At 45.0% G+C, this 72089-nt stretch overlaps 1 protein-coding gene and 1 long non-coding RNA gene across 2 annotated transcripts; one reads left to right on the top strand and one right to left on the bottom strand.

The window, feature by feature from the left end:
• Positions 1–39809: 39809 nt before the first annotated feature.
• On the bottom strand, positions 39810–42067 carry Olig1 (oligodendrocyte transcription factor 1). The gene has a single exon (XM_046439123.2). It carries the CDS (start codon positions 41966–41968, stop codon positions 41168–41170), a length of 801 nt encoding a protein of 266 aa, XP_046295079.1. The 5' UTR covers positions 41969–42067; the 3' UTR covers positions 39810–41167.
• A 17431-nt stretch (positions 42068–59498) lies between these two features.
• On the top strand, positions 59499–68150 carry LOC124089196 (uncharacterized). The gene is made up of 3 exons (XR_006850659.2): positions 59499–59617; positions 64899–65085; positions 65202–68150. It is a non-coding gene; the product is annotated as an uncharacterized LOC124089196 (long non-coding RNA).
• Positions 68151–72089: the final 3939 nt, after the last annotated feature.

The following is a 72089-nucleotide window of genomic DNA, read 5'->3' as shown; positions in this document are numbered from 1 at the left end:
GTCATGAGGGAGGGTGTCTGCTTGGGTCACCCCTCTCTGCTGGGAGGCCAGAGAGGAGCAGATGTCTTCCATTAGAAACAGGGGCACAGACAGGGCCCCAGTCCTCTCGGCTGCACACAGGCTGGGAGGGGTCTGAGTCCTGTTCACGGGACACTGCACTCTGCTTTGATATTCACACAAGGCCAAAGGCGTGTGTCTGTGTGCCCTCTGCCACCCTCTCCACCCAGGCATTTCTTTAACAGTGAGAATTACTGTGGGGTGTTTTGCTTCCTTCTGGAATCTTCTCTTGAGCTATTGTCTCATTAGTGTCCTCAATTTTTCTTATTTATTAAGAAATTTTACTTTTGTATTTGTGGAAAGTTTATTTGTTTGTTTGTTTGTTAAAAGTTTACCTACTATCTGGCCCTTTAGGAAAAAAGGTTTCCAAAATGGAGTGAACGAAGGGGAAAGTGAGCTCTAGTATATTTAGGAAATAGCTTACAAAATGAATACCCTACAAAATGTTCAAGAACATAAGGAAGACTGATCTAAGAGTCTGAGATTCTAATTCCACTCTCACTTTTCTAGCTCTGTGGCCAGTCACTCAATTTCTCTGAGCCTCCATCTCCTTCTCTGTAGACTAATGATAATAAGATATGCTTTGCCTTGTTTATTCTTCAAAATAGCATGTGCTAAAGTAGTTCATAAAAGGTAAACAATGATAGGTGGATTAAAGCATTTGTGCTACTAATAAAGACAAACTGACAAAAAATGATTAGTTGAGTCACTCTAGTTCTTGATTACATCTATTAATAAAATAGCTATGAAAAAAATATCATGTGCTTCTTAGATCACAAATATCATAGTATTTTTGATCACTGAAAATGCATTCAAGGTTTCCCTGGCTAGGTAGGTCCTCTACACCTGTCCAATGAGAGGACAGCCGGTGGTGGGTTCAGGGCCTCTAGGAGCAGTGCTGACTAATCAGAAGTGGGAAGAGTCTCTTCTCTAGGACTTATTGGTTAATAGAAGTGTCAGTCATGGGCTGCTACCCCAGCCTCATATTAGGCTTAAATGACTACAGACCTTCATCACTTGTTAATAATTTCTGACTAGTTTTTCTAACTTGAAAAGATCAGTGGGAATCGCTGGGGTTATAGCTCCCTGGTAGAACACCTGGTATATCCAAGGGGTTTGATTCCCAGCACTGCAAAAACAAATAAATAAAAAGATGTGTGGGGCCCTCTCATTTGCCTTTTGGAATTAAAAGAGTGAGAAGATTAGTCAAGTGAAGCCCCCCGCAGAGGCACCTGGGACTAAGGTTTGATGCCCAGGGAGGGTCTTGTACAAGCTGCAGGAGTACTGGAGACCCAGTGACAAAAGGGAGCACTTCAAAGTCAGCAATGGCTGCTTGTGCCTCCAGCCTTCTGTGCCTGTCCACCCAGACAGTGAGCCCCTCTGACTTACGTGGGTTTCTACCCAGGGCTGCTTTCCTGCTGAATACCACCTTAACAGGAGTTGGACGGGATCCCTCAGGGAATGCAGGCAAGAGGCAGAAGCAGGGCAGAGTGGGCAGGAGCGGTCTGATCACCACACCCAGGGCCTGCTTTGCCACAAACAGCAAGGGGTGCCTGTCTACTGGATGGGAGACACCTTTCCTTGGGCCATGGACACTGGGGGATGGCTCAGGGCACAGCAGCTTTTTTACTGTAGATCTAATAACGCATCTTGGTCACCTGTTGTAGTAGGAGGGAATCTGCCTTTGTTCCAGGTGTGTTGGAAATGCAGATCTAGAGCGTGGGCTGAGAGAGACACCTTCAAATCCTTTGTTAGTGAAGTACCTCACAGCCCTACCTGCCTGGTGGTGGGTCTGCACATCCTCAGAAATGCAGACTGCATCGTGCTCTCCCTCTGTGTAAACCGCCAGGGGTGGATAAACAATTTAGTTATGATAATAGCTATTATTATTATAGCAGCAAAAATAACACTGGCTAGATTCATGGTGCTTGAATTCTCGACACATGCCCAGTACATGGTAGATACTAGGCTTTGTGTTTAGTGTTTAATGCTTTATGTCAACTCTCTGAGGTAGAAAATATGATTATCTCCATTTTACACAGAAAGAAACAGGCCCAGAGACACTAGCTAGCAAAGTCCCACAGTTAGTGGCCTAGGTGGCCAGTCTGACTCCAAGCTCTCGAGCACTGCATTTCATGGCCTGAAGAATTGATAACAAATAATCACAAATCATTAAAACTCTGCAGATGGGATAATCAAGTCATCCAGTTCCTTTCGATTATATTTTTTTAGCCACATATTTTTTTACGGCACAGTGAGTGTCTTAGGGTATGGGCTTATTTCTTTTCTTTGGCTGTAACTCCCTGAGCCTTTGGCATGGACCCCTTCTCACAGTGGGCATCCAGGAAGTTTTGCTGGCCAACTCTCCCTTCCCTTCTCCCTTATAAAGTTTGTGCGCCCTATGCCAAGCAATATCAGCAGCCTGACAATGAATGGCTACTGGAAAACGTCTTTTTGGACTTTCTATTACTTTTTAAAAGTATAAAATGATTATGTGTTTTTGGTTTTTGCAAATGATAGCAAAGAACATGCTGTAAAAACCAAGAGTCCTTCTTTTTCCATCTCCTGGATGACTTAACACGTGTTCTTCCAGATATTTTTATGTATAGCTAGATGGTAGATGTAGATATAGATATAGAACATGCTACACAAAAAGTTCCCCATCATTCTTTTTATTGAATGCACCAGAAGTTATTCAAGCAGTCCCCAATTGTTGGACATGAAGGTTAACTCCAATTTTTAAATTTTGCAGATGATATTATAATCAATCCCCTTATACATATATTCTTGCACACTCGAAGAACTAGCTCATTAGGATATAATTTCAAAAGGGGAATTTCTGGGTGTGGGGGGATTGTAAACATCCTCTATTGATAGGCATATAGGTTAGCCCTGATTTCTCACTTCTGCAAATATTATCATCAGCTCCCATGTAAGTATGTTCTTTGAACACTTGAGGGAGTGGCTCAGTAAGATTTAATTCAGAAGTGCAATTTCTGGGTCATTTTATATCTTGATAGAAACTGACAAATTACTCTCTAAAATGGTTGTTCCCACCCACATTGCCACCAATAGTATATGAGAAGTTTTTACTCCTCCCTCTCATCCCAAAGGGTATTTCTAAATTGAATTACATTCTCTTATATCCTTAGCTGAACTCTTTATAGGTCCCAGGATCCCTCAGTGTCAGTTCACATGGTTGATTGTTACCTGGGGAGCAGTTTCCTACTGAAATTAACTAGGATCCATAGAAATAATGCCACTTATATAATAGCTTCCACATTTACATGTTAAAAACAAAACCTAAATGTCAAAATAACCTAAGAAAACAGGTGGAGATTCATGCATATGTATTGAAGATTTCAGTACAAAGATGTAAAATCTGGAAAGGTTTCCATATGGAAATTTCCATTAGCTTTAATATTCTGAACACTCTAAATTTCTACTGAAAATATCCACCACAGTCACATAGATGGTCATCAAAGCCATTATGTCCTGCCATACATACCTGTTACCAAGTGTGGACAGTAAAGGTTCTGGAACTGAATTTAGAGTTGGCTAGCTTGGGCATTTATATCATAATTACAAAGAATCCTTCCCCAGGTTTTGGATCTGGATTGTGTCAATTAACTGAAAAAAAAATCAGCTTTTATTAATTTATTTCCTTTTTTTTTTCTGGTGTCAGTGGATTTAACTCAGGGACACTTAAACATTGAACCACATCCCCAGCCCTTTTTGGTATTTTATTTAGACACAAGCTTTCACTGAGTTGCTGAGGCTGGCTTTGAACTTGTGATCCTCCTGCCTCAGTCTCCTGAACTGAGCTTTTATTAATTTCAACCACCCAGCTTCATTTCTAGAAAGCAAAACAGTCCCTAACTGCACAGATTATGCTTAAATTGTAATTGTAATTGTAAGCAGTTAAAATCTTGGGATTGTTTAGAACTAAGATAAATGAACCATTTTAAGATATCAAGCCATGCATATGACTTTACACATAAGATGTGGCAACTATGCATGTGGTGTTTCTCTCTCTCTCTCAAATATTGTCTATTAGGAACAACTTAATAGACAATCTCGGCTAGCTTCATGCTGCATGAAGGAAGTTAGGACAAGCCGACCAGTAGTTAGTTTCTAACTCAACTTTGCCAAATAATGTGAGTTTAGGCTAAATTTTAATGATGTTAATAAATGCTGCCCTTATCAAGGGATAATATACATTTAAATGAATGTTAGTGTCCAGCAAGCGGCTTCCTGCCAAGTACCAGGAGTTATGGAATTAATGTTTCTGTTAGGTGCTATCATTATGGTTATAGCTGCCATTTATTATGTGCCAGGGTTTGTGAGGTGTTTATCACCCACTTTCCAAATACATGAAAACAAAATGCTATCCCTTTCTACAACCAGGGATAGCTGCTGAGCAGTGAATTTGCCTGAGATGATAAGACCGATAAGACTGGCAAATGTTCTGTAGGAATTCGGTCCTCCTCTGTCTATCTCCAAACATGCTGCTTTTTTATCACTGGGATGGCTCTGGCTACAAAATGGTCCAATGACTTTTGTGTTCAGAAAGCATTTAGAGATCTCATTTTATGGGACATTCTATGTACAGACAGTTTTATGCACAAGGTTGGGTCAGGGTTTCTTGGTCTAAAAACACAAAACAATACAAACCAGAGTTGGAATAGGTAGAACAGTCAAGCAGAGCCAGCTCTTGGGTCTGTGCATCATATCTCCATCTCTGTCATGAAATTTTCCCACCAAACAGCAACACAAATGCCTTGGTGGTCGAGACTGAACTGGGTCTTTTCCGGAGAATGACACTTCTTCCATTGAAATGGCCTCTTTCTTGGACAGAGTGATGAGGAGTGAGTGTGTGTGGTGTGTGTGTGTGTGTGTGTGTACTTGTTTGCCTTGTGAAGCGGGCATTCAGGTGGCGCAAGGCTGTGAGTGACTTGTTCGGCTATTTGTGAAGAAACTGGCAAACGCGGGCCTTCTCCCTGGCAGGGAGGAGAAAGGGCCGCTTGTTTCTGAAATATCAGCAGAAAGGCTGGTGCAGGTGGGGGCTCCATCAGAGACACGTTGTTGGAAGCGAGGCCTGCAGGTGCTGCCTCTGGAACATGGACGTGTGCTTCCTGGGTCCGGTGCGAGAAAAAGAGGACTGCCAATCCCCAAATAGAACCACACTGTTGTCCCAAGGGTGAATGAAAAAGATGTTTCAGTGCTGTGGACGGATCTGGATGGTTTGCCACGGAGGACAAAAAGTCTCCTATAAAATTCCATTTACATAGTCCTATCTCACTTGGGCTTTTGGTGACCAGATTCAATTGTGCTGGTGTCCCCTGTGCAGTGTGATATCATAGCTTCAGAGGAAGGCTTTATTTAGAGGTCACACTAGTTTGTCCTGGGGATGTAGTCATTTTTTGTGTCACGGACAATGTTTTACTGTGGAGATATGAGCCAGATGGCTCAGCCACTTGCAGTCCTGAGCTAAACAGTGTCTGTATTGTTGGTGAATAAACAGAATCTATTATCTGCTGCTCATGAAACTCTAGTGCCCACCACTGTTTAGAGATGAAGTATTTAATAAATTGTTAGGTCTCGCTTAAAGAATCTGTAAAACAACATCTCAGAAGGATGCGGGCCTCCAAAATAGAAATCTTAATGTGTTCTTAAAAACAACAGCCACCTTCTACCCGACTTTCTTCCCTCCCCACCCCCCCCACCATCTCCAGGCCATTCACTTACAGTAGTGAAGGGGCCGATTTTGTTTCTTTCCCACCGCAATCCATATGCTAATATGATCTGTAATCCTTGCGCTGTGCTGTGGGGGAACAACGTGACACTTGTGATCAGCCTCCTCCAACTTTCTCACCCTCTCCGAACCAGGCCACCTATTTGTCAATCCCGAGTGGCACAGTGGAGCCTTACAGGGTAGCGTGTGTGGCGCGGAAATCAACTTTGGGGATTTGCTTCCTCCCTCCTGCCTGAGATTATTCCTAATGCTCTGAATAGGAGACACAGTGTCTGGGGAGGTCTTCTTCCATGTTGCTGGGCCCTGCTCAGTGGGGGACGCTGCCCACTTACCCCAAAGGATGACAACAACCACACAGCAACCTGGAAGTGCTGCGAAATATTTATGGCCCTTTGAAGAATGAGTTGAGGGTGTCACTTTCTTAGCGTTTGCCACTGTTTGCTTCTCCCTCTTTTGTTTCTGGCATGCATCTTGTCTTTCTAAATGAAGCACACTTTTCCATTTAACTTCGCCCAGCTGTGGCTGGGTCTATTGCAATGTCAGAAGTATTCGTTTCCTGCTTTAATTGCAGCCAAAGCCAACCTTGACTGGCAAGGAGAAAGCCACTGACAGGTTTGGGCTGTGTCCAGACCTCCTCAGACTTTCTGTCAGCCAACTGTTTGACAGTCTATGCAAATGCATGCAAATGCAGGGACACTGGCCTAACACCTGCAGAAAGTGACCATCCCCACTCAGGCTTGGCCTCCCCTGTAACTGGGGGGTTTTGAAATGCTGCTTGGTCGCTTTCTGTCAGTTTATTATGCATTTGTCAGCAGAACGTTGGGCTGATAAAAACACTCCTCTTTGTCCTGAAGAGCCGCAGAGCTCCATGTGGAGCCGCAAGTGCCAGGGATAGTGGGATGGCTCCTGGCCAGCTCTTGTGAATCCTCCCCTCTGTCCCCAGGACCCGAGTGGCAGTCTCCGAAATCTTGTGGGCTTGCCCACATGGAGGAAGGCCTTCTGTTTCCCTGGGTGTAAAGACACAATGTTGGTGGTAGGGCAACCGAGTGAAAGGCCGGCTCTCTCTGGCAGCTGGAACTTGGCGACTTTGAGGAATAATGTGTCCTGGATTTTAAAAAGCCAAAGCGAAATCTGCCCAGGCTGTCAGAATTGGGAAGGGGGGGAGAGGGCCTGCCACCTCGAGTGGGAATCGGAAGGCCAGCCTCACACACCACCTCCAGACTGTGGGAAGACAGCCAGGTGGTGGACTCTTGCCGCCACTTGCTGCCCGGCCATTCCGGCTCCCATCTGCTCGGGCCCTCACCGGCCTCGCATCCTCTCTCTGAGATGCTGGGAGCAGCCAGTCAGCTGTGACTTCAAAGTTCTGTGTGAGTCTACGTAGCTTTGAGTTTGGCCTTTTTGAAGGTAAGGCAGGTGACTGAACCATCATGGCCCCACAGCTGAGCACTGGAGAACGAGGCCTGGATTCGAGGGCCTTCCCACAGCCACTACGGAGGGAAGAGTGAGGCAGGACCCTGGGGACCAACATCCTAGGGGGTCCTTAAACATCGCCGCCAGAACTGGGGAAAGCCTTTTCTGCACTTTTGTGCAGCTGCATTTGGTTTTCCAGAAGAAGGACTCATTTGGGGAATGGCTGTCCAAAACAGAACCTCTGGACCCCCACTCTCTCCATGGATGGGTTGTAAAGGACCTTGAAATGCAGGTGGCTTCTTGGGTGTTTTTGGACACTTGAACAAGCTCTGGCAATGTCTGGGGAGTAGGCAGGTGTTTCTTATAAGCAATAATTTAGGGCTGAGAGGGTTGTTCAGTGGTAGAGCAGTTGCCTAGCATGTGCAAGGCCCTGGGTTCCATCCCAGATACCACACCCTCAAAAGAAAGAAAAGTCAATGTAACTGACATAAGTGTAGACTATGGATCCAAGTCATTTTATTTCAAGATAGGTGTGTGTGTGTGTGTGTGTGTGTGTGTTTGCCTAAAAATCATTTCGCCCTTCACAAATGTAGTCCACACTTTCTTAAATATTAAGAAAAGTGAAAAATCACAGTGTAGACTCTAGAAGGTTTGGCCATCCAGTCTTCTCCCACTCTAGAAGGAAAAGGTCTAACTCTGGGCTTCCCCAAAGCTGCTGCTCTGGGGGCCTACTGGGAAAGTTGAGTGTGAATAAGCACCCTTGGATAGCTCTGTGACCGGACACATAAACAGCAGAACCTGGGCTTCATGACTGTTGAAAAGTAGGCATTGTGTTTCAGCTTATAGAATCAGTGGGTTTTCCAAATATTGATTGTCTGATGAAGGAGAAACGGGGAATTGAGCTCAGAGAGGCACATAAGGTGCCTGCTATATAACCAGTGATGGGCGTCTGCTATCATGAAGAAACCGAGGCACAAAGTCGTCCATAAGAACTCACTCAGGCTTGTACAGTAGATCAAGCTCATTGTCAGCAATAAGTCCGGTTCCCAGTCTGGTCCACATGCTTCCTATTAATTAAATCACATGGAAAGTGCACTAAGAGAAACTCTTGATGAGACCAAATATCCACAGAGAAGGGGGTGAGGGCTATCTGCATATAAATAATAAAGGTGATTTGAATTAGAAATATAGGAGGTTTCCAAAAGGGGTGGAGACGGGGACAGGGTCCTCAGTTCCTCTGAATATCCATGAGACGGATATTGTTCATGGTTGTCATAACATCAGCAAGGAACGAAAGCCGGAATGTCACCGGCCAAAGTTGTGGGTGAATGTCCCCACCGCATTGCCTAGCATAAAGGTGGCTGGACCCCATTTCTCTGCCCAGTGCCAACGTGGGCCCCGGGGACACCAGTTTTGTTTTACAGATTGGAAAGAGTTTCATCATGCTATCTGTAATTCAAAATGTACGGGCATCTCTTATTTAAATGAGCTTACTCTTAGCCTTGAGAGAGAGAGAGAGAAGCTGGAGGGAAATAAAATGCTCCATAAATGAGACTGCTTCATGTCTCTGCTGCTTCTTGTTCTCGTTTTCCCTCTTGCTCTCCTCTCTCTCTCTCTCCTCTTTCTTTTAAAAAGTAAACTTTAGAGCCCAAGGTAGCTGTATTTAAGCAGCTTTAAAGTCCTTTCAGGGCTGTGCGCGAGGTTGTGGTCACTCAGGCAGCAGTAACTTTGAAAAAATGACCCGTCTACACCCAAACAATAACAGAATCCCCCTTTTTATGTTGGAAACGCCCACGGCTTTCTGTGTATCTGCAGACTCCCCACGTAGATGCAACTGTTTGACCAGCCTTCTACTGAACAACTTAATTAAGCAAAAGAAAACGTGTCAGTTTCTGCCAACCTCACAAAAACAGAGCTGTGGGGGTAAAAAGGGTCGGCCGAATTAACCCACATTCCTGAACCGGTTCACTAAAGCGAGGCCTGGCTTTGCGGCAATGCCAAGGGGAACCGTGCGCTGGATTGCCATTCAGATTTATCAAGACATATTGTTCGGTAGATCATACTGAACACAATTAAAGCTGCAATACCTCGGGGGGCTGCATTCGGGTGTGAGCTTAGCTTAACTTAAGAGAAAAAAAACCTTGTCACGACACCGTGCCCACCATTGACACTCTGCACAGTGACGGAGACAAAACAGTGTTCTCTGACCATATGAAAACAGCAAGTTGTTTTTAGTTTTTTCCCTTCTTTTGCATCCCTGCCCTCCCTCTAACCCCTCTTTCTCTTCTCAATGAAAGCACAAGCAATATGCAAAGCCACTGTATGCTCTGCATGCAATTTGCACTTGCCAGACCAAACCTGAATTTAATCCTTTTTTTTTGGTCCCCAGGGCGGGGAAGGGTTTCTGCCTAAGCCCTTCTCTGGAAGCTGGGAAAGCATAGGCCCAGGAATCCTGCTTCCTAGCCAATTAAATTTAGTCCTATCCCCCCCCCCCCCAGGCTTCGGTTTTGATTTTGCCTCCTTTATGTGCAGCCAGGATGGGGCTTAGCGCCCAGCACTCTTCCCCTGCCCCCCACCCTCTTTCCACCATGGGAGCCTCCCTGGTCACCCGACAAGCAGGGGCTTTTGGTGGCAGCCGAGGGAATTTGGAGAGGTGGCCCGTTCGTTGGGGGGAAATTGGATTGGCACCGGTTTGGCACCGAGGCTGTGAGATCGTGATGCTTTCATTTCCACTCATTTTCCCTCCCTTTCTCTCAGTCCGTCACTCTCGTGTACGTGTGTAACAACAAGGCATGGTAGAATTATCCTGTGTAGGAAGCGTCCTGTGGTTAGAATGACTTTGACCTACAAATCTGGGCTGGGGAAACACACTCAAGCCAACATCTTGTTTTGCAGGGAGGCAGCTCTACCTGCGTTTACAGGTTGGCGGCCTCCAAATCACACATCAGAAAGAAATGGGCTCTTCCATCTCCCAGAAGCTGAGTACAAAGCATCTGTGGGTTCAACCAGGGGTTCTATCTCTCTGAGCCCCTTTGCTGTACAAGGAATCATTTCATTGAGAGGCATTTAAACTTGATAGCTGCTGCAGGTGTTTTTTGGTGAATAAAGTTTGCAATGAAAAACTTAAACATGACTCAATTGTCTGTTCATATGGGCAGTTTTCGTTTGCCCTGTCCCTTGGGGAAAAAAGACAATGTGTAACTTTGGCAAAATATAGTGTGCAAAATATAGCCAGTACTGAGAGGTGGGACAGAAAGACAAGTGAGGGGACTCAGTGGAAGTGTGACTTGGAAGAGAATTGATAGAGACAGAGAGCAGAGAACATCAGCTGTAGGTGTCCATGCTTTGCAGATGTGTCATAAGGCTACAAACTGCTCTGACTTTTTCTTCTAGCTTCTTTCTTAAGCTTGTGGGACCCATAGAAAGCCAGTCACCTGAGTGGCTTGAAAAATACAGAAGTGTACTACCAACTGACTGAAATCCATGCAAAACAAGCATAAAGCAGAGAAGAAGAAATGTGATCATTGTGAAGAAATGTGATCTTTGGTTTCAGAGGCAATTTTCTAGATAGCTTATCTCAAAGAATCATTTTGCCCTAAGTGTGCAAATGTTGCAGGCAAAAGCCATCAGGACTCAAAACCTGTGACAAGAATGGCTTATCTTTTGAGGGGCTCCTTATTATCTATAGAAAACTGTCCAAATACTTCAGTGGAGAACGATCTGGGACTAGCCTATATTTTTAACCTTTTTTCCCCCCCAAATAATTCAGACTTTTCCTTCTGGTCTGAAGGGTGAAGCTTGTCTCTGCTGACTATAGCCACTTAGTTGAGTGCATCCCCTAGAGGTCCCTGTGCTGTCCAGAAATGGTTCTTCCGGGACCTGATGGAAAATCTGAGCCAAGAGTTGTAAGGAGGCAGAATGCTCCAAGGACGTGTCCCCTCCCTTGGGGCAGGTGCACAAGCCAACTGGGCCCCTCACCCTGTACAGGTTCTCTCACACCTTTGCTACAGGGTTCCTGCTCTCTTAGATGTCTCGGCAGTCCCTTTCAGTCCCCATAACAGGCCCAAGGCCATTCCCTGTGCCTCTTACCACATGGAGGCTGGCTCTAGGGGGTAAAGCCTCCTCCCTTCTCCTCTTTCTCCTTCTTCTACTTGTTCTGGGATGGAACCCAGGACCTCATGCATGCTAGGCAAGGGTTCTGCCATTGAGCTACAACCCTAGTTCCTCCTCTGTTTCTTAACAGTGATATGACTTTAGGCAAATGACATAATCCCCCGCTCCTCAGTTTATTCATCTGAAAAACTAGGCCAATAATTGGATCTAAAGCCTTGAAGTGTAGCAAGTTAAACAATGTAGCAATGTAGCTGGCATAGAACTTGTCTGCTGCATTGTAAAACAATTGTTACTACACTAGTAGTGGTCTTCCAACTCTGGCCTGGAGCATTCCTTTAAATATTGCAACACTTTCAGGAGGTACATAGATTTGGTTGGAAATCCCACCTTTTGTTGACATGGGCCAAATACACTGGCTTTTCCAATTTAGCCAGAGCGCCAGTTCCAGGAAATTTTCCCTTGAGCAAATTGTGGCAAGACCAAGGCTAACCAGACACTTCTGTCTTGGTGCTGCATGAGATGGGAGTTGGGAGCAAAGAGCAGAAGTTCTAAGAACCCAGAGGGACTTAGAGATTCCCCATCTAAGACCCTCCAACTCCTTCACTCCACAGCACAGAATGAAAATCAGAAATGTCCAATGACTGACCCAGGTTCACAAAGCAGAAACTGGGACTAAAACCCTTGTCTTTATGCCCTTGGGTGTATGTTGCTGCTGGGCACCACCATCCCATTGAGATGGCAAGGTATATAACTCAGCACTGGACACATCCTGACACTCAAAAATCACCATCCATGAACCTCAGGTTTAACACGATCCAGATGGTGTTGAACACAGCTCCCCAATGCAAAGAGAAACCCCACCACAGTTCTCTCCCAAACGTGTTCTTTTATGTGCATTTGACACACAGGGACATCTAAGGATTGTGACACAGCTGGGCAATATCACAGGGGCTGAGTTACCAGCACACACAAACAGAGACCCCAACAAGTCTTGGCGCCCCCAGCCTCAGCCCCTGCCCACCTGCGCCCCCGCCTCCCCAGAGCCAGCGATTAGTGGCTGGGAGGTTTCCTAACAAGCCTGAGCTTGAAGGGAGCCTCTTATTGGGTGAAATTTATGACCAGGCACTTCCTCAGAGAGACTTCCCACGTTGAATTGTTGAACACTTGTGACCTTACGGCCCTGAACAAGGGAAGGGTGGGGAGGGGAGGGGCGGAAAGGTGGAGAGTAGGGAGAGGGTGGCGACACTCAGCCAGGGAGCAAGGAGCCGGACTCAGCGGTGGTGCAGCAACCCTGCAGTTGTGCCTGCTCCCATATAACTCTGTGATCCCCGCGGGTGCAAAGGGACCTTGCCTGGGGGAGGGATGGACACCTGCCCCCGGGCTGGCTTATCTCACAAGCAACTCCCTCTGTGGAAAGAATGAACCTGGGAGACTGGGTTTACAGAACCCTCCTGTGTTTGGTAGCCTCCACTCCATCTGCCCATTGTATTTGGATATTCCTTAGTCTCCTCCTGGTGGGATTGTCACTGCTACAGGGTCCTTTTTCTCACTTGAGGGAAGGATCGACACACCAGTAGAATTTCTTGGTTCACAGCTTCTCAAACTTGGCTGCATATTGGAATCATCTGGAGAGTTAAAAAAAAAATTGCTAGGTCAGGGCCCTACTCCCCCAAAGAGGCAGATTTAAGGTCTGGGGGAGCCCTGGGCATTGTAATGTGCAGCAGAGTTGGAGACTCTCTGGCCCCTGTCAGCCTGCCATGACTTACTGAACATGAACATTTGCAAAATAAGTTTTAACTTCAGTCTTACACTTGTAGATTGGTAACTTAATTTTTGATTAGCGACTCATCTAGCTGGGCAGCTAGTCACTAAAATAAAATTGAGCTAACCAACATGTTCTTTAAGTGGCAGGGGGTGGGGGGTAAGTTGCAGTTCTCATAACCAACCAGCGCCCTCCTGGCACCTGACTTCACCACTGTGGTCCCCTAGTTCTTGGATTAGAGAGGCACCTCCTTAGTTAGGTCCTGCAGACTGGGGATCAACTCCCTCACCAACCTCATCTTGGATCCTGAGGGGTTGCTGCCACACCATGGGGGCACCACAGACACACTTCATCTAGTAGACGTCTCCTCATTCTCCAGTGTTACGCGAGACATCTCTTCATGGCAGACCCCAGACCTTCCAGACCCTGTTAAATCTGTTACGTGTGCTCCCCATCCTGGGCCTTTTTCTTTGTAGCCATCCTCGTATAGAAATCCAGTAAAAATGAATTAATTATAGAGCTAGTTCTTAATATCTGCCCCCGTGCCAAGATGTAAGCTCCTGGAGACAGGAAACATGTCTCTCTTATCCACGACTCTCGAGCTAGGTGTGTAGTAGGTCCACAGTAAACACTGGTCAAATGATGAAGATGGGCCCCCTTGTCACTTTTAAAATCTGCAGGAAAGTGAATGGAACTCGAGAGCATTATGTTAAGCAAAACAAATCAGACTCAGAAAGTCAAGGATCCTGTGTTTTCTCTCATATGTGGAAATTAAAGAGAAAAAAAAATAAGGGAGGGAGGGATCTCATGAAATTAGAAGGGGGACCAGTAGAGCAGAGGAGAGGGGGCTCTGGGGGGAGTGGAGGGGAAAATGCTGGGAGTGAAATTGACCAAATTATATTACTGTATGTGCAGAATGACTTCCACTACTGTGTGTCATGATAATGCACCAATAAAAAATTAATATAAAAACCATCTTCGGGATCTAGCCTTACATGCACTTTGGTTTAGTTGACTCCATCTTAGGGCGAGTGGGTAGGAGTGAGGATCTCTAGATATTTGCTGCACAGTGTTCTGTTGTTAATGGTGGTGAGCCCTTTAAATGTTACTTGGTGTCTCAGTTTACCCAACTGTGAAGCCAGTGAGGGTTGTCTAAGCCTCTGGAACCCCAGGGGCATGCTACCGTAACACCACGAACAATGTCCTTTCCTTCAAATAATAAAAGTTTCAATGGCTCCTTTTGTTATGGCATTTCTTAGCAAGTTTTCAGTGATATTGTTACCGCTGTTGACCGGTGATGAGTTCTTGCTTCCCCAATGTTGAAGAATAACACCAAAGAAGCACGCCGAGGCAAGGTCAGAGTAGAAATTAGAAGTTTATTAAAGGACAGCAGAAAAGACTTCTCCCGAAGGAAGAAGGGGACCCAAGAGGTGGAATCCGTGGAAGGGATGTTGTCTCCCCTTTTTATAGTTCTTTCAGTGATGGAATGTAGGTGGGAAGGCCCGAGGGGTGGGACACAGGTGGGCCAAAGAAGTAATCTGGTCAGGAAGGACTTCTGAGTCAGCACCTTTTTGCTGGGGGCTGTTCATTAACATTTCTTTGAGGTGGACTTTGGCCTAGGGCCTTTTCGGGACTTCATTAACATTCCATGAGTTGTCCTGCGTTTCCCGGAATCATTGCCAGCATGGCCTCCATTTTAGATTTTACTCGGCATTTGACCCGATTTATCTAACTACACTGACTACCTAACTTTAAATCTGGCTTCAATATCCTTAAAATATTTACAAAGAGGATGATCATTAAAGTTCAAATACTATAATCAAAGTAAAAGAAAACTAAGATTTTTTTCAATATTGATAATATGTGTGCCAAGTACTTTTTGTATATGATGCCATTTCATCCCACCACTACACCCATCATGTAAGTCTGTTACAATTTCACAGATGAGGAAATAGAAGTTCACAGAGATTCAGTGATTTTCCCCAGTTAACAAAACATGGAAATGAAACCGGAAAGCAAGGATCCCAAGTTCTTACTTCATACTACTTCCCTTTTAAAAAGATGGAATCTTGGGATGATGGAGTTCTAGATTTTTTCTCATTTGGAGATGAGACCTTTACTTTGACTGTCTTCTTGCTGCAGAGCTAAGATCCTGAAAAGAATTATAAGGGAGATCCTAGTGCTTACACAAGACTTTGACAAAACCCAGATATTACTCTCCTTGAAATTCTTTGATTAGTATACTGAAGAACTCTGTGCCCAAGTTCAGATGGAACACAGAGAGTGATGGAAGTCTTCGAGCAGAGTCATTGGGGCTCAAGCACCCAATAAAGAGCAACCTAGCCAAGAACTGGACTACTGGCATTATTTTGGAAAAGTTAACTAATTTATATTTACATGAATGCACGGGCTACAAAACTAAGAGTGTAAATTTTATTCATTCCGTTTAGAATTATGCTGACATAGACATTATTCTGTATCTACATGCAACCAGGGTCTTTTCCTTCCTCTTTGGTGAAACTTTTTCCATACAGATTAAAAACAAAACTGCAAACCTATGAAAATAATACCTAAGTTTTTAGATATATTTAAATCCCAATTTCTTGTTATTTCCCAGGAACTCTGTTTCTCCCAGTCGTTTTCCTGGCCCTGTGAGAGAGCCTCTGGGTGCTCAGCCACATCCCTGGGGCTGCACCCTGTGTCCTGCTCCTCTCAGAAGCACAATACTAAGTGCCATAAATAGGACTACAGATATTTTAGACAATCAAAGAATTGTAAAGAAGCAATTTAAAGTCACCAAAGAGTCTACTACCCACAGTGATGATACCATGAGGAAGATGATGCAAATGAGATAATCAGCATTTATCACAGTTGGTTGTATGTGGCACCGTTTTAAGCTGTTTACACAAAATAACACATTTCATCTCCAAAGTTGATCCCTTTTACACGTGAGGAAACTGAGGCATTGGGAGTTTAAATGAATTTCCCAAGGCCTCAAAATTATTGTTTGATCTGCAGGCTCATATTTAAACTGAACATCGTGCTTCAAATAGCAACGATTCTGTTGAGTCTCAGTTTTCAACAGTTCTTAAATTATGTCCCTGCCAAGCACTGGCATCCTCTGGGCTACACTCAGGTGCCCTAATGAGAAAGCCATGACAAAGGTCCTTGCCTCCAACTCACTGAGACAATTAAGAGCAAAAAAATAGCCTATTTTTTCTTGTTCAATTTTACTTCCAACCTCTTTTTTTTTTTAATTGTTGAGGTTGTGGTCCCATTTGTAAGCTCACATTGTGACATTTAGTGGTACCTAATTTGACACCACTGAGGATGTCGAGTGGTTCTAGGTTTCGTGAGCCTTTTTCCTGGACTTTCATAAAGAACCCTCAAGCTCCCATCCACCTGTGGAAGCTTGGGGAGGGACCTCACTGCAGAGCGCGAGCAGTCCAGGGACATGTCCTCCTGTCTGGCTTAGGGAAGGGTCACACAGAGGGCCGCTCGAGGAACTGGGCAGGCGCCTCCCTCCTCTCATCCCCTGGGCTGTCCCTTCAGCTCCTACTTGAGATTCTTTGTCCCTCCCCAGGCCACAGGCTGAGGTTAAGATCCCACTCCTCCCTGGGCTGTTCTCGGTGGGAGCGGCCTTCCCGCCCCCTCCCTGGCCTAGATGACAGTACTTAGTGACCTTTCACACGAGCACTCCAGGCCTTTGTGCAGGGCGATTGTTTCCTGCTCTTTCTGTGAGAGGACATGGATGACAGCATGGATGTCAGCCGGCCCTGGGTGCCGCAGGAGTGAAGAGCGGAGGGACCCAGGGCTCAAGTGGCAGCAGTCAGTGCTCAGAGCAGCAGCAACAGTGGCCCTAGAGGAAGCCAGGACAAAGGTCCCCTCATTCCCAACCTCTGGGTGACTCAGTGCTTCCCAGGGGTGCACTGGAGAGGAGCTCATCGAGCCGGAGCTGTGCACTGAGAATTGCCTGCCTGTGGCCACAGGACTCCCCTTCTCCAGGGTGACTCAGACTGAACTGTGTAGATGAGGTTCAAAGCTGATAGTGTGACTCCAAGAAGTCATCTCTGTAGACAGTCTTAGCTGCTTACTTTTTCTTTATTCCCAGTCTGTTAGAAAAGAAATATAAAATACTTTCAGCCCCCTGGGGAAAAAAAATTCCTGTGCATAAGCCAGATTGCAATAAATATTGACTATAGTACTGCCACCAACTGCTTAGTCCTGATACTATTATTATTATTATTACCAGAATTTCTCAGAGCACTGTATTTCCTTACGTTCTGATACAATATTAAAATGGAAAGAGAGAAAATGAAATAATATGGTTCATATTATTCTAGTTACATAAAAAATAAAAGTACACATTCTAATTATATATGCACGAGTAAACATCGGTAGAAGGATCCTCACTATTATCAATGCTTATCTGTGGACCTGGGATTATACAAGTTTACCTTCTATATTTCAATATTTGTTTGAATTTGATATGAATCTGCATTTCTTTTGTAATCAGATACACTGAACATTATATTAAAATATGCTCATCTATATTCTGTGTACATTCAAAAGACCCTAATAATGCTATTCTTATTTTTTCCTGAAAATGAGGCAATTACTGTTTTTCTAGAAACCCAGAGCAGGGTTGTCTGAGAGCACCTGAACTGACACACACCTCCACTGTCAACCCTGGACTTTGACAAGGGTTGATATCCTACCACCTGAGGTGATCAAAAGAAGAGATGGTGTTTTCTACGCCGTATCCTGAATGTCTGAAATAATCTAGCAAGTTTGCTTGGTTTTCCAGTTTTTATCTTTCTGGAGCTGTGTGTTACACAAAGGGACAAAGCAGTCCCCGCTGTGAGCGTAGAGCCACCCTCAGTTTCACCGTCACCAAATCTCTCTGCCCAAGTCAAGACCGTGTGGAGATGTGCTTTGGGTCTGCCTCCATTTCTGGTAAATAAGACATCTCAGCCTTCTGCTGCAGGGGGTCCCCCTTAGAAGCCCGACATGCATCTTGTTCCTCCCGTCTCGTATATCATTCTCACGTTTCTCAGTGCGCAGAGGAGTGTTTTCCAATCCAGGGAAACCAAAGAATTTAAGAGTCAAGCAATTCAATTTGTCCTGCGTTTACATTTATAAATCAATCTCTCCAAACACAGCCAACCACATGCAATGTTAAGTTAGTGTCATCAAAGGACAGAGGACTTGATCCTAAACTCTATGTCTTCCTCACAGCCTTTTCCTTAAACTGGGCTGATTTGCACCAGATTGCAAGTTTACTGAGGAGCAACTATTCTTTTCAAGGGAGAAATCAAACTCAGAATATCTCTGTTAACACAAAGTGGCCGTGAAAAGGAAGATAAATTCTCCCAAAGCCAAAGTAGGATTTGGAAAAAGGCAAGTGGCGAAACCAAGTAGGCCAGGGGTCTCCCAGGCCGGTCAGGGCAGCCCTCATCTCCTACAGAGGCCCAAAGACCATGGATTTAGGAAAACTTCTGCTCCATTTCATCCTTGGAAGACCAACTTTTAAAATCAATTCCTAATGCTCACCAAATCCTCTCAAAAGCATACTTCTTTTTAAAAAATACAATAGATTTCTTTTGCTGATTGTAAAATTCTTGCTAATTACAAGAAAAACGATCAGTAACTACCAGGAAAAATGCAAGAATTCACCAAATTCTGCTATAAGATATAAAAACTAGCATTTGGCCAACATTAAAAAAAAAAAAAAACTTCTCTCTCTACACAAATGTACTTACACACACACACACACACACAAACATACACACTGATATTACACATGAATTCTACAAAATACTATGGGCACCTTTCTCTAATTACCTATCTAACCAACTGAAGCTCCAGATCACTCATTATTTCAAATACTTAAGATTCATATCATTATAATGGCTGCATAGTATTTTATTGTAAATGCACAGCAAATTTTTCAAAATTCATCCTATAAAGATGAGAATTTAGTTGATTCCTATTTGGTTGAACAGTAGAAGCAACTTTGGGCTGAATGCCCTGATACATAAATATTTAAGCCCTATGGTATGCCTATGGAGAAAAAATTTTTTGAAGGACTTATTAATTAATTAAGGACCTTATTAATCATTTATTTGATATAAAAAGTCAGGATAAATCCAGCTACTATGTACAACTATAATGCTCTAATAAAAAACACATAATGCATGTGACCATATATACACATATAATACATAATGCATGTGATGATATATATATATATACACGCATATTATGACATTGTGACAATTATATCACATATTGCTACATTGTTATTATAAAATTATGTACATATAAAGTTTAAAAGTATAAAATTTGGTGGGGACTTTTATGAACTGAAAAGCTTCAGATCATTCAGCCATTGGACCCCAAACAGAGGCAACCATGTCTTTTATACACGATACTTAATTTTCTCACTCAAGTCATAGGCACTTGAAATTCCCCAGGGACCCACTAACAGTAAGTGCTGTGACCCCTCTAAACCCTGAAACGGGCTTATATCCCCCAAACCTCTTATGAGGACATCCCTTAAGGTGGAGAGCAAAGAAGGAAGCAGGGCTTCAACAACAGAGAAGGAAGGGAGGAACTGGTCTGAATTGAAAAAATGACTCTGTGGACTCCATGGTGGGTCCACGTGCCTAGGCGAAGAGGGAGAGAACCACATTTCCAGTGAGCTAAGACCTCAAAAACAGATGGGAAAAATAAGACTGTGGGTCACTTTAGGAAAGATTCTTCCTTTCTATTTATTTATTTATTTATTTATTTATTTATTTATGCTGCTTCTCCTCCCCCCACCCTGTGCCAATCTGATTATAACTACTCTGTTCTTGTTGACCTTGTGAGGCTTTTTTTTCATAATTTGAAAGAATTAAAAATTATAGCATCCATGAATAAATATAACTCCTAGCTCCTTCTTATTAACTGAATGCAGTTGGGGATAAATACAGTGAGTGTTCAAGAAAGGGAAAAAAAAAAGTGAAGAATAGAAAATTGTTTAAGTGGCCAAAGAAACTTTATCCTATTGTGTTGCAGGCCAAGCTATGCCAGCTATATGTAAATGCAGGCAGTGGCTGGTGTTCCTGTGTCCACTTTGAAGTTACCATCTGAATTTAATTCTGCCTTTGTGATTAAATCAGGCCATTACGTTTAATCTCACTTAATAGTAAGAAACGTCCTTTGTTGTTTTCTATAGGCAACATATTCTGCCCCTAACATATACAGCTTGGTATTCACACTTTACTATTAATCCCCGATGGCTGATAATTGCTTCATCTCCAAGCCCTCTGTCCAATTCACAGGGCCTGATTGCAACTATTCTTTCCCTATACATTAATGCACTGTTTGGGTCTTGCTTCTTTGGCTCAGTGAACCCTATCAAGCTGTCCACATTTTCTGGGCATGTGGGTGTATTGTGAGATGTTAAATTAAATTCTGTGCTGACCCCCCCCCCCCCCGCCACCACCCAACACCAGAATCTATTAGTCCCTGCAACTTAGCTGATTGACAAGTGGGACTACTTTTCCACTCAAAATCCTGAAATAAAAAACAACAACAACAACAGACTGAATATTTTATTTCTAAGCAAAATCTGAGATCTCACTACTGTCTTGCTATTTGCATGCTCACAGCCACAGCAGGACCAATTGCATTATTGCCACAGTGTCCTTTCATTCATTTTCCATTTGTCTGTCTTGTCATTTCTCTGGGAAAAATTATTAGACTCCCAGAGAGGTGCCATTCATGGCTTTAGGTTTGGAATTATTATCTTCTTGATTTTTTTTCCAAAATATCTTTGGATGATGAATCTTACGGCCTTCTCCCCTTGTTATCTGTGACATGAATTACCCAGACATGGAAATTGCAGAGTGAAAAATGCCAGCTGAGCCAACAGCCTTCTGTGTTTCCTTTCTGCACCTAAGGTAACAGATACGGCCAATTTTAACGTTAAGCTTTTCAAAGAAAAAGGGCTCTCCTCTCTGTTCCCCATTCATCAGACAGGCAATAGTTACCAGGCTTCTCATTGTGCTGAATTAGGAATACTGTCATTATCAATTTGACTCTGTGGTTCCAAAAGTATAATTAGCTGCTTCTAATTCATATTAACCACATATAGTACCTAGAATTTCAACAGCGACCAGAATACAAACATAACATTTTCACTCTCCTAAGTGGCTTTGCCTGGCTTTATACAGTTTCAGCCTTCTGGGTATTCATGGAAAATCCACAAGACTATTTTAAATTTCTTTTTCTGATTTTGAAAAGAATCTTATTTCATTTTTATTTTACTTGTGATATAACTAGAGTATATTTAATAAATATGAATTATTATTATTAAGGTAATAATTATATAAAAGTTATCTTAATTTGCCATAGAAAATCATGGAAGTTCAGAAAAACTGAAGAAAGAATAAAAAGCATTCCAAATTCCTGTGCTATAACTACTGTTATCATTTTGGTAGATTTTCTTGATATATCTTTTCTCTGTAGCATACACATGAATAGACTCAAAATATACGTAGAAGAAATACACACATGAGTTTTAGGGGAATTTCCTTTTATTATGTTAGATGGTAAATAATTGAGGCACTGAGAAATGTGTGCTCTTATTTTTAAAATTTACCTTCTATTTTAGAATAATTTCAGATTTATAGAGAAAGTTGCAAAAGCAGTACACATGCACCCAGAGGTAACCATTATTGATGGACAGACATATTTTTGTAATCCTTCTTCTTTATAATACACTCTTTTAAGTAAAATACTTATTCTCCTCTTAACATTTAATGTTTTAAAACAATTTCCTAAGGGACAGCATAGCCTTTATCCTGTGAATTAACTTATTATGATTTTTTAACCCCATCTTATATTTGGGACATTAAAAATGTTTCATGCTTTCTCCCGTTATAAACCTACTATGATTTTTTTCTGTTAGATTATTTTTTCCTATTATCAAGAACTTAACTAAGTAACACGATTTATTATTTCCTCAGGAAAAAATTCTTCAAATGTGGAATTAGTGGGTTAGATCAAGGTTCTCCAATTTGCCCTTTCCCCAGTGTGTTTTTCATGAGTGATAGAAAAAACAAATAAACAAACCAGTGTTTCACTGCATTTGGTGGGAGAACCACTGTAAAAGTACAATTCTCAGAAGAAAATATAAAATTCACAGCACAGCTATGGAGAACTGATTAGAAGTTTCTGCTGGTCCAAATGTAGCTACCCAGGGGTTCCCACGTGGAGGAAGATGTGGGGCAGGGGCAGTGCTCACCAGAAACCCTGACACCCCAAGAGCCTCCCAGGATCTCGAAGAAAGGTGATCAAAATAAAAACAAGCAGAAAAAAAAATCAAGCAATCACAAATTTTTGGGTGACTCAAAATCATGTTGTGAGTTATCACATGTCTCAAAGACATAAGCACAAGTTCTGCATTTTCTAAAACAGACATGTGTTCTGACTATAATTTTTTAAAGAAAAGCTGAAGACAATGATTCTGGGCTCCTTTTGCAGCACTCAGATGTGAAAAAAACATGAAGCAATTGTAAGTAACCACGAACTCCTCACTTCTTCACACAGAGCCAGGGCTTGGCCTGGCAGATATTACTGCTGTGTTGCTGGTCAATGATTCCAGGGGAATTTGTTATAATCAAATTCCTCTGTACATGCTAATGGCTCTATTACCTTATTGAGTGAGAGTTGGTGATTTTAGGTTTAGTTTACACTAAGTAAGATACAGAATTAGATTCATGGTTTTTAAAAGAAAGATTCCCAAAACATTTACCAGGTAAAAGAAAAAAAAATTTAAGTTTTGTTGAAAAATACAGTAAGCCTTCCGTATCTGTGGGTTCCACCTTTGTTGGATTCAACCAACCATGGATTGAAAATATTTGGGGAAAAATTATGTTTGCACTGAACATGTACAGACTCTTTTCTTGTTATCATTCCCTAAAAATACAGCATAACATCGACTCACACGGCATTTACACTGTATTAGGTACCATAAGTAATCTACAGATGATTTAAAGTCCAGGGGAGGATGTGAGTAAGTTATATGAAAACACCACATCATTTTCTATAAGGGACATGAGTATCCTCAGATGTTGGTGTCTGCGAGTCCCGGAATCCATGCCCTGTGGATGTCTAGTGACATAGTAGAAGAAAGAAGTTTATCATGTCCCAGACAAAGGTCATAAGTTCTGTCACTGTGTTAACTGAAAATGGGTTTATCAATTCTGCAAAAGTCGCAAATTACAGGGACCACTTTCCATTCCAGGGAGTGATTGTCAATGGATTGAGTGCTGCAAACTTTACAAAGTGATTTTTCTAGCTCAAGCTTAGAATTATCTGCCATCTTTAATTTCTAAGGGGAAGCCAAACAGTGAACTTGTAAATGAAAGTAAATGAAAACACCTTCTAGAAAAACAGAAAGATGAATGACAAGTTCATAAGACACGAAGACTAGACCCTCCCTGGTACCCCTGGTGCCCTGTGGAGCTGGAACTTCATAGATTTGAAATGTGGGCATCATCAGTTTTCTTTGCCTTTTGCAGCCCTGGTTGTTCCTAAGCAACATCCCAACATTGTTTCTCTATTTCAGAGCCAGGGCTGCACTTAGCAGTGTGCTTTCTTTTTATTTTTTAAAACTTTTTTTTAGTTGTCAATGACCTTTATTTTATTTATTTATACACGGTGCTGAGAATCGAACCCAGTGCCTCTCACGTGCTAGGCAAGTGCTCTACACTGAGCCACAACCCCAGCCCGGCATTGTGTTTTCAACATTTAAATTATTTTTACCAAAATTTCTTAGAAGTTTTGGGGAGGGACTGGGGATGTGGCTCAAGCGGTAGCGCTCTCGCCTGGCATGCGTGCGGCCCAGGTTCGATCCTCAGCACCACATACAAACAAAGATGTTGTGTCCGCCGAAAACTAAAAAATAAATATTAAAATTTCTCTCTTTCTCTCTCTCTCAAAAAAAAAAAGATAATTAGAATTTAAAAAAAAAAGATGTTGTGTCCACTGAAAACTAAAAACTAAAAAATATTTTTTAAAAAAAGAAATTTTGGGGAAATTTCTGGAATGATCTTTTTTACTTGAAAATGCGATGGAAGGCGTCAGATTATGACTGCATTTTGGTATCTGACTCTCTGAACCTCCTTCCTCCCTTTGTCCCTATGTCTTCTGTCCATCCTTTCTCTCTATTCCCACTCTCCTTCCCCATGAATCTAGGCTTATCCCATTTTCAGGGGCAGTGGAGGATAGAAGGCAAAATTAGATCTGAACCCTGTTCTGAAGGAAATGCAGAGGAGAGGGGTGTCACTTGGGTCAGTGGTCTGAAGAGACATGGCACTCCAGAGAAGGGCATTTGAATAAAACCTTGAAGGGTGTGTAGGATGGTGTCAGATGAGGAAGAAGGGACACTGAGGCTGCCAAATGGTGGGATGAAGTGGCAGCGTGGTTGGCTGTTGTGGTAGCTGAACAGAAGAGCAGAATAAAGGAGAGATGCTGTCAGGCCTTGAATGGCAAGTCAGGGGGTGGAATGACTGTGTTTGGTGCTCAAGCCTCAGCCATGTGGCTCATCAGCCTGGTGTTAGGCAAAAGCTCTTCACAGAACGTGGCAAGTATATCAGGTACCATGTTTGCTTTTTGAGAGGTTCTCAAGCTTTCAGTGGAAGATGGAGGAACTAACAACCTGCTGTGTGCTCTGGTCTCATCACTCACCCAAACGGCCTTTAAAATAATGGATGAAACCCTTCACTTCTACTGAGCTGGAAGATTATTTTGAAAAGAAAACCTTGCACTATCCTGAGCCTGTTTATGCACTGAGATGACATTGCGTGGTCTAGTCTGTGTTTATTATGTTAATAACACCTTCCTAAAGGAACTGTCTCTAGGCTCACAGGGAGCCTGGGGGAGGCTTCCTAGGGGTTTGGAACCCCAAGAGATAACTGAAGATGGGATCCGAAAGGTTCTGGAAGGCAAGGCTGCCACACAAGCTCCTTCCACACCAGGCTGGGGGAGGGAGTCCATCTTTAGAATAAAGGTGTGTGTGTGTGTGTGTGTGTGTGTGTGTGTGTGTGTGTGTGAATAGCACACTGGTCAACTGCAGGCCCTGTGCTAACTTGGGAAAGCCAAGAAAGAGGCCTAGATTCACTGAGTTTTGAAACTGAGGCATCTTTTATGCTAGTGATGCATCCACAAACTATGGCAGTTTATTTTCAGGCTGTTTCTCTGTCATCCCCTGAGTGCAGTGGAGACAGGAGAGCCATTTGGGGCCCTCATGTTAGAAGGGAGGTGGTAGAAAAATAGAAATTAGAAAATTGGTTCTAATTTCGTTGCTGCCTTTTGCTTTTTCTCTTTTACTCCTTCCTAACCTACAACCCCATGGAAAGTGACTAGAAATGACATAACTTGAGAGAAAACTTTAACATCATCCCAAAGCATCAAGACTTATCTTGGCTCCCTTTTCCTCCCCCCCTGGGTTTTCCAGCTATTCTTGACTAAGCCTGGCTTGGATATTCTCTGGGGGGTTCCCTGAATATAGGTTCCCAAATCAAGAAGGTGTGCAAATTTTCTTCATGCAAGGGCTTGGGGGAACCCTAGTTTTGTTTTGGAAAAAAAAAACTCCTCATAATTTTACATCTGCTCTCTCAATCAATATCCTTGGACTCACCTCACCTTCGGCAGGCCACAAGAAATTGGTGTATTTTAGATTTATTTGAAATAGAAACCTCAGTAAATAAGGTCCAAGATGGACTTGATGAATTAGATTCAATCTTGCAGGGTGTAAATTAAAGCAGAATTTAAATGCTGGACAGGCAGCCTGTTTATAGTGTAGCGAACAGAGTTGCCCTAGAAAGTCAATGATAACATTAGAGTGAGGATTGGGCTTTTGGTATTTATCTTCATTACTTTGGCTTATGTAAGTAGTCCTATCTACTCATTTACCCATCAGTACAGGCATGATTTTTTATTGATGCATTCTAATTATACATAATAGCAGGATTCACTGTTACAAGTCATACATACACACAACATAATTTGTGCATAATCAATGCACACAATCAATTTCATTCCCAATAATTCTCCTTTGTCTCCCCCTTTCTCTACTTTACTGGTCTCCCTTTTATTTCCATGAGAGCCTCTCTTTTTTTTTCTTTTTCTTTTTCCTCTCTAAGCTTCCAGATATGAGGGAGAACATAATGACCCTTGGCTGACGGGCATGGTAGTAAGCTATTTGAAGACAGGTATGGTTTAAAGTGACTGAGGTTCTCAGCTCGGCTCCTTTGGAGTCTGGATCACAAGGCCAAAGACCTCAAAGGCCAGTTGAAGTGAGCTGGGGTAACATGGAAGGCAGGAGTGGGGACTGTGGCGTATGGGGCATACGTATGGAGACCTAACTCACTCTGCCATGCATATGCTGGCTAGCTTGGCACATCTCCCAGTCTTTCTAGAAAACACTCAAAATCTGAGTTTCCTTGTAAAGTTTCCTGATTGTCGACAAGAAATGCATTTAAAATAAATCACCCTCACACAGCTGCATCTGCTTTCACTCTGCGGGCCACTTCTGGTTTAGAAACCCGTGAAGTCTTTCAGGCATCGCTGTCATTGAAATTGAACTCTCATCAGTTCAGGTCATTCACCTTCACATCGTCATTCTCAATCAATTGTTCTCACCTGATTTTTTTTTTCTTAAACCATATATATGTGCCCAGCCATCAGCCCATGCTGATCCTCTTTGGGAGAGAAAACTTGACATGTGCCCATTTTGTAAAATTATTTTTTATTGTGAAAATATCCATAACGTAAAACTTACCATCTCAGTCATTATTTAAATGCATTATGAACATGTCCATTGTACAACCATCAACACCATCCTTCTAGAACTCTTCTCACCTAGCAACACTGAAAGTCTGTAACCATTAAACAACTCTCCCCAGCTCCTGGAAACCCCTCTTCTATGTTCTGTCCACATGATTTTGACTACTCTAGGCCCCTCACATAAGTAGAATCATGCAGTATGTGTCCTTTTGTGACTGATCTATTTCACTTAGCAGAATGTCCTCAAGGTTCACCCACATCGTAGCATGTGACTGAATTTCCTTACTTTTTAAGGCCGAATCTACACACCACACTGAACTTATCTACTCAACTATGGAGAGACAACGAGTTGCATCTTTTGGCTCTTGTGAACAGTGTTTCCATGGACATGACTGGACATTTCTGTTCAATCCCTGCTTTCAATTATGTGTGTGCCGTTTCTAAGGCTCCACTTAGCAGTCTTTCAGGACCACTGTCTCACCTAGCAGTAGCAGGTACCACATCTACTGTGTATTTCAGCCACATCGCTTGCTATAGCACATCACCGGATTGTTATAGTAAATGTCTAGTGTAGTTCTTAACTCTAGTGGGCATAGCAGAAGAAAGATTAACGGAGGGAGTTGGTTAATTCATCAGATCAACAGAGGAGGCTTTGGAAGTAGGCTCTGGGGAACCAGTACAACCAAGACCTTACCACAGTGCAGTCTACTTTAGATGCCACCAATATCACCACCACCGCAGGATAGCTGCCACTGCCCTGGATGGATTTCACTACAAGGACACTGTGGCTCAGGCAATCCCTACCACCCCTGGTGGGCACCTGCCTCCATACCATGGATGCTTTTGCCTTTGTAAATACTTGCTATCCAGTTCCGGGCCTGTCTGTCTCATGCCTGAGCTGCAATGTCCTGAGCTGAGGCTCCAACTGGCCTCCCTTAGACCATGAGCTCAAGCCCCACCACCTCATCAGTGCTGTGCTGGAGCTACCCATGCAAGGTCACCAGAGTCCTAGACTGTGTATTTTCCCAACTCCAAGGTCAGAGACATCACATTGGCAGCTTAGAACTGGTCATGGTGGGAGAATTTACACAACGGAAAATGAGCAAAAATGACAAATTGGGGCTTTGTTTTTCTCTCACAGAGCCATTTTGCCAGAACACCACTGTTCATGTCCCAGACAGCCAAAGTGACAGGGTCAACTATTGCAAGGAAATGATAGGTCTTCTCTGCAAATCAGATTACTGAACTGATTTGAAGGAAGGAAGGAAAAAATAAAGAGGTAAAGAGAAAGGAGAGAGGGAGAGAGAAAAAGAGAAGAAAGGAGAGGGGAGAAAGAGAGGGAGAGAGAGAGAGAGAGAGTGAGAGTTCTCACAGAAACCTAGGTGTATTTCTGCACATGTACAGATAGCTTAGGGTACTGCCATTCAATAGAAACATAATTCAAGCAGCATATGTAACTTAACATTTTCTGGTAGCAATATTAAAAAATTAAAGGAACTAGGTAAAAAATTTAATTACATATTTAACTTAACCAATATGTTCCAAATATCATCATTTTAGTATATGATCAACACACAAAAAATCAGAAATCCTTAAGTTGTAGAAGAGTGAGTTGTGTCTCTGCCAATCTGTGGTGGTTGGAATGGGTAGCGGGTGGGTCACTTGGTACAGATTCTGCTTTATGAATGAATATAAATGCTTCTGAAGGTGTCAACCATAAGTTTGCAAGCATGAACTGAAGTGAGGGAGCAGAGAAGAAAGGGCACCTCTGCCCCCAAGGCAGTGAATGTGTCTGAAAGAGACTCACAGACTACTAGGACTGGAACCTCCCCTTTCTACAGAATCATATCTATAATTTAAACCTGGCAAGCGAACATGGAGGTCCTACTTAAGTGCCCTTATAGCAAAGCTTCTTGCATTATAGTTGTCCTATGGTACCCACGGAGCTTTGGTTCTACAACCCCAGTACATAACAGAATCCAAGGATGCTTAAGTCCTTTAAATAGAATGGCATAGTATTTGCATAAAATCTATACGTTTCCTGTCATATACTTTAATATATACTTTTACATATAATATCAAGCACAATATAAATGCTATATAAATCATTGTTTTATTGTATTTTCAGGGAATAATGACAAGAAAAGTCTATTCATGCTCAGTATAGATGCAATCTGCCCCTCCCCCAAATGTTTTTAATCCCTGGTTGGTAGGCAGCTGCAGATGGGGAGAGTCAATGATTGGCAGGAGTGTTCACTTGCAAAGGCAGTTTGACAACAGCGGTCAACTTTTGCAATGTGCGAACTCTAGGAATGATCTTAGGAAAGACCTATGCACCTGCTAAGCTGAATGAGAAAAGACATTATTTCAAATATTGAAAACGACAGGGCTGGGGTGGTGGTTTGGGCTGGGGTTGTGGCTCAGTGGTAGAGCACTTGTTTAGCATGTGCAAGGCCCTGGGTTTGATCCTCAGCACCACATAAAAATAAATAAATAAAATAAAGCTATTGTGTCCAACCACTACTAAAAAATAAATATTTTTTAAAAAGGAAAACAACAAAAATGCCCAACCGTGGGGATCTAGTGTTGTGAGCTAGAATGTGCCCATTCTGTGGGACACCCAGAAGCCACCCCAGGGACCTACATATAATTGTCATGAAAAGAAGGTCACAGTCTATGCAGAAGTGCAGAAAGCAAAAACAAACTTGTAATTAATCTATATGATATGAATAGTAGACCATTTATTTAGGAAAGCAAAAAAAATTTTGGTATAAGCACTGAAAGAACATTTAGAAAAATTCAGTCAGGTTATCTGTGGGTGTGGGACTCTAATAGGAAGCTTTGGGGAGGGAGTTCTACTTTATATACGTTGGTCACGTGAAATTTTGTAAAGGTCTTGGATGGTTTCTATAATTATAAAAATATATAAAATAACAAATAGAACCACTCACATTTCAAAAGAAAAATAGCCAGTGCTGTTGAGGCTACAAGGAGACACCTTTTCAGGCCCTACCTGTAGGAGTGGGCTTCAACACCACCATTTTGAGGGACTTACTAGGTAACACACAATCAAAGTCTTATCAATCTGTGTCAATGGAGTGATTCACCTCTAGAAATGTATTTGAGTGTAAATCCATCAAGGGCACATAGATGTGTGTGCAAGAATGTTTGGTGATGTGTGATGTAGGTTAAAATGTCGAGGGGACAATAAAATGTTCTTTTACAAAGAGTTGCTCAAGAAATCACAGGATGGCAACAGTGGAATCCCAGATTAAAATGGTGACAATGGAGTGCTGTTGGCCCAGAAAGCCGTCATGGTGCACTTTTAAATAAATAAGGCAGGTTGCAAGACAGGCTGAGCAGTTTAATTCCAATCTGTTGTATACACAGTTGTCCCTCAGTGTTGGTTTCAGGGATCTCCCACAGATCCCCAAATCCTTGGATGCTCCAGTCCCTTATATAAAATGGCATAGTATTTGCATGAAACCTATTTACATTCTCAGATACTCTCATCTCTGGATTACTTATAATGTCTAGTAAAATGTAAATGATATGGAAATAGCTGCTATAATGCATTGTTTAGAGAATAATGACAGGAAAAAAGGCCTGCGCATATTCGATAGAGACGCATTTTTAAAAATACTTTAAAATGTGTGATTGTTGACTCCAGAGGCGTGGAGTTCAAGGACACAGAGGGCCAACTGTATTTGACTATATCTGTACATATGTAGACAAGGAAATCTACAGTATACACCAGGGTGTTGTTAGCAGCAGTTTTCTTGAGTGGTGAGATTATAGACAAATGTTGTTTGCTTGTGTCTGTTTTTTGAAATGGTTTAATTTATTTTTAGTGAGTTCACACAATCCTTTTATTATTTCAAAAAATAATGAAGCTCTCTTAAAAATAGCCAATATCAGGTATAGTCGTGTGTACCTGTGGTCCCCGCTACTTGGGAGACAGAGGCAAGAGGATGGTTTGAGCCCAGGAGTCTGGGACCAGCCTGGGCGACATAGCGAGACCTCATCTCAAACCCAAACTGAACCAAATCAAAACAAAAATTGCTGTAGAAACCAAACTCAGAGCTTCCTTCTCTTTTTCCCTCAGTAACAGTTCTAAATTAGAAATATTAAACCAATCATCCTGGCACCCTACCTTGGAAAGCCATTCATGACTCTGGAGGACATAGCAGAAGTGGGACCCACTGGCTGTCCACTTTGTGTCCAGGTTAATACTTTTTAGTTGTTGGGAATTACAAATCATTTGATTTACAATGGCCAAGGATGATGAACACATTCTCATAATGGGATTCTTTAAAAATTCTAGTTTTATTTTAAACTTAAAAGAAATGAACTTAAACTTTTTTTTGGGGGGGGGGTTGGGGTGGCGGGAAATGGATTCTTACGAAAGAGGCTATCGGGTTAGATGGTTCCTGTGCATTCAAAGCAGGCACAACTTTACAAAGCCCAGAGCAAGCATTTTTCAAATGAATAGATGGGTTTTAAAATCTAAGTGTAACGTTTAACACAGTCCAGAAGCATTGAGCAACCACATTTAAAAAAGGGCCTTCTGTCCTCTGTCCTGGTGAAGCATCTCCCCAGGGTCAAGGTTTGGGGGGTTAGGGGTAGCAGAGGATGAGGATGAGCTGTTAGCTGGAAAGCAAAGCCCCTTTATTTACCCAATTTGGGTGAGGGGGGGTGCATGTTCCAAGGCTCATTATGCTTAATTTTCAAGATTCACAGAGAGACTGACTTCCGGACTCACGTGATGTGGGAGAACACGGGCAAGGAAAATGGAGGGCAGAACCGATGTGGATGCCCAGGTTCTGGCAGAAGGAGGTGCCCCTCAATTCCCCTGCAGGTTTCAGACACTGAGGCTGTAAATTCTGCTCCATGTCGCTGCCCAAGGATGGCAGCTCAGTGCAGTCTAGCCACCCACTTTCCCTTTTGCTGCACTTGGTTCTCTCTCTACTTCTTGGGGACCGCACAGCCCTTAGCATGGGCCCAGGTCTAAACAACACCCCCAACAAAAGACTCAGCACTGCTGCTATTGTTAATTCATTTTTTAGGGAAAAACGTTGACCCCATGGACCCCACATTCCTGAGGAAGCTGCTGCTTGGGTGTCCAAAGTCAATAGCTGAATGGAAGGGGAATCTCTTCCTCAACAGAGAGGCACTGCCACTCTGCCTGTGCCCTGGGTTGGGGTGATACCTGCATAATAATATTGGTTCCAGGAATAGAACCAGTGTAAAGTAGAGACCATTTTGCTCCCTATTTTACAGATGAGGAAATCAAGGCTCGATGCACTTAGAATCAATCTGTACGAGGGACCATAGCTCAGAGGGGGTCAGGAATTTAAAAAATGGGCCTCCAGATGCTGGGCAGGCCAGGACTAGGGCACGGCACCATTCCTGCTATACCTGGCCACACCATCCAGCAGTAGGAAGGCAGGGACTATGTCTGCCGGTGTCTGAATTTGCCTGACTGACTGTAACTTCTGAAAGCTGCCTTCATCTTGTCCCACCTGGCCAAGGGTGGGCAGGGCTGGGGAATGCTGTAGATTCACAGGCGATGTGGCCATGGCCCTGCTGAACTGGGAGGGGGACGGGACCCACCTCCAGTGCTGTGTCAACCTGCATTGAAGTGGAGGAAATGTCAGCAATGACAGTCTTATCTGCATTGAAACACTGGATATTCTACAGATTATTGCATCATTTTGATTTTTAAAAAATACATTAAAATATTGTTTATTATGAAAATTTTGGTTCAATTTTGTGTCCTCCAAAGTACTGCTTTCCTAACCCCAGTCCTGGCCGGCTTGCCTCTCAATGCCTGATTTCTTCCTAAGACCCAACTAGCACAAAGAGTCTCATCGAAAACTATTTGAATATGGGATTCAAGTTGAACTAATCAGAATACTTTTGTGACCCTACTTTGTTGACCAGCTTGAGATGGTTACTTAATTAATGAGTTTGAACCAGAATATAACTACTATTTAAAACTTGAGGGCTGGGGTGGTGGCTCAGAGGTAGAGCGCTCGCCTAGCACATGCGAGACACTGGGTTCGATCCTCAGCACCACATAAAAATAAATAAAAATAAAGATACTGTGTCTAACTACAACTAAAAAACAAAACAAACAAAAACTTGAACATAATCAGGCCTAACACCTCTCTCTTTCCCCTTTCCTTCCTTTCTTTCCTTTCTCCTTCCTTCCTCCTTTTCTGTAGAGCAAACTCATGATGAAACTCCTTCCTTCCTCCCTCCCTCCCTCCCTCCCTCCCTCCCTCCCTCCCTCCCTTCCTTCCTTCCTTCCTTCTCTCTTTCCCTTCCTCTTTCCTTCCTCCTTTTCTGTGGAGGAAACTCAGGCTGAAACTCACTCTGGGCACCACCCCTTGTGTTTAGATGACCATAAGCATGACTTGGAGACACAGTTGCGATGCTGGTACCTACGAGGTAGGCACTCGGTGGCTATTGGCCCAAGGCATGGCCTTGGGAGAGGACGCTCACCCCCGCCCCACTGGCTAGAGGGAGCTGGCCCCAGCCCTGGCCCAGCTTTCTTGGGCTGACTGAGCCCCATTCATCCCCATGTGCAGATGACTCAGCCAGTGATTTCAGTCACCAGCCTGGTGTTTATGCCACTTGCCACAAACCGTGGATACTGTTTGGAGCTGACGTTCTGCTGGTGGAGAATGACATCCAGTCAGCTTGTGGCCTCTGTGGCCAGTGGTTTCTGAAGAACCCATTGTGTGCTGGTCAACTGTGAGGAGGGGGTGGGGATCCTGCTCCCCCAGAGAAGTGTTTTGGTTTCACGTGGGTTTAGCACAGGTCCAGGGACTCTGGGAACCCAAGATGTGCCCTTGTGTGGGTCTCCTTCAGAGAAGGCCCCAGAACAGCAGGGCTGGGTTCCAGTCAGTGTTGGCAGGAGTCTGGGAGCATAAGACAGCTTGGCTCCTTCTACATGGAGTGTTACTTGGTACCATCAGATGCCACATGTGCCCTATTCACATTGCAAAAGAGGATGAGAATGACTAGGCACACACTGCTGCTTTCTGAAGCTCCCATCACATTACACCATCACGTGGGTGATTTCCAGAATAAACTCTATGAGCGGTAATAAGAAAAACACCCTAGCTGCAACAGGCCTGGTGTCTAGCGGTTAATAGGTGCTGTCTCATTGTCCGCCACCCCAGTGAAGTGCATCCTATCGCAGCCCCGATCTGAGAGATAAGGAGACTGAGGCTCCAGAGTTCAAGAGGCTAGTCCAAGGTCACACAGCCAACAAGTAGAGTAAATGAGGCCAAGGTTCAAACAACACAGGGCAACTGTACAGTCAGGACTGCAAACTGGAAGAGGAGCCCAGGATCAGGGGGGAAGCTGGGGAAAGGACACTGGTGTCTGAGGACACTTGGACACAACAGAATCCGCACAAGAGAGAGTTCTTCCTCCTGTTTCCATGTGCCCCTTCCATGGGGCACAGCTTTTCCCCACATGCTTCCCGGGAGAAGTTTGTGTTTTGATGCTGACATCTCTCCCTCTGAGATTTGTGTGAAGACAAAATATAAAAGGCATCTTCCAGTGCCCTCGAGGCCCAGAAACATGGATGCTGCCATCATGGGTGAATTCAAAGGTTGTCTATGAAATGGGGGCCGAGAGGGCCTGTTCAATTTTTTCTATCCCCTCTGTGATTCACAGTGTGACAATTGTTGGTTGTGACTCCTGACCAGAGCTGTGCTTAATAAAGGGCTTTGATGATCCAGGGCTGTAGAGGGAGCACCAAAGTAAAACCATCAAAGCAAGCAAAGAATGAAGCAAAATCCTGCCTTTGAGTGGTAATCTAGGTAGAAATAACATTACCAAATACAACGTTTTCATTACTGATTCTTCATCTGCTCAACTCAATTTTTTAAGATTTGAACGGAACAGCATTCAGGAATCACTTCCTGCGAGTGTTTTGCTTTTGCTTTTTGCCTAAACAGTTAGTGGTCACTGGAGGATCAGAGGCAGATGTGTCTGGAAAGGTACAGCCCTAGAAACCCACGACCACACATCCAATGTCAAGCTCCACCACACTGGGATATTTTGGAAGTAAAAACATAAAACTGGACAAATGAAAACAAACAGAACTACAAATGAAAAAACTCCCATGAAGTCTCTGGAAAGAGGAGGGATAAAGTGAGGGTCTAGCTGTTCTGCAGGGTCGTGTTTGATTAGAAGTGACAGGAACAGCAGCATCCACAGCCAGGGGCTGGTGTAGGCATGGAGGGGGGCCCATGTGGGGGTGCTACAACCTTGCCCCAAGAGCTGGGGACCAGAAAGGAAAAGGACACCTCTTTACATTATGAGTGTGATAGGGGGACACCCTGGGGGACTGTCCCACCACTCCCTGACTTCTACACTTCTCTCATTTGACTTCACTGTCCTTTGTTTCTTCTTCTTCACAAGCCTGTTTTCTCATCTGTAAAGAGGGGATAACCCAAGTGCCCACAAAACAAAGTCAACCATGAGAAATGCTTATTATATTCTTGACACTCAAGAAGCTCCACTGTTGGCTCATACCAATACCATTATTTTTGCTACTGGCCGTGCTACTCAACTGTTCTTACTGTGAATGGGTCCTCTTTCCCCCTGCCTGTCTGTTCCCAGCTAAGCCACCATTTCTTTCTTTCTTTTCTAAACCTGTAGATGAATCTTGTCATCCAATCCTGTTATTTTGGAGTGTCCTGGTTGTATGACTTTGGCATTCTCTAAGGAGTTACCCATGTTACCTAGAGGCTTCTGGAACACAACAGCGTTTCTTGGATCCCAGTGCTAGGATCTGTGGTAAGTCTCTCCCAGGTCCCATCACCTACCTCTGACCCATATGCCAGGTGTGGGGTGCAGGTACAGGGTCAGGTGTGTCTGTCTTCTATGGAAGGGCTTTTCCTGCAGCCAGTACTCACTGCTGTGTAGGAGCCGGTTGGAGAATCACTCTCGTCCATGAAAAATGCTGGGTTAAAAGATACTCACTGTGTCCAGAGAACGGGGCCCATTGGAGTCAGCGCATTTACTGTCTCCACGAAAACACTGCAAAGCAGCTACAAAGAGAAAGTCCCTGACATTGTGCCTTAGCTTCTTCCCTGCTCCCTGCTGCTCTGTCTTGGAGCTGTCTGCTTCCTTGCAGTCTGAAAGTTGCTTCTCAAAATGCTAATGACAAACATCTCCATCTGAGGATTTCTCACGGGGTTTACCTCTGCCTCTGTCTATCTTTGTCACCAATCTGGGCCTCCCTTGGGGCTGTAGGTCAAGGGTGCCAGAGAAAGTTGAGCTGATTTTGCTGCAGTCTACCTGTGGATGCCACTCACAAAACCATGAGGGCTGCACAGAAAGGCTGGGAAAGGCCGGGAAAGGCCAGAGATCAAGGACTTTCCAGGAGTCAAGAATATGCTCAGCCTGGGTGGTGACCTCCTGCCAGGATTCCTGTTTCCTGCAACAGGAAAAATCAAGGAAGCTGATTTAGCCTCTTCAAAACAGGTACTGCTCCTTGGCACTCATGCCTTTGACTTCCTGATGGCCTGGAATATGAGTCCTGGGCCTTAGCTGCCTTATTCGACAGGGAAGAGGGATTGGATGACTTATACGTTCCCTTGTCCTGCTGGCATTCTGTGGGACTCAGACATCTGACTTGGCACCTGTGGCCTTTGTCCTGGGCAGCAGCTCACCTTCATGTGCTGTCCTGAGGTCACTGGGGAAGGCTGAGCCTGGAGGGGAAACAACCCCTTTGCTTTCAATCCAGCCATCTTTCCCTCCAAGTATCATCAGCCTGTAGTGTTTCAGGACTTGGAATAGTTTCAGCTGCTTTTCCTGATCGCACAGCCCAGCCTATCAACAACACCAACAGGAGGCAAAGGGGAAAGTTTTCAGATGGAGCTCTTAGTCCTATTGGGGGAGAAAGCATGTGGCTTGGTTTCTGCTCAGGCATTTTGACTTTTATGTTGGGCTCAGTTAAAAATGACAGGCTAGGGCCTGTGTTAACAATTACTTTGCAACATCTTTATAAATAACTAGACTAGCTTGTGTATAGGTCTTAAAGAATATCTTGCTACTCTATTTTGACACCTAAATATTGAGTAAAATAAACTGGACTTTGCTTGAAAGAATTTCAAGTGATTTCCTTACAACTAAATTCTGCTCAGTAAGAGTGCATTCATGGCTTAGGAAAACATGACATTTTTCAACCTATTGCTTCATGAGCCTACTTCGATGAATGTGGTACTCTTAATGACTAGTAGAGTGTGCAGAGGAGAGAAAAGCAGACAAGCTAGAAAATGCCTTTTGAAGGAAATACACTCGCCTCATCAATGAGAAAATCTGGGTGTGATTTTCTCAGTTGAATTAAAAATCACATACAGTATCTCTTTCCTATAAGACACTGAGGGTGTGCTTCAAATTATACATAAGCCAAAGCCATCATTTGACAGCTCTTCCCATTGCCTTGCTCTTGGCACCCTGGTGAAATATCCTTGTGTGGCAGAAAAAAGAGCTCTTTTTCTGGCTGGCTTCCTTTCTCAACAACAGAAGGTTCTAGAAGGTTTAGCTAGTAGGCTAAGGCTCTGAGTATTGGCTGCCAACTTATACCCAGTTTCACCTACATACCTGGGCAATCAGCAAAGATGAAAAATTCTGAGATGGGTAACCTGGAAACATAACATGGGTAACCTGGAACAACCTGTTGTTCATAATTTGAACTTCAGTAAAGTGAAGTATTATCCATGCTTAGAGTAGAGCCTCTTCCTTGAGAGAACAGTTTATTCTCTCAGTTATATATTTTTCAGGGTTCTATTTTCAGGCCTAGTGTAATCGGTTTTCCTTAGAGGAGAACATCTGTAAATAGGCCATCACTCTGGGCTGGGTAAATCCCACAGTGCATTTAATCTGTTCTTTGTTTATTGACTGCTCATCTGGCCTCCAACACACAGACCAATGTGATGTCTCAAGCTGTGTATTTTCCCTTTAGATTCTGTTCACTTTAATTGCTGGGAGTACACATTGGTGGTTGGCTGGATCCAGGGAACTTTTTTGGCAGTGAATCACATGTTTCTTCTCCTTTTGCTTCCGAAGTCTTAAGGAGCCTGCTTGAGACCCTTCCTGCCTTCTAGCCCCCTTCAAAGACCAGTTTAAACTTGTTCCTTCTGCATAAAGCTCACTCCAGCTAAAATCCAGTGAGGAGAACAATTCAGCAAACTCCCTTGCTGGGGTGATGTCGCACTGCAGATTTCAAAAGGCAACTCCATGCTTTTCAACATACTTATCTAAGCTTAAACCTTGTACTTGCAGAATATACTGCTATACCCTTGAGAGGTCCAGTTTTGCATTATTGACACTGTACTGATGCAGTTTTTAGGGCATAAATTTCTTATAAGGAGCAAGTCTGCTAATCTGGCTTAGAATAATGACCAATGAGATGCTACATGCAGGCAGATCAATTAAATATTTTGATGGCAGCCCACACAGCCCTGTAAATCCTTGATATATTCATTCATACTCTTCAGCAGTTCTGAAAAGCATATCAGGGTGTGGTTTTCTCAGTTAAATTAAAAATCACATACAGTATTATCTTTCCTATAAGACACTGAGTACTTGCTTCAAATTACACATAAAAAAAGGGGGGGGGGGATGACATCTATCACTACTCACCCCTTTTCTACCCTGCAGTTTTCTGCTGATACACACACACACACACACACACACATATATAGAGATTTTTTTTTTTTTTTGAATGACAGTGTACCCAGTTGGAACTGGGAGGAACTGTCTATTTTTAATCTTGTAAAAATATGTATTTCTTAAATGGAGAACTTGGTTTGGTTTTGATTTATTGATTTTATTTATTTATTTGGTTTTGATTTATTTGTTTTTACTTTTCCTTCAGTGCCTTGTCAGGATGCAAGATAAGCAAGGACAGGCACTGAATCAACAGATGCCTAAATTCAAATGTAAAAGCCAGAGGCAGAGTCTGGGAAGAATGAAACATTTTTCCTGACACAGGTTGGTGTGCAGAGCTACTTTCTCATGGGTTTTGCTTCCCCTGGGACACAGGCACAGCCAGCATGGTAAGGAGCAATTCCATTTTTCTAGCACTTTCTCCCGTGTATGTTCCCAAGTGAATGCTAGTCTCCTTTAAATGTACACATACCTTGATAAACTCCACATAGAAAAAAATGAATCACCCCATCTGAGTTTTCCTGGGGTTCAAGAGGATATAGGATTTCTCTGCTGCATCCCCTACATTTAAACATGGGTTGGATTTCACTGGGAACTATGAAATGTTTTAATATGTCACATGAGCGAGTCAATACCCCAAATTTTTCTTAACATCAGAAATGGAAGAGTTTTCCTTTCCTCTTAGGTGAGTTAAATGATGCCTCAAGTCATAATTTCTGAGAAGACAACCCCCAACATTATTTAAATTGCTAGGGAAGGGGGGGGGGCTCATAACTGAGTGATAATGTTTAAGGTTCTGTCCACTAAGAAAAGGTGAATTTTTGAGAGAGACGCTGAAATTTAAAAAAATTATGAAAAATGTATTGCTTGTTTTTCACTGGAGAAAACTAGTTAAAAATGGCCTATTCCCAAAATTTGACCAAAAACTAATTCCTGGAATTGCCCATCTCCCTTCCCGGATCCCATCCACTGGCCTGCAGCGCTTAAATTTTCCAGTTGATGCCTGAACTTGAACTAGTTACCTCTTTATTTGGGGTTATTTTACAACTCAGGAAGTCAGGTTTTAGAATGTGGAATCCCAATCATTTAATCACTAACTTTCATCCCGAGGTTCTAAATACACATAAGGACATTTTTATTAACAAACAAATCAGACAAAAAATGTAAAAATTAGGCTTTCAATGTTTTATTTTGTTGATTCTGTATAGCTCAAGGGAACAAAGTTAGAGGTAAAATAAAATGCCAGTTAAATTCGGCTACTACCAACAACTAAAAATTTGCAGTATAAAAAATGCAAGCTGCTGATAAATCATATAATAATCTTGGGTAATTGGTTAACGCCTTAACGGATCAAGAAGGGTGGGTCATCTATGTAATTCTTCAACGGCAAAGCGGCGAGAAGCACGACCGGTGGGACGTGCTGGTTGAGGATTCCATACGCCGGAGGGACAGAGAGACAGGGTAGAAAATGCCACCGGCAGGCCGCGATAACAACAGCTGGGTCCGCGGAGCAGTAGGGGTTTGGAGTCCTGGTCCTCCTCCTTCACGTCTTTTAAAGAGAACGTGAATTAGCTAGCTTCAGATGAAGGAGACTGCGAAAAGCCTTGCTACCTATTTTAGTAAATCCGGAACACAAATGACATGAAGGGTGGTGGGTTTTTGCTTTTAAGCAAGATCAAATGTTGATTATGCTACCTTTGGGGAAGGGGAGACGAAAGGTGAATCTCGAGTTCTACGCTAAGAAGACCCCAGGATTTAAGAGCAAATACTCCCTGCAACGAAACACCTAGTTATGCGAGTCTCAAAAATAGCATTCCAAGTCTGGCTACCAAAGCCGATGGACTTCCCACCCCCGCATACCCATCAACCCTGGAGCTGTCACCGCCCCCACCCGCGGCACCGCGATGCCAACGCTGAGCCACTGAGGGTCTGTCCAACTGCGACACCCGGATGGTCTGCGCGGACTAACTGGTCTTTTTCGGCCTCCCAGGTCCGGTAGTTTCCGTTGACAAGCTTGGGTTTGGCTGTTGGAAACTGTGCGCCCGTGGGCTCCAGCAAACAACTCCTCTGCGGGTCTGCGCTGTTCGAAATCCCCCCCAAGGCCTGGAGGAGGACTGCTCCCTGGAGGTCGCACTCTGGACTGGTCTTTCGCCCCACCCAGAGGGATCCCAACAGAACACAGAGCCTCCTAAAATTCACACCAGTCCTGCGAGGCGCACAGCTCTAGGGACAGGGAGAGAGAACTCGCTGGGTGATGGGCACTTTCTGCCTTAAACGGATGGAATCCACCTAGAACCTAAACCGCCTAGATGTTCCTTGTAACATCTGCTGGGGGTGCTTTAATTTCCTGGGGGAGTAGGGCTGGGGAAGAAGGCGCTGGACAGTCCCTACCTCTGGGCCAATGAATTCGAAATGCCCTTCTTACTCGGGCCCCCTCTCTCCCTGGACTCAGAGGCACAGGGGTGCGGGAAGCTGGACGGCAGGAGGCCGGGCAGAAGTCCCATCTCGCCCAGGGCCCCGGCAGGGCCTCACTTGGAGAACTGAGCCTGTACCGCTGCCAAGCCCAGGCCGGCGGGGACAAGGTGCTGGAACTTGCAAACCGCGCAGGTGCAGAGGCCGGGGCCGCCCGCGCCACCGCCGGGAAGCGCGAACTGTCCGCACGGCGGCTCGTCTAGGGCCAGCGACAGGTACTTGGCGGGGCGCAGCGCGTCGGGGGGCCCCACGGCGCCGGGTGCCAGCAGCACTGAGCCCGGCGCGGCAGCCAGCAGGGGCAAGCCAGCCAGCAGCAGGCGCGGCACAGCGGGCCCGGCGCCCTCGCCCAGCGCTCGGCGAAGCTCCTGCAGCGAGCTGCCCAGCAGCAGGATGTAGTTGCGGGCGAGCAGCAGCGTAGCGATCTTGGACAGCTTGCGGCCGGGCGCGCCCTGGCAGTGCGCCGCAGAATAGGGCAGGATGACCTCGCGCAGTGCGTCCATGGCCAGGTTCAGGTCCTGCATTCGCTTCCGCTCGCGGCTGTTGATCTTGCGCCGCAGCTGCTGCTGCTGCTCCTCTTTGGCGTCAGCCCGGGCACCGCCGCCAGCGTGCGCGCCGGACCCCGGCCCGTTGCCTAGCTGCTCGGCTGGCCCCTCTGGCTTCTCGCGCGCAGCCTTGGGGAGGAGGGGTGCCGTCGTGGAGGAGGAGGAAGTGGAGGAGGAAGAGGAAGAGGAAGGCGGCTGCCGATAGCCCACCAACTCGTACAGAGAGGCCCCGAGCTGCAAGTCCCCAGGCCGCTGGGGCCGAAGCATGGTCGCGGGGGCCGCGTTCACGCGCGCCTGGGAGACCGCATAGTACATCTGGGGGGCGATGAGGGCGGCCTAGGGCGCCCTTCAGGAACGCCCCGCCGTGGGCCCGTCAGTAGGCCGCCCCTCCCCGCGGACCTGCGCGCGGGTGGCCGACGGCAGGGCAGCTACCGGCGCCCGACCCCTTTAAACCCGGCTTGGGAACCTGCGGGGAACGCGGTTGGAGGGGCTCAACCAATCGAGGAGCGAGGCCGGGAACAGACGTGTGTTCATTGGCTGCCCGAGCCCAGGCCGGCGCGGAAGTGCCGCTGGCACAGCTCAAGGAGGTTATTGTGAGCGCCGGGCCTAGAGCCGCGGGACAGGACCCTGGAGGGGATGGGGGACGCCTTTCGGGTGAAGCTTAGCTCTGCAAAAAGGAGGGTGGCATTTGGTCAGGTTGAAAGGCACTTGTCTCCCTCCAGCTCCCAAATGCGATCACTCTTTTTCTTGTTAAACGTAATACGCGTCTTCAAAACTGAAACTGTATAGCTCTTAAGAAATTTCCCACCCCCCACCCTCGACTCCTGGCAACCACCATTCTGTGCTCTGTCTCCATGAATTTGTTCTGCTCTAGGAAGGTCATGTAGGCAGAATCTTACAGTATTCGTCTTTTAGTGACTGTCTTATTTCGCTTAGCATGTCTTAAAGCTTTATTCAGGTAACATGTATCCGAATTTCCTTTCTTCTTAAGGCTGAATAATTTATTCTGTTTTCTGTGGCTACTACCTTTCCTTTATCTGTTCATCCAAGGATGGACACTTTGGTGGCTTCCACCTTTTGGCTATTGTGAACATGGTACTGTGAATATGGACGTAATGTGTTTTTCCATTGCATCCTAATACTACTGAATGACAGTAGTATTAGGATGATTGCTCCCCATAAATCCCACCCCCAGCTCTTCCATTAAGTCTTTAGGGACTAAGGAACCTTTGTGGTTGGTTTTTCTCCTCCCAAAAAGGATGTGTGTTAATTTTATCAGTGACTTGGTTCTTGCTTAAGCAAAACTCACTCAGAAGTTGGTTTCTTATCAGAAACAAAACATGCACACACTCTTATCTGTTGAGGATGGAACTGAATCTTTCTCTTCCCCAAATAAAGTAGTATTAGTTGGTGGCTGTGGAAGTTTTCTTCTGCCAGCATCAATGTATGCTACTGCAGCTCATCATCAGAGCATGATGAAATATCATGGGGAAGAGGTTTTTGGTATCTAACCCTCTACCATCCAGTATGGTAGCCACTAGCCACAAGTGACTGTTTAAATGTAAATTAAAATATACTTAAGTTAAAAATTTAGATTTCCAGTTGCCCTAGCATTGCTTCTAATGCATAGTAGTGGCAGCTACCTAATGGTTATCCACTGCATAGCGCAGAAGTAGAGCATTTCCATCATGGCAAAAATTTCTACCAGATGGTGCTGATCTAAACAGAAAGAAGATGAGCCTCCTGCACTTTTGTTCTCTTTGGTGTAAGAAGGATACTGTGGAATCTCTGCTCCAGGAGACTATTGGTAGTGCCTCCTAGTTTTCAGGGCTTCATTGTCTCATTTTCTCCCACCAATATTTATCCCATAGGCTCACTCTGGTCTCTGTTTCCAGCCTTTAGCTGTACCTGTAACATTGGCCCATGCTTTGGGTTCAGATCCAAGACAATTTTCTTCTTAGCCTTGGTGATTTCCCACCTTCCTCCTCTCATCATGTGTGGCACACCTTTGATAACATTTCTCTATAACTTAGATTGTCTTACCATGGTTATCATCTCAGCACTCAACTGGGATTGTTTTGAGGGCAGGGACCACCTGTTTATTTCTGCATCCTCCCAAAGCCCAGCACAGTGGTTTGCATCTGTGGTTAGCTTTTGGGGGGCACCTCATATCCAAACTACAACAGCTTTGCTTAAGGAGAGTGAAGAAGATTGGCAGGAAGGGCTGAATCCCCAAATAAAACCCGTACTGGGCAGGAAAGAGAGAGACCAAGGAAATAGCCTTGAAAGTTTCAAGCAGGTATCTAAGGATGCGTCTGAGCACTAGCTCACAGGACCACCCCTTGAAATGTGCAAACTCCCATCTGTTCTTTCTTCCAAGAGTTTCCTGTAGGTTTTATAGAGAGGGAAGGAAGCTGATTCCCAAACTCCAGAGAGGTCTGGCTTGACCTGGTGAGGGGGCCTCTATGTTAGTCAGATTTGCATTGCTGTGACCAAAATTCCTGACAAGAACAACTTAGAGGAGGGAAAGTTGACTTTGGCCCAGTTTTAGAAGTTCAGTCCATGTCCCACTGGGTCCATTGCTCTAGGCCCAAGGTGAGGCAGAACATCATGGCGGAAGGCTATGATGGAGGAGCACTGTTCTATTCATGGCAGACAGGAAGTAAAGAGAGGAAAGGGGAAAGAGTACCATCCAGTCCATTCAAATCAAGATGGACTGATTAGGTTACAGCTCTCACAGTCTAATCAGTCACACCTAACATCCCTGCATTAACCCAGGAGCTTTTGGGGGACACCCCATATCCAAACTATAACAGCTTTGCTTAAGGAGAGTGAAGGAGATTGGCAGGAAGGGCTGAATCCCCAAATGAAACCATACTGCACAGGAAAGAGAGAGACCAAGGAAATAGCCTACAGAGTTCTAAGCAATGAAGTTGAATACCTTGCAATCATTCCACCTTTTGTTAAAGCAGTTTGTTTTCATAGACACCTTTTCATTTGGTTCTCATGAGACTCCTATTCTTGGGCTTTTTTCCTTACTCCTCCACCACCCCCAGGGCCGAGGACTGAACTCAGTTTGGCTTTTTTGATCCCTGCTGTATGTGGTAAAGCTGAGGCTCCCAGGGGTTGGTAGGTGGCTGTGTGCCTTCATACAGGAGAATCAGCAGTTGGCTTCCTATATTCCTTCTAGCTGGACCAGGAGAAGGCCTTGTTGGGGAAAGCAGGGGACTGGGCGAAAGACCTAGGCCCAGCCAGTATTGACAAGCTGATGGGTTCCAGCCATGATCCTGAAGATCCAGTCCCCAGAGCTGACCCTTGCATTCAGGATTGCTCTCTCCAGTAGCTGAAGTACCAGATTGAGGCAGGACCAGCAACCTTTCCCTCTGGCTTCCTCCTCTGACCACACCCTAGCAGGAGCCCTGGGGTTTTATCCTTCCCCAGGAAGAGGAAGTGAATGAGGAAGACAGAACCTAGAGGCTGAGTCAGAATCCCCTAAACCACACCTTCAGCTTTTCCCACCCACAGGCAGGGGCACCCAGGAATCAAAGAGATGGAAATGCACACCCTTCCTCTCTCCCAGATGCCCCTTTATTGTGGGTATCCTTGGGGGTTCCTTCTAGACCTTGGCCTCATCTAGTCTTTTTCTTGGAGAAGGAGGCCCCCCTTCTACCAAGGATGCTGTCTGTTGGACATATTGGTCAGTGTGCATGTAAATGTTCCGGTGGAAGGCCCCAGAAGAAAGTTCCGGGTGGCCGTACGGACCCAGCATGGGCACAGGATTTGGCACTCATTGGAGCTGGTGACTTGGATGGCCCCTTGAGCTGGGCCGGAGCTCCAGTGGCATGCAAAGCATGACAGCTGGCAAGGGCTAGTGAGTCATTGTGGCCGCTGGCAGGGACCCCATGGGCAGTCTCAAGGGGAGGCAGCTGCTGCGGCCTCCCACATTCAGGACATACTTGGGGAGCACTTGCATCAGCCATAACAACCGCTCTTGTGTCTGCCCAAAGGGGCTGTGCGTGGGCATTGGTGCCGGTTTCCACCCACGGAGGTGTGTGTGTCAGACTTCCTTTGCTTCACATAGAAACCTAGGGGCTCCCCACCACCCACGCCCGCCCTGCCTTTTGTCAGGAGGCTGGAATCAGAGATGTGCAAATGTGCTCTGGCCAAAGCAGGGCCCATCTTCTGTAAACATAAGGATAGACTGTGCCACTACAAAGCTGGCCACCTCTCAAAGACACTGTTGTCACTTAAGACGTTTTCCTCTCCAGGAAAGCCAGTTAAGTATAGAAGGTTGTCTCTGATAAAATGTGCTGTTTAAACTGGCGGGAGCTGAGACCTGCGACAGAATAATGAAGTTTGCTTTCTCAAGTGCTACTTTCTTCTAAGAAGGTCAAAATTATTTGGAAAGTTTAAATTACTCAGTAGACATTGAAATTCACACCATCACTATGAGAAGTGGAGGTCACATCCAGTGTCAGCCCTATATCAATATCTGCCGTGCCATGCAAATATAACTCTGTCTGTTATACAAAAGGCAGGGAGGATCTGTAGAGAGGGGACCTTAGCTTCTTTCTGGATTTCTCTCTTCTGAGGATTGGAGAGTAATAGTAGAGAGAAAAAGTGGGGAAGAAAAGATGGATATAGTGGGTAATTCTTCTTGGATAGAGAGGAACTCCTTGGATATCCCTTCTCATCTGGGGACCCTCCCACCAAAATGTAAGTTACCCTTAGAAACATTTCAGGTTGAAGGAAGATTCCAGGTTGGGAAATGTGAAAGAACATGAGTGGTGTTGATTTCAAAAGAGAATACAAGTTAATCAAATTGTTAAAACTGATACAATGTTTATAGTTACTTTCCATGTCCTTTGGAAGCTTTATAATTGTCACAGTTGTCTTTATTTGCAACTTGGAAGGGTAGGGAAGGATGCTGTGTTCTCTGATTATAACACTAATGTGTTTTGCAAATATTATGGGAAGGGTTGTTTTATGTTTAATGAATATCATTTGGACCTGATTTCAATACACTGTACTATACTACCTAAGATGATTTCTGAGTCCAAATTAGTCTTGTGAGTGTGTGAGAGAGAGAGAGAGAGTGTGTGTGTGTGTGTGTATGTGAGAGAGAGAGAGAGAGAGAGAGAGAGAGAGAGAGAGAAGGGGGCAGGAGGGAAAGAGGGGGAGAGAGAGAGAACTGAAAGGAAAGAAAACTAGGAAAGAAATCAGATGGCATCTATGTATTGGAGAGGTTCCTTCTAATAACAAAAACTTGATTTAGCTATTGGTGGTATAACACAAACAGATGGGCGCAGGCCGCACCTCTTTCAAACTCAGGGTGAACTAATAGGAGTAGAGATTTTCACTGCTTCTGTGAACACCAATCACTGAAATTCTACATGTTACAAGGACTGTATAGAAATGCATTTTAATACCTTTCACAGTCTAGCTGATAAAGACTTCTTTCAAAGAACTTCAAGTCATCACTGAGAAATATATTATAAAAAGCAAAGTGTATCTTTTTGTCTTAAAGATGATCGGAGATGATTTTTGCCAGGTTGAAACTTATGGCTGGTTGGTAGAATTTTAGACAAAGAAACAGGATGTAACTAAGAGGTGCTCTGAACCAGTGTGATAGAATTAACTGTGAATTAAGATTTGTATATTAGCACATGCAACTGGGTGTCTGAAGGGTTGGTTTGGGGCAGAACAAAAATATTCTCTGAGCCTCCCTGATGTTAGCAGCTGAAGCCAAATGTTCCAAAGGCTTACACTGATACAATAAAAAGAGACAATTTGCTTGGAAGGCTGTGGCTAATTTATAACACAATGTCCAATGTCATGGTTAGTTTTGTTGCAAAAATTTGGCAGTTTAACCCGGAGTCTCAGGCAGCCTGAAAAGATGCGAGCGATTCTGGCCGCAGCATCTCCCGCTTGCTGGATGTTCCAAATGGTTCAAACAAGCCCTTTCATAGAGACGCGGGGCCAAGTGTGCTCAAAGGAATGAGGGGAAACAAAGGTGGCTCTGAAGTCATTTCCCCGCACTGGGTCCAGCCATCCGGTTTCACTCTTTCCCCATTGAACAGGCAGAATGCAACAGGAAGAGCCGGCATGAAAGAGAACAAACAGGCCGATGTGTTTGGGGAGAGAATGGAGAGAGGCCGGGGCACTGAGCTGCTAAACTTTCATTCTAGGTTTTCAGAAAGGAGTGAATGATGAATTATAGAAACCTGAAAGGTAATAAAATATGGGTCACTGAAGCGCTGAGGCCAAGTTGCTAAAACACCTGCAGAGGCAGAAGGTTCTGGAAGTCAGCACAGCCCCGCAGTTGCCTGGGCAAGACACCCTGTTCGAGGCACAGAAGGGGACTGTTCACAAGCTCACCTGTTGTTTTCCGTTGGCTCCGGGTCCTTCCCCGTCTGTCAGAGCCAGCGGCTGGATCTGACTCCAGATTAGACCACCAGGGGAAAGAGGAAGGCGGTGTGAGGGCTTCCCAGGGTGCAGTTAAGGCTACCAAGCTCCAAGGCCACCGCCTTCCTCTCCCTGACCTGGAAATATTAACTCAACGGTGAGGATGATCCTACTTAAACATGCAAATCTTCTCTGCTGTAGTGTTTGTTCTAAGGTTTTTCTGCTCACAGCTGAGCCCATTTTTGTCCTACAAAGCAGAGTTCTGATCTCTGGATTGGCTATAAGAGCCAGCTATACTTATATTCATTTACACCCCAGTTTTCTTGTCTAAAGTGGAGGTAACAGCATTTATGTCCTTGGGATGCTATTGAAAGATCAGAAGGAAATGTAAGTAGGATGTCCTGTTCAAAGTCTGGCACACAATAATTGTTCAGTTAAATGATAACGGTACTAATGTTATCACTTGCTCTGTGTCGGGCACCATGGAGACACATTTTGTTAACGGTTTTTGTTTAGACTGAAGAAGCTTCCTTTAAGTGTGTGCTTTCTCTGTATCAAAGATGTGGGGTTTTCTAGTCCCTTCTGTTCCTCTGCTTGCTGAATACTGTGAATGCCCTACACATGCGTCTCTGTTTTAGCAATGCTGTCCTGGACACACAAAACCAAACTCCAGCAGTGATTTGTTAAGGCAAGTGTGCAGATGTGAGCCCAGTGTAACCCTGCTCACGGTCAGAGAGGGCCACTGTGCAGACTGCCTTGAGTTTGATGCTGCCTCCCTCACTTATTAGCCAAGTAAATTGGGACAAGAGTCTTAACCTGTTAGAACCTCCATTTCCTCCACTTGGTGAGAATAGACTCAAGCTTCTTTATGGATCACGATGGGGACATGGAGAACAAAGCCAGGTATAGTGTGGTCTGTCATTATCATTTCATTAACCTTTGTTGTGGGTTAATTGCGTCCCCCAAAATGCATGTTGAAATCCTAACTTAGGTACCTCAGAATCTGACCCAAGTAGGCTCATTACCGATGTAATTAGTTAAGATGACTTCATCAGAGTGGGTCTGTTATCCATATGACTGGTATCCTTTAGAAAAGGGGACATTTAGACACACACACACACACACACTGCCCAGTATATGTATGAAGACAAAGATCCAAGTGATTCTTCCTTAAACCAAGGAAGCCCAGATTTTATTGGCAAAGCACTGAAGCCATGGGAGAGGAGCAGATTTCTCCCAACCCTCTGGAGGAACCAGTTCTCCCAACACCTTGGTCTTGGACTTCCCACCTTCAGAGACAATGAATTTCTGGTGTTGAAGCCATCCAGTCTGTGGTACTGTGTTGCGGTGGCCTGAGAAAACCAATGGCAAGCTCTGAGCCTGTGTCCTCCTACATGAGCCGGGGTGACTAGCTGGAGGGAGGGCTGAGACTCAGCCCTGCCAAGTTTATGCAGCCCCACCACTGTGGAGTTTATGAACTGGGACAAGCTACTTTGCCTCCCTGAGTCTGAGTTAATTCATCTGTAAAATGAAGCACATAATTATACTTAAACCTACCTCACAGGTACTTTTAAAAGCCAGGATTAGGTGGGTGTCTGGCTCAACATATGCTGTAGCTCGTTATGTGGTTACTGAGACAGTGGAGTCTGGAGAGAGATCTATGCTCGAGGTCATATTAGCCAGGGGCCCGGTAAAAAGCAGATCCTGGTTTGAATAGGCCTGTGGTTCTGCATTTACAGTGAGCCCCAGAAGTACCTGACGCAGGCAGAGCACCCTGCAGATGTGAGTAGTGAGGCCCAAGGTGATTGCATCAGTTCCCATCAAGAATAACAGCCTGAACTAAGAATAGTGTGTGTAAAAGAAGCCCTGGAGCTGGCCATGGTGGCTCATGCTTGGAATTTCAGGGACTTGGGAGGCTGAGTTAGGAAGAATGAAAGTTTGAGGTCAGCCTCAGCAACTGAGGGACATCCTGTTTCAAAATAAAAAATAATAATAATAAAAGAATGGGAATGTGGCTCAGTGGTAAAGTGTCCCCAGGTTTAATCCTCTGCACCACTAAAAAAAAAAAAAAAGCCCTTATCCATGTCACTTAGGCCTGCGGACATTTGCAGGAGTGCTCAGTCATGCTTAAAGAATGAGAAAAGTTGATTTCAGAGAAAAGCTTGAAGAAATGGCTTCGTCTATTGTGGGAGGGCTACACATTGAGAAGGGACACAGATACAGATGGTTGGGCCTGTCCTGAGAGGGTGAGGCATGGAGGGTGTGTGACTGCCTGGAATGTGGTGGGGGCAGAAGACAGGTGTCAGGGACATGGACCAAACCTGTCCTTGTGTGGAGCCCTGTCTTGTGCTGTCCTCTCTTCCTGGCAGCCTTGCCCAGGTTCTCTCATCGTTGAGGCTCAATGAAGACCCAAACACTGAAAGAGGCCTCCTCGGACACCAGACTAATGGCGCCCATCCCTACTGGTCATTCTGCGGTCACCCCTCCTTGCTTTATTTTTCTCCATGGCATCAACAGCAGCAGCTTAGCGTACTTGTTTATGTGTATCTGCTTCTCCTACTCTAGAGGCCAGGCTCTTTGGGAGCCATGTTCTCAGCTGCATCCCCAGTGCCTGGACAGGGTTGAGCCCCACGTGGTTGCTCCGTAAAGGTTAGAATGATTGAGCAAAAGGAAGCATCTAGGCTGGCTGACCCAAGTCCATGGAATGCTCTCCGTGGGCGGAGCCCTGTGTGGGCTCCCTGCCTTCTAGTCACTTCTCACCCATTCAAGGACATGATGTGAACATCTGCTAGCAATATCATATTTCCAAGAGGCGAACAGTGGCATGAGTCGGGGTTGCCTCCTTTGTGTGGGAGATGGAAGGTAATCAGAGTCGCTGGAGACCAGAGTGTAGGGAGCACCCGGGAGTGTGTTAGAGGCAGAGTGTGACGCTGCAGTCACTGTTCTGAGCACCAGTTTAGAAGACAACAAGGCTTCGCTGTGGGGGCTGAGATCAGGGAGAGGATTTGTCAAGGAAAACTTGACAAACAGAAAGAATGGGAGGATTTGTGTCCCGAGAAGACAGACAGAGGTGTGGGGTCCAGAGGGAGAGAATGGACAGACCAGATGGCTGGACTAGAGGATGGGAACAGGATGAAAGGACAAGCAAGAGGGAAATAAGGATGATTCCCACAACGGCAGTCGCGCTGTAGACTCTGTAATCTTCTGTTTTTAAAAGCAGTTCGTAGAAAAGTTGAGAAAGATTGCAACACGGGTACATTGCCTTCGTCAGGTCTGTCAATCAGCCACAGCATGTTTTCAGCACTGTTGTAATCGGAGTTGCCCAACGGAGTGCTGTGCAGGTGTCAGAGCAAGCTCTGTGCAAGATGTGGCTTTGAGGCCCAGGGTTTGTGGGTTGATGTTGTGCCATGCTGCCCCATGCTCACGTCTAACCAGCTGTGATGGCGATATTCCCTATAGATGAAGAGCCCCTCACTTGTTTATTTATTATTATTCTTATTTCTTTTTTTGAAAACCACTTCCATATCTGTTATCTAATTTGAGCCTTCCAGAATATCTATGAGGTAGGGAAGGTTACTGCCCATTTTGCAGGTGAGGAAGCTGGGGTCCATAAAGCATTGGGGTATCCCTTGATGCAGGCCAAGACAGACAGGAAGGGAGGAGTCATCCTCTGTGTCTTTCATGCTCTGCCTTTTGCATGATGCTCGGATTTGTTAATATGGGCTCCGGAGGGGAGGCCTACAGTTCTTTTATGAGGAAAAAGTCTTCCCAGGGTGATTATGGAATGATGGCCTCTTTGTCATCTGAGTTTTCTTGCCAGGATGGGACTCAGTGTGGCCTAATGGTGCTGGAATGCCAGAATATTCTAGGCTCTCTCATGCGTGGGTATGGTTCCCAGCAGCTCCCCGCAGCTCCACAGGAGGGAAAGGGGTGCAGCTGTGGCAACTGGCACTGCTTCCCACAGTGTGCGGAGACGAAGGTCAGGGCTGATTTCATGCTCTTTCCTCCCCTATTATGACCTTTATTTCCCTGGCGCATGGCAGCTGCTTGTCTCTGAAGTCTGAGACAGGAAGTATTATATTGTTGTTAATAACACGCAAGAAGGGCATTAACACTGTGATTTACTCATTCAGTTCTTCATGATTTATACAGTGGATCCATTACATTATATAGAGTGTTGAGGACCAGTTTTCATTTGCTTCAATAGAACAGGCGTGTGCCTGCCTTCTTAGATTCTCGCCAGTAAAGCAGCATTCATGTTCCCTCTGTCAAAAAGGAACATTTGAAATAGCTTTCACTCACTCTTCAGGTCTAAAATTCTGGTTTGCTGACAGTATCAGAAATCTCCATCACCCAGGATCAAAATTGTGTGTCTGATGAGGACAAGAGATTCCCCTGAACTTGGTTCCAGTGGCTGGGCTACTCTTTACTGGCATCTCCTTGTTCTCCTCCATCCCAGGCCCTGCTTGCTCTGAGCTGGGAAAAACAATGATGCTGAGAGTGTGGCTACTGCTGGAGAGGCCCCTGGGGTACCTTCTAGGGTACAGCTCCCCAAGGGACCTCAGGATATATTCAAGGGCCTCTGAAAGTTTGCAGTGTCTCAAGATCTGACAATCAGAACATCTACAAGCCACCTCTCTTCTCCCACATCTACCACCCCATTCAATCTTTGTTCTCTTTCCATCCTTTTCTCTTTCTAATCTGACTCCTCCCCCTAATATTATGCATAGTAACTCAGTTCAATCCAGGCCCCGGTCCCTGAAACCTGGTTACCCAGATGCATCCCTCTGCTATGGTTGAATGTGTACCTCAAAAGTTCATATATTATGAACTTAATCCACAAAGCCATATGTTGATGGTATTTGGAGGTGGAGTCTTGGGGAGATAACTGGGATTAGATGAGGTCACAAAGGGGGGGGGGGCCCTATGAAGGCATTAGAGGCTTTATGAGAAGAGGAAGAGAGACCTGAGCTGGCACACCTGCTCTGTCTTGCTATGTGTGTGATGCCCTCTCCCATGTTAGGATGCAGCAAGGGACACTTACCAGATGCTGACCACATACTCTTGGACTTCTTGGCCTCCAGAACCATGAGCCAAATAATCTTCTATTCTTTATAAATTGCCCAGTTCTTGGGTAATTTTTTTATATCAACAGAAAATGGACCTAAACACTGATCTGCACCTATCAGAACTCACCCACTGCAGAAGCTTTATTTGTATTTGAGCATGCACTTAGAGTTTACCACTAGCTATCGTACAGCCAAATGCAGTGCTTCCCCTAAGCAGACTTCCGGTGAATGGAATGAAATTCTCTTTATGACACTAATAATAGATGCCAACTACAGTCCAAAATAAGGGAGACATCATGAGCTGTTCAATACCCTCAAATGTGTCTCCTCCGTGAGCCCTTCAAATGTCCATGCCCAGGGTCTTTCAATGTTTGCTCTTCCCTGCCTCATGCCTCTCTGCCTTCCCATTGTCACTCTGGATATTTTCACCTGTCTCTAAGGTGTTGTTTGGCAACACGGCCTTGGAAGGGAAAAGGAATCAAGGGCATGAGAGTTCTTGGGTTGGGTCTCATACTACGTGGCCCTAAAATCCAGCCTCTTATTAAACAGTTAAAGAGGATCAATCAGCAGATTGGTTGACTGAGCTGCTGGGATTCTGAACCATTTTACACATTGCTCCTCCATTCATTCCCTTCCTGTTCCTTGTTTCAACTCTTCCTCTCCGGCTCCATGATATTAGGGACAAATGACCAATATTCAAGCTTCCTCCAATAGATACAGGAGAAGACTACCCCAGCCACACTTCTCAACAAACGCTAACTCAGGCAGGTCAATCCTTCTAACCCCAAGATCTGTGGCTTTCCAAAATGCTTAAATTTCAATCAAAGTGCTCCAAACACTCTACTAAGGTGGATCCATTAAAGCCTCTGTCCCACACATTGCTCCTAATTTCAGACAGCAATTACAACTTATAACTTTTGTCCAACTTATCTACAAATTGTAGACCCATGACCCCTTCTTGGGTTTCATTCATTTTCTAGAGAAGCTCATAAAACTCAGGGAAACACTTACTTATGTTTCTTGGTTGAGCATGTTAATAAAGAATATAGATGAACAGTCAGATGGAGAGATATACAGCGGAAGGTTAGGAAGGAACTGAGCACAGGAGCTTCTGTCCCCATGGAAATGAGATGTGCTGCTATTCACTCAGCACATGATTGTGCTCACCAACCTGAAAGCTCTCCAGACCCCCCCAGTTCAGTGATTTTTACCAAAGCCTCAGCACATGGGTATGACTGATTATTAACTCCATCTCCAACTCATCTCCCCTTCCTGGAGAATGGGGGATGATGCTGGAAGTTCCAAGTATCTAATCATGGTTTGGTCTTCCTGACCAGCTCCCACCAAGAATAGCTTTGTTTGAACAAAAGATGCTACCATCACCCAGAAAATTCCAAGAGATCAGCTTTCTGTGCCAAGAACTAGGGTCAAAGGCTAAATATTAGAAGAAAATATTCCCCTGTCACCTCTATTGCTCAGGAAATGACAAGGGTTTAGGGCTCTTTGCTAGGAACTTGGGAGGCAGATTGAAATATACATTTTTTAAAATTATAAATCACAGTATTACAGTGGGCATAACTCCAATCACTGCCTCTGTCTAAAAATTTAAGTGTTTTTGTCCCCAGGGCTGGGACTGTTCCTGGGACATCCAAAGTCCTGGATAAGTATTTGATGAGCAAATCAGTGTATCTCAACCATCTCGTTCCTTAATCATCTTCAGACTGTTTGACTACAAAAAGAAAGAAAGACTTTTGCCACCATCTTTTTATAGGCACATGTGCAACTTGGGGAAACAAATGTCCACAGAGCCCATGTAAGTAATCCCTGTTCCCTCCCTGAACTTATCTGCTGCCCTGTGCGGGAGGCACCTGTTGACCACTGTCTTTCTTTCCTGGGCTACTGCACAGCCTCAGATGGTCTGTGCTCATGTGGAACCTGCCTCTGTTTATCACCAGATGCCAAATCCTGTGGGAGGTGTACCGCAGCCTGCCAGCCAGGTGGACAGATCCTTCATTTCTCCTCCACTGAATGTGCACAAGTTCCCACTTAGAGTCCCTGGAGGCTGCAGAGCCTCTTGGTTCTTGCTGTGGACTTCCCCTGGGGCTGCTATCAGGGTTGAGCAATTGCCTGCAGGCTGCAAACTGCTTTTGTGCACTTTTGCATCAGAGAGAAGTTTCCCTCGTTGGCTGGAGGCTGCTGCCCACATGCACCCTCCACTTGTGCTCTTGGTAGTTGGGAAGAAATGTCCCTGGGAACGGCAGCCCCAGCCTCCCTCAAGCTTCCCTCAGGGAACACAGCTCAGAGATGGAGGCTGAGCTACTCAGCCCATGACAGGTAGGAGGTGGAAGGAGAGAGCTCCTGAGCCAGTGGGTCTCCACAGATGGTCCCCAGTACATCACTCCTGCAGCTCTTTTTGAAAGAGCATCACTTATCAGCTGACTCAGGTGGACCTCTCTTTTTGGCACCTTTGTTTCAAGTTGTCCAGTTATTGGGAGCACAGTGCTGATGTCGACCAGCCTCATGTGCTTTTCTAGAGATTCAGGCTGGGAATTCCTGAACCCCCTTTAATCTCTTCTCAGAGAGGAGAGGGAAGCCCACCCAGAATAAGGGAGAGCACCCCAGCCTCATTGGGGTTCAGCTAGAGAGTCCTGTAAACACCAGTCTCAGGACTTCTGCTGCTGCCTGGAACCATCAAAGCAGATGATGCCCCCTGCATCCTAGGCCTATCACCAACTGGCTGGGTGGCCTCAGGCCATTTCACTTTGGGGTCCTTTGTACAAAAGGCTTCTTTTAGGGTTTTTTCAAGTTGACACTTTTTCAGATGGAATTGGTATATTTATTCTTAGAGACTCAAATCCCACCAGAGTAGCTCCTCGGTAACAACAGGAGATGAAAACAGAGGGTGCCTCTCTTTATGAAACTGGTTTATTTTGCAATTCCCTTAGAGGTGAGTTCATATTTGGCCTGGGAATCTACATGACCAGCTCTCTGCGTGACTGTTCTAACAGCTAATGGGAAATCAGAGGATTTTGCATTATCACAATGTCTACAAAACCTTCTATTGTGCCAGTCTAGGTGGAAAGGGGGGTGAGAGTAAAAGATGCTTTCATGCTAGGTCCCCTGGACAGTGTATTATGGTTGAATTATGTCCCCTGCCCAAGATGTACTGGAGTCTTCTTCCACAGGATCTTTACAGAGAAAGTCAAGCTAAATGAGGAAATCACTGTGGGTCCTAATTCAATATGACTGGCATCTTTCTGGGAAATTTAGATGCAGAGATAGACACTTCTGGAGGGAGATGTTATAAAGACACAAGGACAAAATGACCTCTGCCAGCCAAGGAGAGAGGCTTGGAGCAGACCCTTCCTCTTGGCCCCAGAAGCATCCAGCCCTGCAACACCTTGGTTCATGCTTCTGGCCTCCAAACTGGGAGGCAAGACAAGCCTATTGTTTAAGCCACTTCCTTCACTGCCCTTGGTTATGGCAGCCTCAGCTGACAATACATGTTCCCCTAGAGGGGAAAGGAGCCAGCAAGAATTTCTGACCAAAATGGATTTTCAGCTGAGAGAAGTTAGACTTGTTTCTAAGAGGATAGCAGAAGCCCAGTCAGGAGGGAAGCCCAGAAAAGAAGTCATTTTGGAGACCAGATGCATCTGGCTTGCCATAGATAGGTCTGCCTTTTCCAAAGAGAAGGTGATACACAGGCCAAGACTTTTCTCTCCTTTGGTGTTGTCCCCTCCCCTGTGCTGCCACTGCTAATTTGAAATCTAAAATTCAAAATTAAGCAGGCTTTTAATTTAGTCAAGTCTTGGGGGATTTGGGTTTAACTCAGTGGTAAGGAGCATGCTGAACATGCAGAAGGCCCTAGGTTTGATCCGTGTCACCAAAATTAATTATTAGATAAAATCCTAAATACAGACTTCCCTCTCCCACTTTGGGCCCGGGGGTGTGGCTTAGTGGTAGAGTGCATAGCTTAGCACACGTAATGAGGCTCTGGATTCTATCCCCAGCACCAAACAATCAATGCATAAATTAGCCAGGTCTTATTTAACTTCAAGTTGCCTTCCTTCTGTGTTGGGTGACTTTCCTGTCTGTAATTACAGAAACATCTATCTGCATTTACACTCTTGTGATTTACAACTCTCCCAATAGTCAGTTCTTTGTGTAGGAAAATGCAGTACATCCGGCCCTGCAGATGCACATCCCATCTGATTGGAGGAGTAGAAGAGCCAACTTGGGCCTGGCATTGCAGGTGACACTCCTGACCAGCACAGGAGCAGATGAGAACTTCATGGGCTGTTAATAAACTGGAACCAGTCGGTGAATGCGGGCTGATTGTGCGGGGCCGGCTGGGGCCGCAGGTCCTTGGGAGAAGGCACACTTGCGTTGACTCTATCTGCATATAGCCTGGCGTGAAAGCTCTGGCCGGGCTTGGTGTTTGTTACAGTGAATAGACATATGTCCCCCATGCTAGCATGGGGAATATCTAATTAAGCTACACAATGATTGCTTATGCCCGAGGCTGTTACAAACAAGGCTCTGTCACTCTCTTTGGAGAACCACAAAATGGGGATTTGCTTTTAGTGCATGATAATGAATATATTTGAAATATATTAGAATTTATTTAGATGGTACTCCCTCACCCCTTTGAAAAAATAAAAAACTCAAAGAAATGCTATTTTCCTCAAAATATTTTGTCCTTTTAAATCCTACTCTGGGAGTGGGGCTGGGCTTGGGATGAGAGATGGCTGTCAGTCTGTTGGTAAATATTGGTTGGTTGGTCATGGTGTTCAGTGTACATTTTTTTTCCTATCCTTTTTCATAAATCAGAATCTTAGGGATAGGAGCTACATTTGGTGCGACATTGGCAGAGATGTTAGCACATCTTCGAGGGAGCCCAAATGTTGAAGAGTGTTTTTCCTGTGATCAGTTCTCCCGCCCTTATTTTAGTTTAGGCAGAACTCTCAGGGAAATTTTATTTTCTCTAAAGCCAAATCATCTTGGTACATTGGACTGAGGTACTGTATCCTATTTAAGCCTCATGTTGCTACTTTAAAATGGACTGTGATTTAAAAAAAAAATTGTACTTGTAGATGGACAGCCTTTATTTTGTTTATTTTTATTCAGTGCTAAGGATTGAACCCAGTGCCTCACACATGTCAGGCAAGCACTCTGCTACTGAGCTACAGCCCCAGCCCCTGGACTGTGATTTTTAATAAGAAAAAAAAAAAGATGACCTTGGGTTAGGAGCTAAGAAGTGGTTTTTCCTGCTTTCCACTCTTAAGATGATGAAAACCCTTTGACACTAAGCCATGGAATCAGGGACAATGTACAGAAATTCATGGCTGGAAATCAGATCACCTCCAAGAGACACTGATTGCCAAGAGCAAGGCCAGCTATGCAACTTAGGGGGCTCAGTGCAAAATGAAAATGTGGGGCTCCTTGTTTAAAAATCATTCAGGGCTTCAAGATGGTGATGGCAGAGCCCTGAACCAAGCTCAGGGCTGTTCTAAGCACCGGGCCCTGTGCGATTGGCAGTGGGAACTGGCCCTGCCAAGACATGTGTGTGTCCTCACTGAGAGGGGGAAGAGAAGGAGACAGGAACGATTTTAAGTCCTAATTTCTATATAGTCCATGAGCCCTGAGTAGGGATTCAGTTGAAATGAAATGAGTTAAAAAATGAACTCCCGGTAATCTCAGGAGCTCAGAGGCTGAGGCAAGAGGATCCCAAGTTCAAAGCCAGCTTCAGCAACTAAGCAAGGCCCTGAGCAACTTAGTGAGACCGTGTGACAGAGATGAGAGGTGGACTTGATAAGAGTTGATTAGGTCCAAGAGCTCTGCCCTTATGAATGGACTAATAATGTCATTATCCCACAGATGGGTTGCTCTTGAGTTCGGTCCCCATTTTCTCTCCTGTTCTCAACTTCTCTCATCCTTCCACCTTTCACTATGGGGTGATGCAGCATAAGGTCCCTCGCCAGACACCACAATCATGCTCCTGGACTTCCCAACTTCTAGAATCATGAGCCAAATAAATTTCTGTTTCTTCTAAGTTGCTTGGTCTTGGGCATCTTGTAAGTGCACCAGAAGATGGAGTAAGATGGTCCCTGTCACACACACACACAGTGAGGCAGCCTCATGTCCTGGCTCGTCTTCCATGGACTCCTGCTCTGTGCTCACTCCCCGTCTGCTCCTTTGTGTCAGGTCCCTGGCTGGGAAATGGCCCCTTCCTGGAACTGTCCATGAGCCAATGTCCATGGGAAAATGGACTTGTTCTTCTTAGGGGAGAACTTTTGGGAAGATGCCTGTCAGAGTTCTTTTTTTTTTTTAATTACAAACACATAACCTGAAATCTATGATCTTTAGGTGCTTCATAAATATTTGGCGAATGAATGAGCCATCCTCCTGCCCTGGCCTCCTGAGTTGCCGGGATTACAGGACTGTGCCATCTCGGTCACAAACCTGCGAAGGTTTGGCTTTGAAACAAAAGGTACGAAGCTCTTTTGGAAACAGAAAAATCTTGGGTGGTCTGGGGAGGACTGAGATGGAGTAGTTTTGCAGTAGCAGAGAGTTGGTCTGAAAGGCGCCTTCATGCGTGCCAGGTGGGAATACGGTCACAGAGTCGTGAAGGGCTGGTAGGAGCTGCAAGACTCCTGGGAGGAAGGGTATGTGGGGCCAGAAAGGACAGTTGTCTGGCTTAGGGATACAAAGGCATCTGGAAAGAAATCTGGAGGTCGGGGTAGGATAATATAATAGAGTTTTTCCTCAGTATCCTTGCCAGATTGGTTCTGGGACACCCCCACACACACCCAAATTTAAGGATGCTCAAGTCCTTTCTGTAAAAAATCATAGGATTTGCCTAAAACCTATACATATCCTCCTGTATATTTCAATTTATCCCTAGATTACTTATGATCTAGAGTATTATTTTATTAATGTGTAATACAATGTAAATGCCATGTAAATAGCTGTTATAATGTATTTTTTAGGGACTAATGACAAGAATAACATCTGTACATTTTCATAGCAGATGAACATTTTTTGGGTGGAATCTTCAGATACAGAGCTCAAGGATACAGATGACCAACTGCGTTGGTAAATTCCAAGGGAGCAGAGGGGCACCAGAGTGCTCAGGAATATGATCCTGTTTGTTTGTTTTGGTTGAAATAACAGGATTTGCATGTTCATACAAATCCTTTTGAAAACGGAAAAAGAGACATCTGTACTTCCATGTTTTTTGGCAGCTATTAGCATAATAGCTAAGAAGTAGAAACCACCTAAGCACAGAAAGACAAGGACCGCCTGATCTCATTCTTATGTGGGATGTTAAAATGTGGATTTCACAGATGATGAGGGAATAATGGCAGTTAACAGAGACTGGGGAGAGTCGAGGGGGGAGAGTGGGGAGAGGCTGACCAATGGGGACCAAGTCACAGTTAGAAGGAAACAAGAAGCTCTGGTGTGTGCCATTGCACAATAGGGTGACTACAGACAGCAGTTACACACTGTATATTTTAAAATCCAGAAGAAAGTATTCTGAATGTTTTCACCATAAAGTTATGATAACTGTTGGAGGAGATGGATGTGTTAAACTCGACTTTGACATTACACCATGCAGACATGTATCAAAACATCTCATGGTACCCCATAAATGTGTACAATTTTTATGTCTTTTTATATGTTATTAAAAAGAAGAAAAAAGCCAGGTGCAGAGGCACACGCCTATATTACCAGTGGCTTGAGAGGCTGAGGCAGGAGGATCACTAACTAGTTCAAAGGCAGCCTCAGCTTAGCAACTAAGGTTCTTGAATTCAAACCTCAGTACCAAATTTAAAAAGGAAGGAAGAAATACAAAAAATGGAAAAAGCCTAAAAGCATTTGCAAGGGGCATCTCTGACAGCAGACTGGCCAAGTGCAAGCCTTGAGGGATGAGGTGTGGGTTAAGAAAGAAGCCCTTGCTGGATGCAGTGGTGCATGTCTGGAATCCCAGAGGCTTGGGAGGCTGAGGCAGGAGGATTCAGAGTTCAAAGGCAGCCTCGGAAACTTAGCAAGGCCCTAAGAAACTCAGTAAGACCCTCTCTCTAAATAAAATAGAAAAAAGGGTTGGGGATGTGGCTCAGTGGTTAAGTACCCCTGGGTTCAATCTTCAGTACCAAAGAAAGAAAGAAAGAAGTCCTTACTGGAAGACAGTGTGTCTGCAGCTGTGCAGGTTCTGAGGCTGAGGCTAAAGGAGATGCAGAAAAAGACAACACTGTAAAGTCAGGTTTGTTTGTTGTTGTTGTTTTTTTCCCCCACCATCTCCTCCTCACTAAGGACAAATGGTTCAATTTCAGGTTTGGAATAAGAAGCTGCTTAGTTTTCTTCTAGGTGAGTGGTTGTTAACAATGAAGCAGACAAGGGCACCATGCACCCTCATACCCTTCTGGATCTGGGAGGAGTCAGGGTGGATGAGCCCCAGTCAGAGATTTAAGGATGAGACCCGCTGCCCCTGGAGGTGAGGTTTCAGAGCACATGACTGGCAGAGAGATGTTGAGGGAATGGTTGGAAATTCACCTGCTAAATGAATTCATAGTATATGCCCATGAGCCAGTCATATCTCTGGGCCTTCGTATTTGAGATAGGATCATTGGATTAGCTCACTGCATAAGGCTCACCCAAGAAATGTCGATTCATTAGATTGGAGTCAGGCCCTGGCATGGATTTAAAAACAAACCCCCCCAGGTGGCTTTGATGCAAGGTCAGGTCTTTGAGCTGTGACATTAGAGTACAGGTCTTCCTTTACCCCATGTTGACTTTGCTCTTTCCTTACAGGGATGCCAGAACTCTGAGCAGAATAAACCCAAGGGTCATCTAACTTAGCACTCCTGAATTTTCTGCTCATATCTGATTCATCTTCCAGGGCCAGCTTACAGCCCCACCCTTCCTACTCCCCTTTCAGGCACTTTGCTGATCTATCTCTTCCCATTCTGGAAGCATCCAGGACACACGGCTTGTCTCATACATGTAGAACAACATTATTCGATGTTATCAGCTACCCTGTTGTCTCTAGCCAGTCTTCCCAGAGAGAAGGGCATGAACCTCGTTGGGAGATCCTTGTCTCCCTAGGCCCCGACACCATGGCTACTGACTTCCATTGGACTCCTCTCAGGCTGCGTCCTCCAGGTCAGCGAGACATCACGGTATGGTAATCACCACTTTACTGTCAGTTCAGCTAAGTTAGCATCCGCTCTCCGAACCTGGCCAATGGGGCAGGACATAGTTTATTCATTTCAGTCACCTTCCTGCAAATCTCTTGGGCATTTATTTCTTGTGATTTCATTAGCCTGAGGGTTAGAGTTAGATTCACTCCATGACACATTAGATTGCTCCAATTATGTGTTGTTAGAAACTTCCTCCACTGATTTGGAGGACGGTGTGATTTCCACCGTTCTGGTCAGAGTCATGCTTCCTTACCCACTGCTTATTATACTCTGTCATCCCAGAAAAAAAAAATGAAAAAAGAATTAACACTCTAAATTAGGAGCACACATATGGGAAAAGGCGGAGACAGAGCTGGGAGCAACTCCACGTGCCAGATGGAGAAGCTGCTTCCTACTGTATCATGTTTCCTTGTTTTCCAGACTCCCGATCGCCCCCCTCTCCTGTGTCGTTGTTATACATGCCTTCAAAATAAATCGTAATAAAATCCAGTTATGATGTGGATGTGGTGGGGGCAGGAGAACGTCTGCACAAGACGTTCTGGAGAGAGAAGAGTGCTGTACCTCATCTTGCGTTCTCTGAATCTTGTGCCTAACCCTTGCTTTCCAGAAGAATTTTTCTGAACTTCTAAGTGATTCTAAGGATTGAGCGAGGTGTGTGGGTTGTGTGTTTCAGTGAGGGATCCTTGTTCACTGGAGCCAGAAGGTGGATTCTGGGTATTTACAGTGCTGACTTAGTGGTTGAGGTTGTGCTAGGTCTGTATCTCCCCTACCCAAAGAATGTGTTTATCTGTAATAGATCTTTGGAAAATAAAAGAAGTTTCTAAATGGCCATTGAAGACCACAGAAAAGTTTTCCTAAAAGCATACCTTCTAAACCAAAGACATTGAAATTCCCATCTTCTCCTATTTGAGTGAGGGAGAAATGTAGGGCACTTAATATGGAGGTCAGCTCAGGGAACACATATGTGCTTATTTTAATTGTTCACAAGGAGCTGATGCTCGTGACTTAGGTGGGAGCCTCAAAATGAAAAAGAAGGGAAAAAAGAAAACAGAGTGGGTTCTGAGAGTGGGCTGGGGAGGAGGAATGTTGTAGGAATGCAAGGCTGTTATTTTAGATGGTGACAAAAATTTCCAGCTCTGATTCTTCTGATGATCTTGAAAGGCACCAAATGATGGCTTTATTGCTAATAGAATTAATAATATTTGTGGTGAAAGACATGCATTTGACTTTGAGGAAATCCTCTGCATTTGGGGGCTGGCTTGGTAGCATTGGTTGATAATGTGCTGGGTGAGATCTGACTACCAAGGTATCTGCGGCCTCTTATTATAGAATTGGACTCTCCAACACAGTAACCATGAAACACATGAGGCTTTTTAATGTTAAAATTATTTAAAATGGAACAAAACTAAAAAGTCGGCTCTTGCCACATGTTCGATGGCTGCCACATCGGTAAGTGCAGATGGAGACCATTTATATGACCACAGAAGGTTGGACAGTGCTGCTCCAGTCTACACTCTTCCTATTACACATCTGGGACATTCTGCCAGGATCTTGCCTGACAGGACACAATAGAGCATAGATTCATCACCAGAACACCCTTTAAGACACCAGGAAATCCCTGACTTGGATACTCAGAAAGCTGAGGAAAATGGCAGATGGGAAACAAATTCTCAGGCAGAACAAAATTTTTAAGATGAACCTTAAAAAAATGAAATAAGAGGCAGAGAGAGAGTGTGAATCAAGAAAGACAGGAATATACCTTAAATTTTTATTAGGCAGAAATAGAAAGTTCTGTGTCATAGTAATTCAATAAAATATTAATTTCATGATGCTTGGCCAAAGTCCCTTCAAAAAGAGCCTGGCCATGGTCCAGGCTCTCGGCACTCGCGGCTCTCAGAAAATGAATTCACACATCTCACTTAGTTTGGTCTTTTTACCTAGTTCCCTTCATCTTGAATTTGGAGAATTAGGATTCCACTAGAGTCTGTGTGTCTTTCTCTTCTTTTCCTCTGTAACATGCCAAGAATGGAGGTGGGCCTTTTACTACTTGGCTCATTTCAGTGGGTGACAGGCCACAGGGCTAAGTGGACAGAAAAAGATACATTCTATAACGAGCTTCAAATAGGCTGTCAATTTTGTGACAGAAGCATCAAGTGATGAAGCTGCTCAAAATATGGCTGAATCTACATCCCGTTCAGGGGGAGTGCAGAGGTTAGAGGGGCAGCCTTCCAAGGGGTGGGAAAGTATCAGGTATGGCCTTCGAGCATGTGAGTTTACAGATGAGTGGACCAGCAGGATTGAGAGCCTGTCTAGCCCACCCGACAGGATGAAGAGAATCATCCAGAGACCCTTGGGCTCTGCTTCTTAGCACAGTGTGAGCAAGAGCAAACCTCAGAGCTGCTAGGGTAATGTGTATTTTCCTGGCTCCTCCCTTTAAATGAGGTAATAAATAGAAAATGTAAAAGGCCTTCCAAATGAGCACCATAGGAATGAGAGCTGTAAGAATTTACTAAAATTTTTTAAATTTACTAAAATTTAATAAAATTTTAATTTTACGTGTATCTCCCATAGCCCATGTGGAAATCTGCTCCCTCTGACTTAGACCACTGGTTTGAGCCTGCTTTTGTCCCACAAGGAAGATTCGCTGCACGAACGGATGCCATAAATACAAAGCTCTTCAAGTGTGCCCTTCTTTTCTCAGCCCATTGTGACACAGACTGATGGTTGTTGGCCTCAAGTTCTCGGTCTTCCCTTCCAGGTAAAACTCACTTGCTCCAGGCTCTCGGCACTCTGTTTTGTGGTATCAACCACACTTCACAGACTGCTGTGCTAATGGATGCTGTATATCCCTCCTGGGCAATGGGTGTTTTGTAGGCTTTCTGGAAACACCACACCTGTCCACACAGAACATTAACAAGAAGAATGCTGGCTGCCCCATGCAGGATGGAAGAAGGCTGGGGTTCATGCCAGCTTTCCAGTGCTCCCCACAAACAACATGAAACTTGGACTGGCTTTGAAAGCCGCCTGGCTAGCGGTGCACCTGCATGCCTACTTCCCAGCTGAGCCGAGGGGTTGATGGTCCTGCTGGTCTCCATGTGCCTGCTCTACTTCACCACCTCTGCATGCATAGCAGGTGATATCTCTGCAGTGCTGCCCCCATCCTGAGTCCCCTGCTCTAAGTGCAACCCAGTGCCCAGCCTTGGGAACATGAGTTGGAGAAAACTGGAAAGTTGCTTGGGCAGCTCTACCTCGCCCTGTGGGTAGAGTTCATGACAAACATGGTCATTGATGCCCAAGCTTTGCTTCTAGGTAGGGTAGGATGAACAGAGATGACAGCTAGTTTTGGTTTCCTTTTCATGTGTAGGAAACAGGGACGAACATTCCTTTGGAACCACGTGTCATTTTGTAGCCTCCTTCTGTAGTTACAAGAAAGCCTTGTGTTTTTTGTATATGGCTTTGTTGTGTAACTGGGATGGGGAGGGGTGATTTCCTTCTTCACTGATTCCCTGGGATGTGGGGAAGGATAGAAGAGAGACCCCCCTCAGAGGAAAGGGAAGAGAAATTAGAACTACACTCACAATACCACATCCAGGTTCATAGAAGGGGATTAAAAATGTGAGTGATGCTCATGAGCTCACCTGTTGGAACAACCCAGCATGTGTCTCCCTTTTCCTGACTTTTGATTCCACATAAATACTTTTCAATTCTGCAACATGGTTTAAGCTAACAGCAAACAAACTGTCAATCCTATTCCTTGGCACCTTTGCCCTCAAATTGGATAGAATGGGTATGTATGTCCTCCCAAGGACATACCTCATTCCAAGGACAACATGCTAAAGAGAAGCAGTGCTTTGATAACAGGACAGAGCTAGAAGCAGGCTTCAGGCTCCACGTCCTGACCCAGGCAGGGCAGGCCTGAGTGTTGTCATAGCCATCTGTTGCAGCCTGTAATGCATGAGCACATTAGCACATGGCTCGCCAGCAGCCTCAACATTGTTCTCCTGGCTCAGCACAGCCACTCAACAAAGGGACAGTTTTGCAATTGGGATAAATACAACCACTGAGGACTTTTTTTTTGTTTATTTTAGGATACTTTATGTTAAGGTTTATACTTGCTGTTTGAATTGGACATTTGTGGCCACCCTCCTACCTACTTCAATATTGTTCTTATTCTGTTTGTGATGTTGACACGGATGGTTTGTGGGAGCCACTAATTTGCCAGGAGACATCTTTCCTCTTTCAGATATGATCCTCATCAGAAAGATTTATCCAACTGAACATTTGTCTCTTCATTTTCTTAATCTCAATCCTTTTGCTTCCCAAAAGATCAGAACAAATTGTCCAACTAGGAAGCCATGTCACCTTAAGGTCAGTGTCACATCCCAAGGTCTACATCCTTTCTGTGCCCAAAGCCTACCCAGCAGATGTGGGGGGGAGGCAGCTTTTGTTCCCCAGGGAGAACATCATAACTTAAGCTTTAGTAAATTTGTTGATCCCTAACAGAATATTTCAAAAAATTCCTTCTTTGCTCCCAGGACCATTACAAGACCAGCCTCCAAGACTCAGGAGATTTAAAAAACAGTCTTGGCAGAGAGAACATAGTTGGATGATGCACTTTTCATGGGATAAAATTTTGCCTGATTTCCTCATGTAGGAGTTCCAGTGAAGCTTTATGCCTTCTCTGTTCTTGCTCAGAAGCAAAAACCATCTGTATACACCCATTTATTCATTCAATTAATATTTATTGGGCACCAACTATGTGCTTGACTCTTCTACATCACTAATCAAGATGGGCAAAGATCTCTGCCTAATAGAGCTTAAGTTCTAGTGGGGAAGAGAGTAATAGTAATAGGAGTAGTAGTGATAATAATAATAACAATATAATAATAATAATATGTCATAGAAACAAGAAAAGTAGAACAGGGAGGGGAATGAAAAATCTCAGGCTAAGTTTGGAGTATTGAAAAGGAAGACATGGGGGCTGGGGATGTGGCTCAAGTGGTAGCGCGCTCGCCTGGCATGCGTGCAGCCCGGGTTCGATCCTCAGCACCACATACAAACAAAGATGTTGTGTCCACCGAAAAATAAATAAATAAATATTTAAAAAAAAAAAAAAAAAAAGAAAAGGAAGACATGGCTGGGCACATTGGCACACACTCCCAGCAGCTCTGGAGGCTGAGGCAGGAGAATTGCAAATTCAAAGCCAGCCTCAGCAACTAAGGCTCTAAGCAGCTCAGTGAGACCCTGTCTCTAAACAAAATACAAAATATGGCTGGGGATGTGGCTCAGTGGTCAAGTGCTTCTGAGTTCAGTCTCCAGTTTTAAAAAAAAAAAAAACATGAAAAAGGAGAAGCGGCAGTTATGATCTCAATTGACTGAGCTTTGTATTCCAAGAAGAAATGTTATCCCTCAAGATAATGGGTGCCTTCCCTATGTTAAAGTTCCCTTCCCAAGTTCAATTTCAAGTGGAAAAGTTCACTTCATTGGCTCCTTTCAATCAGGGTAACTCTTAAATGCTAAGAAAGAGCAAGTTTCTTAGGTGTGTTTCTTGTGTCCAAAGCTGAGCTCAGAATAGGCCTGTATATTTGCCATTAAGGAGTCTCTTGCCACCTCCTATTAAGTGTGTGTTGAATAAAGTTCTGAGAAGATGAATTATAGAAATCAGGATATCTGTTTCTGCACCACTTACTGTCCCTTGGATTTATGTCAAGTCTTCATGATCAAGTTTAAATTTTAATGTCCACTTCTCAAAATGTGACTTGGGCTAAGGGTACGGGTCAGTAATAGAACACTTGCCTAGCATGTGCAAGGCCCTGTGTATGATCTCCAGTACTAAAAATAAAATTTTTTTAAAAAATTTGGTACTATTTATATTATGGTGAAGATTTGTACATGCTGAAATTTAGTTGGCCATTTCATTTCTAAGTCACAATAGAATCTGGCTGAATAAGGAAATTAGCCATACAAAATCTACCTTCTTCAGCCAGGCTTCTCACTGAGATTCTGCCTAAGAGCCAAATGTATTTGTTAGGGTCACTGGGCAAGTCCCAGGGCAGAAGTTGTTGTGGGGTCCTCAACACAGGTTTCTGGATGGCATGGAGAACATTTGGGTTTTTTATATGAACAAAGCTCAGGGATACTGCCATGTTGATTTTGGGGTCCCGAATCATGCAGAACCCTTGAGATGCTTCAGGCAAGTCTTAGGGTAACAGAAACCCTAATTCATAAGACCTCCCAGGTTTGATAAAATGACACCCCTGCAACCAAGCACTCCTATTTCATCCAGTATGCTTGTGGGCCTGCCCACGACAGAGTTCTCTCTTTCAAACCTGATGCCTGTGAGAATAGTACTATCATCACCCCATTTTTCAGATGAGAAAACCAAGGCTCAGAAAGCCCATGTCCTTTATCCCACCTAGGTCACACAGCTAGTGGGTCTGGGTAGAGACAGCAGATCACCTCGTATCTGGCTGCCCCCTCATAGTCTCCATGGTGATCACCTACTTTCATGACCTGTGTATTCCTGGCTGCTTGAGAGGAGGAGGCTCAGGTGAGAGTCTGGATTTAGGCATACCTACACCTGGGCAGGCCTTGCAGTTCAGAGCACCCACTCAGAGTTGAGACCAAGCACAAGGTGACTCCTGGGAGCTTTTCTTTAATCTTCACAGCCACACAACTGCCAGGCATTGTTACTTATGATGCAAGGAGGTCTGGAAACCCAGCCCGCGTAATGCAGGGCCCAAGTCCCAATCCAGCTGCCCTGGGTAGAAGCATGAATGCCCACCTGGCCCAAGGCGAGCATTCCCCATCAATGCAGAATTCATTCAAGGTCTTGTCACACTGGACTTGCTCCTCACACTCTCCAAATCTCTTCTTCTTTGAGTCCTCCATTGACTCCCACTACACCATCAGTTCATTCATTTCCTGGCCCTTGCATCTAGCAGATATGATTTAGGTACAGAAGCATCCAAATCCGTTTCTACTACAGGAAAGTTGAACCTAGGATAACTCCTTTCCAGAATTGTCTACGTTCCTGCTTCAAAGAGGCTGGTGAACCCCATTAGCACACACAGGTGACACCAAAGATGGCTGGTTTCACTCATCACATCTTCCTGCCACCTGGGGGGTGGGGGTCCCAGGACCTCTGTTCCAAGAGCCTGATTTGCTCATGGCACTTTGGAGATCACCCATTATGGCTCCATTCTACAGTTAAGGAAACTGAGGCCCACAGCCAGCAATCATACAACTTCTGAGGACAACCCCTGCTCTTGAGGACAAGCTTTTATTGCCACTAGCATTTGAGGATAAAAGGGGAGGTGGTGCTTATGACCTATTTTCAACCTGTAGGAGAAAAGAGCTCCCTGAATCAGACTAATTTGGGAGGATCAAGGAGGGGAAGGGCTGAAGGGCCAGGGGGCTAAAAGCTGGGGCAAGACAGGAGAAGACTGGAGATTCCCAGAGCTCGGTAGGGAGAAATTGGCATGCCCAGCTGCCCACAACTGAGGATTTCTGAATCATAACAGCTTCCAGTGCTCAGTAGGGACAGAAGGTCTCCTGAGACAGGGAGGCCTGCACCGGAGCAAGCGCTGGTGTGGGTGGAACTGTGAGAGCGAATTTGTGTAAGCCGGTGTGCAGGAGCCTGTGAGCATGCACACGTGTCCCGCAGTAGTCCGGTGCTCTCGCGGGCAGCTGTTTGGCCTCCACAGGAATGTCGGTCCTTCAGGAGGACTCTGCAAGCCTCCCTCTCGTGGACCCCAATCCCTCCCTGAGCTAGTGGACTCAGAGGCCCTATAGCCACTGCGATCTCACCAAAGGAGGGCCAGCGCAGTCGAAGCCCGCTGCTTTGTTTTGGCAATCTGGGTGGACGCGGGCCGCTCTCGGGCACCCAGCAAGCGCGCCGGGTCTGCGGGACCCAGGACGCCCCTCCACACCCCTCTCGGTTCAGCCTCCGCGAGATCCAGGAAGCAAGCGGCAGAGAGGACTTTTGCACACACTTCAGAGCGAGTTTTCCAAGCAGTCTTCCCCGCGAGCGGCGACGTGAGACAAGAAGAACCCAAATAAAGCCTGAGCCCGGAGGAGGCCTGCCAGGTAGTCCTGGAGGACACCGCCGCTTTCGGGACTCACAGACTGAAATCCCCGGGGCCATTCGGCCTACTGGCGTGTCTGGGGGAGCCTTGGCGTGGGGTCAGATGGGGTCCGACGCCCCCGTGGAATGAGAGCGCACACTCCTAGCGGCCTCGGGTCCCACGGGTTCCGCGGGTTGTGCTTTGCAGAGACTGGCGCACGTATCCGCCAAGTCCCTGCAGGCTTTTCCGTTCGCGACCCCTTTCCGAGTTCCTCCTGAAGAGTGCGATGCACAACCGGGGCGGAAATGCAGCTTAGGATCTGGCTGCGACCCGGGCCGGCAGCTGGACTGGCGGTAACGACAGTCCCTAATGAGCGACCGCCAAGGCTCACCTGCTCTGGCCCCTCCTGCGCCCGCGCAGCGCGCCCACCCGAGCCACTAATTGCTAAAGCCTGTCCGCACCGCCTGCCACCCAGATGGAGGCGTCTAGGACAGATGGGGTCCAGGCACCGAAAGGGAGCATAGGAGCTTCCCTTGAGTGAGCTGGGACGTGGGGCACTGGTGGCAGCTAAGGCAGTCTGGAAAGGATGGGGTCCCAGGGGGGTCCTGGGTGTGTGGGCTGGGCGACCTACTGGGTGTGGACTGTGGAGCAGCACTCTTGGATTACAACTGGGGGTGCCCCTGAGCAAGTCACTTATCCTCTCCGGGCTTATGTTTCCTCACCTGTAAAATGGGATAATAATGACACGGCCTCTAAGAGTTACAGTGAGAATTCAATGAGCTGACATGTGTAAAGCTCAGTATGGGGCCTTACACCCACCACTTTAATGTTTTCCACCTTCTCTTCCACTTTCTTTATTAATATCCTATTAATAATTAATGGTGTCTGTGGGGGGTAACAGCCTCCCTCCTCCCAGATCTGCTGACTGGTTCTTCTCTGTCCCCCCACCCCATTAACCTGTAGCCAGGCAATGCAATCTTATAGCAACAACAACTAGCCCCCTAGAACAGAGTTAGGAATCAGAGGAGAGAGAGAGAGAGAGAGAGAGAGAGAGAGAGAGAGAGAGGAAGATTAATCCCCATCTCTGCCCCATCTAACATGGCCCTTCTCAGGGAGTCTGAAACTTAACTGAGCCCCCAGAGCATGGGTTGTTGGCAGCTTCCAAACTAAGGAGTAGCCATGGTAACTTTACCTTGCTGTTTCTGTCCCTCTCCCATCCAGTGGGATTGAGTGTAGCAACCGCTCACTCTGGCAACAGCCAGGCTTGATTCTGGTCTTCCTTTCAGGTCTGTAAAGACAATGATGAGAGGGGCAGACACCGGTAGGGCCTTTGTAAAAGTCCCCCATGATTCCTACTGGTACTATGTGGGGATGGGGAGACTTGGCACAAAACCTGTAAGGAAAGAGGAACTTGAAATGAGAGGTGGGCAGATGTGGAGGAATCCTTTGTCTTTGATGAACTTCTAGGTAGCATGAAGGTTTTTACTTAATAGAGGGAGTTCAGACAGATTTCTAAGTAAATTCTGCCCTGAAGGGAGACAGACATTTTTCTAGTGCTGGAGTAGTTTTATCCATGAGAGCATGTCAGAGAATTGAAAACACAGAACTGGCCCCAGAAGCTCTTCACTGGTTCCAGTCCAGGAATGAGAAGGTCAGGTCCTGCCCAGGTGGCTACAGAAGCCCTAGTTCACCATGG

The sequence above is a fragment of the Marmota monax genome, unplaced genomic scaffold (genome assembly GCF_021218885.2).
Source record: "Marmota monax isolate L192 unplaced genomic scaffold, Marmota_monax_Labrador192_F-V1.1 WCK01_AAM20220418_F8-fsc00125, whole genome shotgun sequence".
NCBI classification, from domain to species: Eukaryota; Metazoa; Chordata; class Mammalia; order Rodentia; family Sciuridae; genus Marmota; species Marmota monax.
Note: the sequence above shows the minus strand (reverse complement) of the source record. Positions and strands in the feature narration are given on the sequence as shown.

What these genes read in the sequence shown, in the direction of transcription:
- Olig1 (XM_046439123.2), bottom strand. Translation starts at nt 41,968, where the DNA reads ATGTACTATGCGGTCTCCCAGGCGCGCGTGAACGCGGCCCCCGCGACC.